At 40.2% G+C, this 72,089-nt stretch overlaps 1 protein-coding gene across 1 annotated transcript; it reads right to left on the bottom strand.

The window, feature by feature from the left end:
• Positions 1-8,008: 8,008 nt before the first annotated feature.
• On the bottom strand, positions 8,009-49,798 carry SRD5A2 (steroid 5 alpha-reductase 2). The gene is made up of 5 exons (XM_028117105.1): positions 49,518-49,798; positions 18,651-18,814; positions 13,813-13,914; positions 10,671-10,821; positions 8,009-8,075 (listed from the first exon to the last, which is right to left on the bottom strand). Exons 1-5 carry the CDS (start codon positions 49,796-49,798, stop codon positions 8,009-8,011), a joined length of 765 nt encoding a protein of 254 aa, XP_027972906.1.
• Between the last annotated feature and the right edge of the window lie 22,291 nt (positions 49,799-72,089).

Consider the following 72,089-nt stretch of genomic DNA (forward strand, 5'->3'; position numbering starts at 1 on the left):
TCCATTTTTAATTGGGTTATTTGTCTATTTATTATTGAGTTGTAAAGGTTCCTTATGTGTTCTGGATATAAGTTCCTTATCAGATATATGATTTGCAAATATTGCTTCTCAGTCTGTCCGTTGCCAATTTATTTTCTTGGTGGTGTCCTTTGAGGTACAAATTTTTAATTTGGATCAAATCCAACTTGCCAATCTTTTCTTTTATTGCTTGTGTTTTTGGTGTCATATCTAAGAAATCATTGCCTAACCCAACATCATAAAGATTTATTCCTATGTTTGCTTCTACATGTTTTCATATTTTAGCGCTTACATTTACCTTCATAATTCACTTTCAGTTAATTTTTGTTTATTGTGTGTGATAGGGGTTCAAGTCCATTCTCCTGCATGTGGATATCCAGTTGTCTCAATATAGATTTGCTGAACGAATGAATGAAAAGTTTGACTTGTCTTCAGAGATACCAAGCATCTAGGTTTTTCCTATGATTTTTTTTTTTAAAGATTTTATTTATTTATTTGACAGAGAGAGAGAGACAGCGAGAGCAGGAACACAAGCAGGGGGAGTGGGAGAGGGAGAAGCAGGCTTCCTGCCGAGCAAGGAGCCCGATGTGGGACTCGATCCCAGGACCCTGAGATCATGACCTGAGCCGAAGGCAGAGGCTTAACGACTGAGCCACCCAGGCGCCCTTTCCTATGATTCTTATAGGCTAAAGGAAAATAATGAATCTATTAAACTGGTGCCAGACAGAACAAATCTACCTAAAATATTTCTAAGGCTTTTAGAATGAAGAAGAGAGTGCATTAGAACTGTTGACAAAGTGTGATGGCACTTCAGCCACATTAGGCTCTGCTAATAATTCTGCCAGTAGCCAAGTGCCCCCACTTGGGAAGGGTTATTCATAGCACCTGTAAATTCAGGAAGAACACCTTGTTTGTGGGGAAGAGAGACTTCAGCCAAATTGAGAAGACCAGATAAAAATTACATAGAGTCCAAATGACTACTATATATAAGACAACAGTCCTTATTTTCATCTTTAAATTTTTCTTTTTATTAAGATTTTATTTCCTTATTTGACAGAGAGAGAGAGAGAGAGCACAAGCAGGGGGAGTGGGAAGGATAAGTAGGCTCCTCGTGGAGCAGGGAGCCCAATGTGGGGCTCAATCTCAGGACCCGGGGATCACAACCTGAGCCAAAGGCAGACACCTAACTGACTGACCCACCCCGGCGCCCCTCATCTTCAAAATTTCCTATCCCAAATTTTCAGTTAAATATATTGGGACTTTTGTCCATCTTTAAAATTCATCTCTGGTTTCATAATGGCCCTAAGGAAGACCTAGTTTGTGGGCTGCTTCTGTGAACCCTTCCCAGACTCTTCTAGATAACTCTGCCTTCAGAATTCCAGCTACCCTGGCTTTCCCAAATCCTCAACTCTGTCTTATCAATTCAGGGAGCCTGCTGGCTGTTTGGGTTTCCCTTCCCTTTGTTGTGGCTTGGAAAAGGATTTTTTATTTTTTTTTAAGATTTTATTTATTTATTTGAGAGAGAGAGAATGAGAAAGAGAGAGCACATGATAGGGGGGAGGGTCAGAGGGAGAAGCAGACTCCCCTCCAAGCAGGGAGCCCGATGCGACTCGATCCAGGGACTCCAGGACCATGACCTGAGCCGAAGGCAGTCGCTTAACCGACTTTTATTTATTTTATTATTTTATTTATTATATTTAATATTATAATAATAAATTAAATTTATTATTTATAAAATTAAAATTATAATAATAAATATATAATATTTATTATATTATTTTAATCAATAAGCTGAGGAAATTGTGGGCTCACCTTTTTGATTTCCCTTTGCTCAGTAACCACTGTCATGCACTGTCTATTGTTCAACATTCAAACATTGTTTCATATATTTTTCTCGTATTTTAGTTATAAATTCAGTCCTGATTTTTATAGCATGACCATTTGCGGATGTCTCATGTCATAGATTTTGATATGTCATGTTTTTCATTTTCATTTTAGAAAATGGGGTTTGAACTCACAACCCTGAGATCAAGAGTGGCAGCCAGGCAGCTCCGATTCAAAACATTCTAATTTATTGTGCAATTTCTCCTTTGACATATAGCTTATTTGAAAGTGTGTGGATAATGTCCACAGAGAAAGGTGGTGAAATTTGATTACAATTATGGATTTATTTCTCCTTCCAGTTATATAAGTTTTTACCTATATATTTTGAAGCTCTGTTATTTGATGCATACAAATTTAGTTTTGTCTTTTTGATAAATTGGCTTCCTTATCATGATGCAAAAAAAAAAAAATGATGCAATGTCTTTCTTGTCACTTATAATATTCCTTGCTCTACAGCCCAAGTGTCCATCAATAGATGAATGGATAGAGATGTTGTGTGTGTGTATATAAATATATATAGAGAGAGAATATATAGAATATAGAATATTACTCAGCCATAAAGAATAAAATCTTGCCATTTGCAATAACATGGATGGATCTAGAGGGTATAATGCTAAGTGAAATACATCAGTCAGAGAAAGACAAATACCATATGATTTCACTCATATGTGGAATTTAAGAAATAAAAAAAAAAGAGGCAAAGCAAAAAAAAAAACAGAAGGGAACAAACTGATAAGTTACTGGAGGGGGGTAATATAGATGGAGATTAAGAGTACATTTATCATGATGAGCACTAAGTCTTGTATACTGAATCACTATATTGTACACCTGAAAGCAATATAACCCTGTATATTAACTATATTAGAATTAAATTTTTAAAAAAATATATTCCTTGCTCTAAAATCTATTGGATCTGATATTAATATAGCCACTCCAGATTTATTTTAATGTTTTCATAGTATGTATTTTTCCATCCGCTTACTTTTAACCTGAATATTTGTATTCCTAGGAGGTTTCTTATATATAGCATACATTTGGATCTTGCTTTTTTATCTAGTCTGAAAATTTCTACCTTTTAATTGGAATGTTTATACCATTTATACTTCATGTAATTACTGATACAGTTGGATTTAAATTTACCATCTCGCTATCTTCTTTTTTCTCTATCTGTTTTAGGTTCATTTTTCCTGCTTTCCCTACATTATCTTGGGATTGAATTGTTTTTTGTGATTCCTTTCCTTTTCCACTATTAGTTTATTACCTATATCTTTTTTGAGTCATTGCTCCAGAGTTTATACGATATACATCTTTAACTTAACACAGTTTATATTCAGATTTATACCTCTCCATATATAGCATAGGAATCTTTCATTAATAATTAAATGCATGAATGAATCAATTAATGAAATTTAATTGATTTTATGGCATTTGCTTTCCAGTCAATGCTGAAAAAAATATACCCTTATAAGGAAGGATCCTTTCCTTTGGGGCCTCGGGAGTAAAGGAAAACAGAGACCATGAAAAGGGCAAAGCCTGCGGGTGCTTACTCCTCTGGAGGCTCTCATCTCCCCACTGGCCTCACAGAACTTGGAGGCAGCCACACACTTCTCAGAACAATTCCTTCACCTCTTTCTCACAAGTGTCACTGATGCACAGACTTAAAACCATCTTTATGAGGTGAGTGGACAGAAGTACGATTAAACTCTTTATTGTGAGGCACAACCCTGTGGCTTGTGTTTAAAGAAACTCAGCATCTTTCCTTGTGAAAAAGGAGCTCCGAGAAGAGCTTATTCTCTCTCCCAGAGGGATTCTTTCCCCCGGGAGGAGAAGGAAGGGATCAGACTTACGCAGACGGAGACCCGGGAAGGGAAGGAAGCGCACTCTTGTCAGGAGAGGCCCGCTCTCCCAAGGCCCTTTCCCAGACCTCATTGTCAACCTTCCCCTGCCTCCGCCCCCGCTCCTCCGGCAAAACTCCCCACCCTCCCCTCTCTGCTCTCCTCCCGCTCCCAGCCAGCCTGCCCTGTGGGAGAGGGTCTTGGATACCCCTCACCTATAGCCTCTGCCTCCACTGAGCAAAGCCAAACCCTGAGGCCACGAAGGTGAGGACAAAAAGAACTAACACAGGTTAGTACATATTTAACCTTCTTCGACAATGTATTTCACTCATCCAAATCCCAAGCTCTGGTTGGTGGGAAGAAATGAGACCCGATACAAAGAACATGCAACCTTTTAAGATCACAGTTTAATGGACTTACAGAGAGAATGAGCAAATCTCTTACTCAGAAATTAAATCCACTCAGTGGCTATTAAATCATCCAAGCACCCACATTACCATCTGGCACCATGCCTCTTTCTTTTATCGTGGGATCGTATAGATGCTATAAAACAATCAACAGCCTTTTCTAGAAGGTTTTGCTTAACATTTATTGTTACCCTCGCTTATTTGCCTTGCCTGGACCTCAGCCCACAGTCTATTGGAGAATCAAAGGCCAGGCAAGAAAGGAAATGACTCTTCAATCCATTCCTTCACGTGCCAAGAGCTTTATCCTTTGATTCTTGGTGAGATTACCATAAGGTTACCACAAAAAGTCAAGGCAGCTATTGAAAAACTTCAAGGCAGTAAAACCATAGGTTTATTTATTTGTTCCTGAAAGGGTTAGACCACCTAAATCACTATTTAATTGCAAAGTCCTCATTAGAGGTCTTTTTTTCCTTTTCGAATGCAGAACAGCCAATGATGTGCCTTAGGGAGATAGGCCTTAGGGGTAAAGGGAACTCGTGACTTGGAAGCTTCTTCAGATTGAACACAGCTGTCATCTTTTCTACAGCACGATCTCTACTACACCTTTGTTTTATGAAATAGGTTCATGATAGGGCATAGCCTGATCCTCTCCACAGAATGAGGGCAACAGATTCCACAAAACGGACATGACAGTTGGTAGATTTCTCAATCTCTGGCTATTTTTCTCCTGCGTGAGTTCTTCAGAAATCTAAATGGTGACCCTTAAAGGGCAAGAATCATGTCTTAACAATATCCTCCCACCCCTTACCATTTCCCATATTTTAAATAATAAATGACTGCAGAGTGAATAAGTGTGTTCAGGCCTTAAATTCACACCCATGTCTAGGCTGCGCTGGGTCTCTCTTTCTAAAAGCCTGCTATGCCCTGAGAAGATAGACTTCTGATCCTTAAAGGGACAAGGGAGGATGGCTGTTTGACCAGCTATGTGACCCTGGGAGGCACTTCAACACTGTGGGTCTTGGCGTCTCCATCCATTACGTGAAGGGATGGGACCAGTGGATGTCTTAAATGTGCTTCGGCTCTTTAAATCTGAAGACAAACAGAACACTACAACATCTTCTACAAGGTCAGTAGGAAAACATTCCCTCCATGAAAATTTTAGCAAGATTGAGACAGACTTATCTTGTTAGCTAAGCCACTGTCATATTTTAGTCCCTGGTTTCAAAAACCACTCCACAGAAACCTAAATTAGCCATATTTTCATAGCGTTCTAGTTTTAGGAGAAAAGGGAAATACGTTTAGGGATGAGCACACCTTCCCTTCAGACTTTTATTGTACTCAGTCTGCATACATATTCTAGCCCAGAGAAAACGTGTTGAAAACAGTGGTCTTAGAGCACTGAGAATACCTCAGCTATCAAGGGAAGAGTTAAGATTATGTGAAGTTTATTCTACACTATGTTTAAATTAAGAAGGTCCACATGAGGGGCACATGGCTGGCTCATTTGATAGAGTGTGGCACTCTTGATCTCGTGGTCATGAGTTCGAGCCCGACATTAGACTAAAACATAAATAAATTTTTAAAAAGCAAGGTTCACGATCATGTGAACTTGAAAGGACAATAGGGTTTTTTCAATTTCCAAATATGTAAATTACCTTATTAAATCAGGGTTGGCCTAAAAATTCTAGAGAGCACCCTCTTGTGGCAAAAAAAAAAAAAAAATGCAATCACTGAATGGCAGTTTTGTCCCAAGATTGGACCTACTGGGCAAAAAGGAGCGGCCGTTCATTGAGCAATGACTACATTTCAAGGACTGGCCCAGATATTGTATATGGTAATAAGATAAAGGTTTTAATAAAGGCAATTTTCAATGTCATGGAGAGAATTGGAAGTCTTTTATTTCACAGAGCCCAAGCTACACCTTAAGATTTATGTCACTAAGATATTAGGGATGGCATCGAGCCTTAGCACATTCTCCAGCACCTTTCCTACACCTGTTTGCAGTTCTGAGCTGTGGTTGAGAAACCATATAAGTCTTTTGTTTTCAACTCAGAGCCCCTAATTTCAAGTTGACAAAATGAAGAGAGAAGAGCAAAAAGGAAGCAATACTTTTTTAAAGAAAAACAGAAAGAAAGAAAGAAAGGAAGAAAGAAAGAAAGAAAGAAAGAAAGAAAGAAAGAAAGAAAGCAGGCAAACAACAACAAAACCCCACAGCTCCACAGCTCAACACCTTATAAAAATCTTCATGAGCCCAGGTATCTTTCAGTTCAAACAAAATTACTTAACATCCATGATTTGAGAGGCATTTAATGAACAAAAAAAACCAGAAAGACATTTATATAACTATAGTTTGTATTTTTCAGTTATATATATCACCCTCAGACCTTTCAAACATCTTGTTTCTTATACAGTGAATTTCTGTACTTAGCACCTCACCTGATAAAATTGGTGTTCATTTCCCAAAAGGGCTTGCTAAACATGATTGATGCTTGCCACAAACCTGAACCTGAGGGGGACAAATATTTTCCTATATTCTGATTCTGAGTGTTCAGCCCCTCCCTTAAAGAACCCAGTGTCTGAGCACCCACGCTAGGGTGACTCCTCCACCGAGGTTGCAAATTCTAATATGCACTAGCTGATCAGTCTCCATTCTTAGTGGGTTCCGTGGGCCCACAGCCTCCAGCGTTTTAAGGGAAACTGAAATGTAGAGACCTAACTTTGAAATTTTGGAAACTTCTAATGTTAAAAAAAAAAGAAAAGAAAAGAAAGAAAGTCAAACTATATGCTGAATCCCTGTCTGAGCCAAACGAGGTTTTCTGCCCAGCCACAGGCCTCTGGCAGTAGCTTTCAGCCTGGCGCCCTTAGGGACTTGGACGACTGATGTTCAGACTGCCCCTAGGAAATGTTGAGGACTTGCCACGAAAAAATCGCAGAAAAGTTGCCCAAGCGCTTCTGAAATGCTTCCCTGTCACTGTAAACGTCCCATCCAGGCAAGCAATGTATGATCTTGCTCAGTCATTTCCCTTCTTTGACACTCTCTCATTATTTGGATATTTCCACAGGTCTCCGAGAATATCGGAGTGGGCGGTGTCTACTGTAAAACGCTTTTTTACTATCTCATTTGCCAACCAGAGTCAGGCCTCTCTCTTGTGGTCAAGAAAACCTGACCTTCAATAAACCCCACACGTTTTCTGGGATATCTCTGACAGGGATCCTGGAAACTTCAGGAAGCCAGAGGCGTGGAGACTGAAATGGGGTCAATGCCTCCTTGCACCTTCAGCAATTATGAAGCGAGGTCTCCTCTATTAAAAGTCCACTTCATCATCTCACATCTTTCATAATTAACTGAGAGAGAGCAAAGTGTGACTGGGTTTTCATTTGGGAGTGGATTTGCTCGGGGTCCATGCAGCTCCAGAATTTCAGTATCTGCTCATTTGTATGGGCGTAAAATATGTACCTTTAATAAATTCTACAAACACTGCCCTCAACTGAAAACTTTCCTGGCTACAGGGCTGTCTTACATTGACACAGAGCAGGTGTTAGGCCACACGTACTTAGATCACCCCGAGAAGACAAGACATAGGGAAGTTTTGCACTTTCTAGGAGGACTAGATAAAGAGCGGACAGATGCCTCTGTGTGGAGAAGAGCCTTGTGGAAGCATCAACAGGAGACCAGGAGAGAGACCCTGGGAGGGTGGAGGACACGTGAAATAGCCACCTCACAGAATCTCCAGGCCGGCTGTCAGAACACAAGAGGCCTCCCGGTATAGATACACACTGGAACTTTAAAAGTTACAGGCTCATCAGCTTGATGGTGTTCAACAGTCATATGGGAGCTTTTAGTTCCTTTTTTATCTGGTTTCTTCAAAAAATAAATGGAATGAGGGCCTTCCGAGATTTGGGATAGTCCTCAAACATCTTGAGGTAGAACCTAAAAGACAAGAAAGGAATAATTATAATAAGCAGTGGTCAACCCCTGAGGTTTGCTGGGTCTGAGATCCTTGTTACAAAGCAACCTAGTTACCCAGGGCCTGACTCTTGCAGATGGCCATTTGTCCATCTTCCTTCTCCCTCCTGCATCCTCTCCCATAAACAAACGTTGAAGCTTCTTGTGTTGGGAAATAAAAAGTCATAGCCAGAGGACTGTGGCGATGGTTGCACAACATTATGGATGTACCTAATGCCACTAAATGGTACACTGAAAATAGCCAAAATGTAAATTTTATGTTATGTGTATTTTATCACAATAAAAAAAAGGGGAAAGCTGGAAGGAACTGCTCAATGGATTCACTTGGGTTGAATCGGAGACCCCAAAGACCACGGGCAAGATAAATCCTAGAGAACTGGCAATGTTCCCAGGAAAATATCCCCTCATGAGGCCTTGGGAATGCCAAGAAAATGTTACCTCATATTCTGGGTTGAATTGTGTCCCCCCAGAATACATGCTTGAAGTCTTAACCTGGAAGACTTACCTGGAAATAGGGTCATGGCCGATATGATCTAGGAAGGTAAGACAGGGGCATCCTGGAATAGGAAAGGCCCTTAAGCCAGTGTGACTGAGGGGACCAGAGACACCAAGACAGAGACGGGCAAGGGAGGTGGCCATGTGGACATGGAGGCAGAGACTGGGGATGGAGCTGTAGACCGTGGAACACACCGGGTTGGGGGTGCAACCAGAAGCCAGGAGGAGGCAAGGAAGGATCCTCGCCTAGAACCTTCAGAGAGAACATGGCCCTACATACACTTTGATTTCAGACTTCTGCCCCCAGAACTGTGAGCGAATAAATTTCTATTGTTTTAAGCCACTTGGTTTGTGGTCATCTGCTTTGGCAGGCCTGGAAGATTAATACGTGTTGTGAAATGGCTTTCTCCTTCAGTGACCAGGTTGAACTAGCTAGTTGAAGCTGGTAGCTCTCAAGTAAAAATCACGGGGAGCAAACGGTAATAATATGTGACAAGAGGTGGCTGGTTTCTCGTGCTATGTTTAGCGAGCTCTGATGAGTTGCTTCTCACAAAGCCCAGTTATCCCTACAGAAAAGATGCCTGGCCTTCCTTATGGAGCAGTCTGACCTCACAGGACAGGGCCACAGTTTGGATTTTGCTGTTGCACCTGCTGGAGACCTCTGGTGGAACTCCTGTCCCTCCCCTGACTGGCCCCACCTGACACCACTTCCCAGGGTCCCTCCGACTGCTGGCTGACGCCTTCTCTGCCCTCTCCCTCTCCGCCTCTGGTGGGCAACAGACTCTGCCTCAAGAGAGGAGAACGCAGACTGTCTTACAGGCTGGGGACGCCCTGAAGCCCGTCCCCACCAAGGCTAGCAGGTGGCCGGCGCCCGTCATGAGGACTGCTACTGTTTCATCCATTTCCGACACGTCTGCATAAAGTCCACTCTGAGGAAAAGAACCCATTCTTGGTTTAACCTTCAAAACTACAAAATTAATCATTAGCCCAACTAAAACACCCACGCAGAAGCTTAAGGGGTCCCCCAGGTCCTGGTTCCAAGGCTGCTCCCCCTTTGGCTATCCCTCCTTCGCTCGGTGTCTCTCCAGCCACAAATGCCATTTTAGAGAAAGGATCTGAAGTTCAAGTGCAAAGCCCGGTAGTAACTTAGTGCGTTACTCTTCCCCTTGCAGTGATGCTTTTAGTTAATGCTTTTGTCCCCACCCTATCGCAGGTACAGGGTCTGGGGGGGGCAGGTGGAAGTTAGTAAGGCTTTAGGCTAGACCTATGAGGAAAGGTTCTAAACCCCTACAATTCCTGGCATTCCCCAGGTGAGGGGACAGTCCTGAGATCACACCACATAAGCATTCACTTACCCTACCTTCCCAAGAAGCCAGCCATGACCTTGGCTAGGCTTTATGGAGGGTGGGGGTCGCGGATAAAGGGGAGTGCCAGAATAAGCCCTGGTGTCACACGGATTCCAGGAGAATAATCCTGGAGTTTCCAGGGCTCTGTGATTACCCGGACTATTAGCACCAAAGCCAGAATTAAAGATAGTAGCCACACTAGACCAGGGTCTAGGCTTTTCCCTGGCGGTACCGTATCATGGCTGGACCTTAGGATTATCTGTGAAGCTGTGGACAGTGCTGCCCATGGAACACACTTTGAGAAATGTGGCAGAAGTGAATTCGGATTGAAGCATGGAAATGGAAGATACTTCTTGGAACTCTGGACCCTTACCTAGAGCCCATGCAGGTGAGCCTGCTCGGGGGCACAGAGCCCAGGCCAACTAACTCCTAACGTCCTTGCCCAGAAGCCTTCTTCTATAAGGTGGCAGGTGGCTTCCCAAGTCACCTCGGGTGTGCCTCTCCCTACATGGGTTTAGTTTTACTCACAGGAAAAAAAAAAAAGTGTTTACAATACTGTTGCCCAGCTGAATCCCAAGTTCGAAGTCAGAATTTACCAGTCCGGATTACTGTATCAACCTTACCTTATAAAAATACATGTCTCAGGTTTCTATACCTGACTCAGAGTGCTGGAAGACAGCTTGGAGCAGAAAGCTACATGATGAATTGAGAAATTTACCTGTGGTGGTGGAAAGCTCGCAGCCCCAGGAAACAAAGTGAGAAAAACGCAAACGCAAGTGCTGGGAGGGACCAAGTGGCCAGGGCATAGCCCGTCCATTCAATGACCTCACCTAGGAAATTGGCTCCGGAAACATACGTAAACAAGCCACCTGCGGGCAGAAGAACGGAAAGATCCGTCATCAGAACCGGGTCACTGCCACATTCAAACCCCTCTGCTTCGTTCCAAAGCACATAAAGGCAGTTACAACAAATGTGGGGCTGGAGACTTCCTTATGGTCATCGCAGCCTGGCGCAGTCCTCTTGGGGAGAAGGATAAGCACAGTGACAGCAGCCTGTTGCCCTCAGAACTCCCCGAATCGTGGCCCCAACCACTTGATGGGCTCCGGGCAAGACAATGATGAGGAGCAGGAGGTCGGGTTTTCGTTTTGTTCCCAAGCCACCTCTCACCTTCTCACTTCTCCCCTGGACGCCCACACAGCATATTTCAGGTGGGTACTCAGACAAAATGAACAACACGCTATGTGACAATAATAAAACCTGAGTTGATGCTAGAAGTAAGGACATTCTCCTGTGGCATTTGCCCCTCCCCACCCCTGCAAAGGAGTGTATATACTCTGTTCAAGTTGAAAGAAGTGAGTGGGAACTGCAGGGGCTTTGCCCTCGTGGGGCCTGGTGAGGTCTGCTTCTGCTGATTTTCAAGGTTTGCTTTTCTATGCAACCATACATGTCTGACATCAAACCTGTAAACAGAAATCAACACATTTCCAATGATAGTAAATGTATCCACTTTCTGCCCCACAGTAAACTAATTTTTTTCTTTCCATAGTTATATAAAGAATATTTTGTTTTTAAATCATTCTGTAACATACCTTAATAGTTGGAAACTAACTTTGACAATCTAGCTTTTAAGAGAATTCTCTGCTCTTCTTTGTTTGGCTAATTATTGAGCGAATATTTAAAATCCCAAAGCTCCTTCAAGTTATCTTCTTTAAAGATGACACTGCATCAGCAATGTCCTCAATAGCCAAACTGTGGAAAGAGCCAAGATGTCCATCGACAGATGAATGGATAAAGAAGATGTGGTATATATACACAAAGGAATATTATGCAGCCATCAAAAGGAATGTGATCTTGCCATTTGCAATGACGTGGATGGAACTGGAGGGTGTTATGCTGAGTGAAATAAGTCAATCAGAGAAAGACATGGATCATATGACCTCACTGATATGAGGAATTCTTAATCTCAGGAAACAAACTGAGGGTTGCTGGAGTGGTGGGGGGGGTGGGAGGGATGGGGTGGCTGGGTGATAGACATTGGGGAGGGTATGTGCTATGGTGAGTGCTGTGAATTGTGCAAGACTGTTGAATCACAGATCTGTACTTCTGAAACAAATAATGCAATATATGTTAAGAAAATAAAAAAGAAGAAGAAGATAGCAGGAGGGGAAGAATGAAGGGGAGTAAGTCGGAGGGGGAGACGAACCATGAGAGACGATGGACTCTGAAAAACAAACTGAGGGTTCTAGAGGGGAGGGGTGTGGGGGGATGGGTTAGCCTGGTGATGGGTATTAAAGAGGGCACATTCTGCGTGGAGCACTGGGTGTTATGCACAAACAATGAATCATGGAACACTACATCAAAAACTCATGATGTAATGTATGGTGATTAACATAACAATAAAAAATTAAAAAAAAAAAAAGATGACACTGCATCAGCAGCTCCAGACCCGTGATTTCCCAGACCCTGGGAGAAACCACTGACCTCTTACAGAGGGTCTATAAATTGTTGATGGTATATGGGCCTATAAATTGCAAATGGCATATCTCAATATTTGGCATTACTTTTGTTTGATGCAGACACCATGAGGATGTCAGCAACATTTAAATTCATTTAAATGTGTTACTGAATCCACTGTAGCTCTGTCATTATTTTATTAATAAATGAATATCAATATCATACTGTAATTTAGGAAAAATTTTGAAGTAAATAACAGGTTCTATTTACATCAAAAGGAGCCATCAAACTACCCAAATACCACCTAAAATAGCAAAGGATTCCTTGGACTAATTCACTCTCACCTGCTTATGTTTGTCAACTTCGCACCCAGTTTCTTGGGAACAGTTAGGATTTCAAATATTCTGTGACTTTATATCTGAGAAAGCATTTGTACTTGTAAGACCTCCCATCCTAATTTTTGATTAAGTAATTATGGCTCTCCATACCTTTAAGAAAATACAAGTGGCAGGAAATATATACAGTACTACCCCTGACTACTCACTAGATAAGTCTAGGTCAACCAGAGAAGACAAGTAATACACAATTCAGCTTTATTGGCTAATTCATGAAGGACCAACACAGTGGGTACACATGATGCTTAGATGCCTAATTTTCTGTGTTAACCTGACTGGGCTATAGTGTGCCTAGATATTTGATTAAACTTTATTTCTGGGTATGTCTGTGGGGCTGTTCCTGGATGAGATTAACATTTAAATCTATACACTGACTAAAGCAGATCGCCCTCCCCAATGCGGGTGGGCCTCATCCAATCCATTGAAGGCCTGAATAGAACAAAAGGGCCAAGTAAGGGAGAATTTACTCTCTCTGCCTGACTGTCTTTAAGCTAGAACATCAGTCTTCTCTTGCACACAGACTAGAACTTACACCACCTACTCTCCGGGGCTCCAACTTGCAGATAACAGATCATGGGATTTCTCAGCTTCCATGATCATGTGAGCCAATTCCTCACAACAAATCTCCTTATGTTTCTAGAGCTGTATCTCTGTCTATATCCTATTGGTTCTGTTTCTCTGGAGAAGCCTAATACAGTACATGGTAATCTTACCTACTGTAATGAGGTGGCAGCCTATTTCCACCTTACCCCAAGACTTGCACTCCCCCACCCGCAAGGTATTATGATGTTGCACCTTAAGGGTGCCTCTCCCTGAACTTCCAGGTTTAGATCAGAAAACACAAACGTGGTGTGGGCTGGGAGGGAATGTGAAGGAGAAGTCAGAGGCAAACTGGGATATAATGTGTCATTTGTGCCGTCACTGCACCCTCTCCATTTGCTACTCATAGCATCATCTCTGGGACAGGCTCCCAAGGAAGAGTGGAAATTTGGAGGGCGGGGGAGATATTACCTTGCGGAATCCTATAGATGACTTCTCCAGGCTTCCTGAGCTGGCGCAATATATAGTCACTATGAATGTTGATTCCCATTCCCAAAATAAATAAGAAGACACCTTAGCAAAGAAGACAGAGGGAAGAAGTTAAAAATGTATCCTGGTGGGGCGCCTGGGTGGCTCAGTGGGTTAAGCATCTGCCTTCAGCTCAGGTCATGATCCCAGGGTCCTGGGATCCAGCCCCACATCGGGCTCCCTGCTCAGCAGGAAGCCTGCTTCTCCCTCTCCCTCTGCTGCTCCCCCTGCTTGTGCTCTCTCACACACACTTTCTCTCTCTCTCAAATAAATAAATAAGGGTGCCCGGGTGGCTCAGGTGGTTAAGCGACTGCCTTCGGCTCAGGTCATGATCCTGGAGTCCCGGGATCGAGTCCCACATCGGGCTCCCTGCTCAGAGGGGAGTTTGCTTCTCCCTCTGACCCACCTCCCTCTCATGCTCTCAGGTCTCTCATTCTCTCTCTCTCTCTCAAATAAATAAAATCTTTAAAAAAAAAAAAAGAAACCCATTAAAAATAAATAAATAAATAAAATATTTTTTAAAAAATGTATCCTGGTTTTGGTGTTTTTCTCACAAGCTAAGTTTTCTTTTTTCTTTTTTTTAAAAGAAGAGAAGTGCATTTAATTTCAAATTCTGAGAACGTTACAAAGATATGGCAAAGGGTAGCTAATTAGCCGTTGTCCCAAATTTGGGTGGAGAGGCCATATTTTCATAGACCAAAAGACTGACAGTATACAGTGTCACATGATGGAGGCAGGTGGGAGAGGAGAGAAAGGGAACAACACCATTGACCAATGAATGAATGAATAGCAAACTTTTGGCTCATTCCCAAATAATTAAATTGTGGTTGGCAAACTCAACCACTAATTCCAAACCCTCCTCCTTTGCCTTCCCCCACTATAGAGGCTGGAAGGCTGAAAAGTGGTCATGTGACCTATTTTTGTCACAGGGATATAAAGGGAAATTTCCTTGGAAATTTTTACTTTCCTGATAAAAGGGAAGATGAGACCAGTGCCTCTACTGCCTCCCTCCTCTTTCATTGCCAGATGTGATGCCTTGAGCTCTAGCAACTGTCTTGCAATCATGAAGTGAGTATGATGAGGACCATAGGTAAACATGTTAAGAACAGTGGAATAGAAAGTATAGAAAGTTCCTGGGATCTTAATGATATCTGTAAGCAACTAAAGGAATGCAGAAGCCACCTACCTTTGGACATTCTTGTTATGTAAGAAATAGACATTCTTAATTATTTAAGTCACTATGAACTGGTTTTCTGTGACTCACTGCTGAGAGCATTCCTGAGTGATATACCCATTCTCATGAAAGGAACATGAGTCAGACTGGGGAGCCTGGGACCTACCAAACTGGTTTCAACCACTGCCAGTTCACACACAGTCTTATTCCCCATTCACTGGCTCAGAAAGAAGCCAGGGTCTGAGGTGAGGAGAGCCAGGATCAGGGATGCGAGGTCTTGCACCCCATGGGCACCATGACACCCCAGAAACACTCACTGTTCCACATAGATGCCCAACCTCCACCTCTCAACAAAGTGTATTTGTGCTGATCAAAACACATGAGGCAAAAAGCAAGAACACTTGAATTAAAAACAGATCTACTCTCACCTCATTTGCTATGACAGGAAACAATGAGTCTTGTCTAGTCAAAAGATCACTGGCCATTGTATGGTGACAAGTGGTGACTACACTCATCTTGGGGAGCACTGAACAATGCAGAGAATTGCTGAATTACTACACTATGTATCTGAAACTAATATAACATAGTATGTCAACTATGCCTCAATAATAATTTTTTTTAAATATTGGCCTGGAAGAAAGGGAAACTAGAGAGAGATACCAATGGCAGGAGGTTGAAAGAAGGAGGGGAGACAGCGGGCACAGCTGGAGACAAAGCAGAAACCTTGGACTCAGTGTCTGTGTGTCCTTGGGCAAGTCACTGACCCTCTCTCAGCCTCTGTTTTCTCATCTGTAAAATGTAGATTTGAATAGTACCTATTTCACAAGGTTGGTACAAGACTCACTCATGTGTTCACTCGTTCATTCATTTTTTCATTCAACTAATATTGAGAGCTTATAATACACCAAGGGTTATCTTAAACACCAAGGATACAGTAATGAGAAAACAGTCAAGGTATCTGTTCTCATAGAGCTTACATCTTAGTGGAAGAAGACAGAAAAGAATTCAAATAATTAAAATATTTTAAATCATATAATGTCACTGCAAAGTAGAAAATCATAGGATCATGAGATAGAGAGTGAACTGGGGAGGGGAGGAGGTGTCTCTACCTTAGATGAGGTGGATAGGGAAAACTTTTCTGAAGATTTGGCATTTTGTCCTGTGATTTGAATAATAAGAATGCACAGATCTGAGGGAGAGCAATCTGGTATAGGGATTAGCAGGTGCAAAGGCCCTGAGGCTAGAATAGGTTTACTCTGTCTAAAAAAACAGAAGGCTGGTGTAGTTGAAACTTTAAGATAGAGAGAAAAGTGGGAAAATGTGGACAGATGATAACTTAAAAAAACACACTAAGCACTGTAGGCTTTGGTGAGGAGTTTGGATTGTTAAGTCCAAGAGAAAGCCATTGGCAGGTTTGGAGCAGGGGAGAAATAGGAAATGATTTCCATTTATTATTGTTACAAAGGAAGTAAATATGTTACATGGAATACTACATGTGAATTAGCAAAAATAAGAAAACCCAGACACCTTTTTCCCACCACCCAGAAATTATAACCATTAAACACTTTAATGCATATCTTTCTAGATTTTCATCTTATGTAATATCTAGGCCATATTTCCATTTCCCGAGATAGCCCAAAATGCTTCTTAGGGCTGGTTTATGAAAACCAAAGTCCAGTATAAGACCATACCTGGCATCTGGTCATTTTCTCTTTAAAGGCCATTTTAATCTTGCCCAGACCCTTTCCCTTTAAAAAAAAAAATTTTTTTTTAATTTATTTTAGAGAGAGGGGTGTACATGTGCATGCAGGTAGAGGGGCAGAGCGAGAGAATCTTCAAGCAGACTCTGCTGAGTGCAGAGCCCAACGCTGGGCTTCATCTCACGACCCATGAGGTCATGACCTGAGCCAAAATCAAAAGTCAGATGCTCAACCGACCGAGTCACCCAGGTAACCTGACCCCTACCTTTTTAAAAAATTTTCAGGGCACTGGCTTCTTAAAAAGACACCAGACAGTTGTACCTCAGAATGCCCCCCTTTCTAGATAAGAAGACTGGCTCACTTCCTGATGGTGGCATTCAACTTATCTCTTCATTCTCCTTATTTCTTGTAAACTAACATAAATCATTTTCCTGTATGGTTATATTACCAGTTCAACATATAGTTAGGTACATTTATTGGTTTGTTCTCAGTTTTAGGGTCTTCCATGTAGATTTTTTTTACGTTTTATTTATTTAAGTAATCTCTATACCACCCCGGGGGCTCAAACTCATGACCGCAAGATCAAGAGTCGCTTGCTCCACCAACTGAGCCAGCCAGGGTCCCCCATTTAGATTTTTTTAAACGGAATTATTAAGTTTCATGATTCAAAGGGCAAAATCATATTGAAAGAAAAGTTCTGCCTGCCACCCATTCTCTTTCCCACAGACCCTACAGGTCACCTTTTTAAAATTAGTTTCTTTTTTTTATCAATCCAATATTCCCTTTTCCAGTTTTATACACACACACACACACATACACACACAAACACACATTTTCCTTCCATCGTTTTTACACGAAAAGTAGCATTCTAGATACACTGTTCACACTCTATTTTTATTTAACCACATATTCTGGAGATACTTCACAGGAACACAGAGATCTTCCTTGTTTTTGTTTTGTTTGTTTGTTTGTTCTTGTGGCTCCAGAGCACTCCATTGTGTGCATGTATCAGCATTCATACGACCAATCCTCCGGTCATTTGTGTTTTCAAACGTTCCCTCTGACTGCTGTGTGCAGAAGGGGCTATTGAAGGCCAGTACCGGCAACAGGAAGCTTAGTGTGAAGGTCACTGTGGCGGTCCCAGCAAGAGGCCATCACGGGCTCAGACCAGGACCAAGTTGGAGGCGCAAGGGAGAAGTGAGCCCTGTGGGTACATGTTATGGAGCTAGATGCAGCCGTACTAAACTGACAGAGAATTTGATGTGTGACATAAAGAGAGGAATTAGGGGTAATCCCAGCATTTTGGTTTAAGCCAAAATAATATACAAACAATCGAACCTTCCTGACTTGAGTTCCTCTTGCAGATAATGAAAAAGAAATTCAACAGTGTTTTCTAGTATTTTAGATAAAATGGTCAGGAAAAGTTTCTTTGAGGAGGTACAAATGGTTAGACACCTAAATAAAGTGAGGGACCAACCTCCATGAGTATATGTGGACAGAACATTCTAGACAGAGGGAATGGTCTGTACAAAAGCTCTGGGGCAGGACCAGCTTGACCATTTCAGGCCCAGCAGGAAGGCCACTGAGGCTACGGCACAGTAACTGGACAGAGGCAAGAAATGGGGTGGGGAAATCGGGCAGGACCAACAACACTTAGGCGTCACCGGCATAGGCAGTGATAAAGAATTCGTGTTTTATCCCAAGAGTAGCAGAAATGTACTGGAGGATTCTGAGGTACAGAGTGACATGATTTTCAAAGAGCTTTCTCGCTGTTTTATAAAGAAAAGCGCGGGGTAGCAGGGAGAGAAGAGGAGAATGGAATTCACTGGGGGGTAATTGCAGTGGGTGGGGGGAAGGTGCTGGAGATTTAGGCAGGGTGTGGGTAAGAAGTGGCCAGGTTTACTTACCCAGGCTAAACCGTACGTCTGTGTACCACTCAGCAGGGTATTCAGCACAGTAAATCAGATAGTAGGCTTGGAGCAGTCCATTTCCCGTGCAGAAGACAAATCCTCTGACAAGAAATGCAACTGGGAAAGGCCTCCCTCTAGTGAGCAATGAGTAAACAAAGGTCCTGAGATAGATGGGAAAGAAATGTCAGGATGCAGCATTTAAAAAAAAAAAAATCAAACAATGAGATGAAACAACAATTACATCAAACCCATTTTTATTTTTTTTTTAAAGATTTTTTATTTTATTTGACAGAGAGAGACACAGCGAGAGAGGGAACACAAGCAGGGGGAGTGGGAGAGGGAGAAGCAAGCTTCCCACCGAGCAGGGAGCCTGATGCGGGGCTCGATCCCAGGACCCTGGGATCATGACCTGAGCTGAAGGCAGACGCTTAACGACTGAGTCACCCAGGCGCCCCCCCCTTTTTTTTTTTTACATCAAACCCATTTTTAAGGGGCACCTGGGTGGCTCAGTCGTTAAGCATCTGCCTTTGGCTCAGGTCATGATCCCAGGGTCCTGGGACAGAGCCCTGCCTCGGGCTCCTTGCTCAGCGGGGAGCCTGCTTCTCCTCTCCCTCTCCCCCTGCTTGTGTTCTCTCTCTCACTGTGTCTCTCTCTGTCAAATAAATAAATGAAATCTTTAAAAAAAAAAAAAACATTTAAAAAATCATTTCCCTTGAACTTATGCAAAAAAGAACATCACTCCTCCATTCTAGAGCAATCCTTTATGCTATTATTTGTCTTGCTTCATTAAAGGCCATAGTAGTCACCATTTATTACCTTATTTTATTCTCAAACCAGCCTTGAAAGGTAAATTTCATCTCCATCCAGTAGTTAATAAATTCAATCCTATGAGCCCACGATTGGAGCTCGGCTTTTTATCAATCTACAAATGAAACCCAGATGACACTGGAGAAAGGGAGAGCCTCGCTTGCCCCTGCAGTGGTGGGATGACATTTTGATAGCAGCCACTCCACCGTTCAGCTTTCTAATTGTCGCTCTGGTATGATTTAATTACCGATACTGTGGCATTTCCTAGGAAGTGGACCGCAGAATCGCTCGAGAAAAGAAAGAGATTTCTCTAACTGTTAGGAAGCATGAATCTAGAGGAAGCTAGGAAAATAGGATTAAAAATATATAAACAGCCTCAAAATAAGATTTGCCCAAGATATAATGCTAAATACGAGAAATCAACTACATTTTCTTTATAATTTTTCTTCTTTTATGGTGCACTATAACAATCACACAGGTGAGTTCATAAACCTACGTGAATAGTTGAATGCATAACTATTAAATAAACACCCATATAGTCACTAAACAAGTCAAGAACTAGAACATTCCCTTCACCCCCAGAAGCCTCCCTCTCTATTCACCATGCCACTATCATCCCAGAGCTAACCACCATCCTGATTTTTGTAAAAGTCACTTCCTTTTGCTTCTTTACAATTTTACCACATTTGGATTTATGCCTAAAAATATAGTTTATTTTGATCATTTTTAATTCCATATGAATGGAGTCATATTCTATGATTCTTAGAGTATCCATTGATGTCTTATTTCTTTAACTCATCATATTTCTCAGATTCAAGCATGTTGTTGCATATAAGCTATAGTTCATATATTTTCATTGTTGTATATTACCATTAGGTATGAATATACCACATATGTTTATCTATTTTACTCTGATGGATATTTGGGTTGCTTCCAAAGTCTTGTAACCTCTCAGAGCTATTTCCCCATTCTTTAATATTTTACATTTTATGTTTAAACCTTTGATACATCTGGAATTTCTTTGTTGTAAGAAGTTAGATAAAACTCCAACTTAATGTTTTTCCTAATGCTAGTAAACTTACTAAATTCTTATCTTTCACTGAAATGCACTCTCATGGGTATTACATACTAATTTATCATAAAAATTGGTTCTTTTTCTGGACTCTTGATTCTGTCCCATTGATCTATTTATTGTCAGTACTACACTGTCTTAATAATTGTACTTTTAATATATGTCTTAATATTAGGTGGGGCAGGGTCACCTTTGGCTCAGGTCATGATCCCAGAGTCCTGGGATGGAGCCCCGCATCGGACTCCCTCCTCAGCAGGGAGTCTGCTTCTCCCTCTCCCTCTGCTCCTGCACTCTCTCTCTCTCTCTCTCTCTCTGCCAAACATATAAATAAATAGAATCTTTAAAAAAAATTGGGTGGGGGCTATTTTTTTTTTTAAAGTAAACTCTACTCCCAACCTGGGGCTCAAACTCACAACCCCAAGATCAAGAGTTGCATGCTCTACTGACTGAGCCAGCCAGGCATGGGGGTGGGGAGGCTATTCTTATATCATTACCGTTTTTGAGGACTTTCAATTTATTCTTTTTTTTTAAGATTTTATTTATTTATTCATGAGAGCCAGAGAGAGAGAGAGAGAGAGGCAGAGGGAGAAGCAGGCTCCCAAGGAGCAGGGAGCCCGATGCGGGACTCGATCCCAGGACCCTGGGATCATGGCCTGAGCCGAAGGCAGATGCTTAACCATCTGAGCCACCCAGGCGCCCCTTTCAATTTATTCTTAATTACTTATTTCTTCATGTGAACTTTAAAACCAATTTACAGAACACCCCCTCCCAAATTTTAGAAATACTCTTAAGTATAAAAATTAAGTAAGGGAGGGAAATAGCAGGAGGACCTCCAAGAGTTCACCCTTCCATAAAAGCGAAAAAAAAAAAACTGGCAAAAAAAAAAATTCAGAATCAACTTTTTCAAAACTCAGTGTCAGCCAAAGGCTTACAGCGACCTGGGAAGCATTTAAGCAAGAGAATGTCTGGATCTCAGGAAGGGCAGCAAACATTGTGGCATTTTCTTTCATCCTAGTTCCATTTCCCACTTTCCAGCTTGGCAGAACCTGAAAAGTAACAGCCCACATTCCCAGGATTGGAGGGAGGAAGATGGGGCTGGAACTCTTTCAAAGCCTCAATCCCAAAAAGAAATAATTGTTTAACCTGCCTGGTGGTTCCCTAGAAGACTGCTCAAAAGGCTAGTCTTTTCCACCTCACTCAAACACACCCAGTGTTCATGTCTTCTGCCCATTTCTTGACTTGAAATCAAGAGACTTCTCTGAAGATGACACACAAATGGCTAACAGACACATGAAAAAATGTTCATCATCATTAGCCATCAGGGAAATTCAGATCAAAACCACACTGAGATACCACCTTACACCAGTTAGAATGGCAAAAATGGACAGGGCAAGACACAACAAATGTTGGAGAGGTTGTGGAGAAAGGGGAACCCTCTTACACTGCTGGTGGGAATGCAAGTTGGTACAGCCACTTTGGAAAACAGTGTGGAGGTGCCTCAAAAAATTAAAAATAGAGCTACCCTATGACCCAGCAATTGCACTCCTGGGTTTTTACCCCAAAGACACAGATGTAGTGAAAAGAAGGGCCATATGCACCCCAAGGTTCATAGCAACAGTGTCCACAATAGCCAAACTGTGGAAAGAGCTGAGATGCCCTTCAACAGATGAATGGATAAAGAAGATGTGGTCCATATATACAATGGACTATGGCTCAGCCATCAGAAAGGATGAATACCCAACTTTTACATCAACATGGATGGGACTGGAGGAGATTATGCTAAGTGAAAGAAGTCAAGCAGAGAAAGGCAATTATCGTATGGTTTCACTTATTTGTGGAACATAAGGAAGAGCATGGAGGACACTAGGAGAAGGAAGGGAAAAATGAAGGGGGGAGAAATCGGAGGGAGAGATGAACCATGAGAGACTATGGACTCTGAGAAGCAAACAGGGTTTTGGGGGGGAGGGGGGAGGGGGGATGGGTTAGCCTGGTGATGGGTATTAAAGAGGGCACGTTCTGCATGGAGCACTGGGTGTTATACAAAAACAATGGATCGTGGATCATCACATCAAAAACTAATGATGTACTGTATGGTGATTAATGTAACATAATAAAATAAAATTTAAAAAAAAACATAAGAGGAAAAAAAAAAGTACCCAGTGCTAAATGTTTCTGGGGAAGGGGGAGGTTGTTGAATGTTTTACCAGGACAGTGGCCTGAGGCAAAGGATAATAGGTGGGGCAAGTAACAAACCCACCAAAAAGCTTTAAAGGAAAGATGGACGAATGAGATGCCCATAAGGGGTTTTGAAAATCTCAGGTATATTTCTGGGAATCTAGACCGCCATGACATGCATAGGACCATGCATATGTTCAAAAACAGACCTGAAAATGTCTTAAACTCTCACCTCTGATTGACCTTGAGGTTTGCCCAAGTAGCTAACAAGGCTAAAAGCAGAGCTGTAAACTATGTGGGTGATTAATGAAGGAGTCTCTAACAGGCACACAGAGGCCCTTGGCAAAGACCAGGAGACATTGGTTCGAGGTGTTTACGTAAGGCTCTGTCCCATGGTTAACTGATCCTTGAGCTAACCAAGCAGTGACGTCAGTGGCCACAACAATCAAGACTTCAGAGAAAGGGCACCGGGGTGGCTCAATTGGTTAAGTACCTGCCTTCGGCTCAGGTCACGATCTCAGGGTCCTGGGATGGAACCCCTGCATTGGGCTCCTTATTCAGCAGGGAGACTGCTTCTCCCCATGCCTCAGCCTCTGCTCCTCCCTCCACTTGTGCTCACTCTCTCTCAAATAAATAAATAAAAATCTAAACAAAAAAAGACTTGAATGAGTGCAAAGGAACCACCTGTACCTGAACAGAAGGGTAATGTCGACAACAGCCTTATAAACATATTGTTACCAAAAACAATACATTTACTGAACTCTTATTATTTGTCCCGTTCTAAGCACTTTGCATATATTGGCTCACTTAATCCTCACAGCTCTATGAGATGGGCAGATGAAGAGTCAGACACAGCGCGTGAGGTTAGGTGACAGGGTCATACAGCTAGTAAGTGGAAGATGCCCTACAATTTAACCACAGAGTGCACCACTGTCTGCATTTTCTCTTAATTAGCTTGAATTTTGAGATATAATTCACATACCATAAAATTCACTATACTAAAGTATACAATTAAATGGTTTTTAGTAGATCCAAAAAATTGTGCAACCTTTGCTGGTTTTCCATTTACCTCTATTTACTGGTTGTTTTACATATAGAAAAAGGCCTTTGATTTTTCTAATATTATATATTAATTTTGTTCCCAATCACATCCTTAATTCCCATTTATCATAGTTTTTCAGTATATTTTCCAGGATTTCCCAGGTATATCAATATTTGCAAATAATGTTATACTCCTCTCTTTAAAAGACCCTGGAAGCTTTCTCTCTCTCTCACCCTCAAAAAAAGGAAGGGGGGGGCACCTGGATGGCTCAGTCAGTTAAGCACGAGACTCTAACTATTGATTTGGCCTAAGTCATGATCTCAGTGTTGTGAGATCAGCCCCAAGTGGGGCTCCAAGCTCAGTGCAGAGTCTGCTTGACAGTCTCTCCCTCTGCCCCTCCCCCGACTCATGCTCTCTCTAAAATAAATAAATAAATCTTTAAAAAAAAAGAACTAAGATTTTCTGCTAAAAGATACAAATATAAAATCAACAAAATGTAATGTTAAATTTGAATTGGAAATATCAACATGAATTCATGACTTTTAATACTGACCCACCCAAAGACCTAGGAGTAATGACACACCAGTAGCAATAAGCACTGGGTCTCCATTTGTAAATACTATTTTCTAAAGGAAGCAGGCCACCATGGAGAAATAGCTCATTCCAGATCAGAGGCAGGAAAAGTACAAGGTGAGACAGTTCATGGTGTTGGAAAGTAAGGAAACAATTGAAGATTAAAGGGGGGATAGGGAGCGGTGCCTGGGTGGCTCACTCTTGGTTTAGGTTCAGGTCATGATCTTAGGGTCCTGGGCTTGAGCCTCGGGCCTGGCTCCACACTCAGCATGGAGTCTACTTGTCCCTCTCCCTCTGCTCCTTCCCCCCACCCCCGCTCTTCCTCTCTCTCATAAATAAAATTTTTTAAAATAAATAAATACATAAAATGGGCTGTGGGGTTGTCGAAATGACATGGGGCCAAGTGGAAAGGAGTTCCTCTACCCAAATCTGTAACAAATGGGGTATAGAAAAGAATGATTGTAGTTGATTGTAAACACCTGTAAACTGAGGTTAATCTTTACTACCTCATTGGATTCTTGTAAAAATTAAACAGGATTCTGCAAGGAAAAGTGCCCAACACAGGACAGTTGCTGAAAAATTTGTTTCTCTTCCCATTCACACCCCATAAAGCCTTGAGGGCCTGAAGGTGGCTTATGTTCTTAAGGGGAAAGAGTCCTTGAAGGCTACAGAAAGGCTACTTTTAAAATAGTTGTTTACATCCCAGTGTGGCCCTGTCAGTGCCAAAAATGCCCCCCAACCTGGTCCTTGCATGTAGCCATGCTTCCAGATCAAATCATGTAACTGCCTCACCCTTAACTTCTGGACTTTTTAAGTCTAAATGCAAAGCCAAAACTCACTGCATCTCATCCAAAGGAGTATGTAATAACCAGAACAGGCTCACAGCTATAATAAACAACTCTAAAGTATCAGAGTTTCCACATAATAAAAGTTCATTTCTTGCTGGTGCCCCCGTGCAATGCTGTTCAGGGCTGGTGCTCTGCTCCACAATCATTCAAGACCCAGACTCTTCCAGGGCATCCTCCTCTTCTGGCGGGCAAACAGAGAGAGTGAGAGCATGGAGGAGTGTGGACAGGTTTTCCCAAGGGCCAGGCAACAGGCTGCAAGTGGAATAGATGACTTCCAACCTCACTTTTCTGCCCGTGCACCCTCCGCAACACTCCCCATGCTAACTGCAAGGGAGGCTGGGAAATGTAGCCTCGCTGGATTTCTCTGCAGGAAAAGGAAAAGAGAGTCAAGTAGCCCAAGAGGTTGACAATTAGTGCTGTGGAGGGTTGCTGGTGAGTCTCACCTTCAGATCCCACATATGCCCTGAGACTCAGTTTCCCTGGTTTGGGACCACTTTGCTTTAATTCCTTCCTACACTGCTAATGACCTTTTCATTCTTTTGTGTTTGTTCTGATACAGAGACTGATAAGTACTCTGTAAACATAAAGTTTTCTATCACTGCTAAGTAAATATTCATTTGGGGCACTCTTATTGGAAAGGGTTAACTGAAATTGCAAATCCAAATTAAACCAAAGAAACAACCTTTAAAATTACACATCTTCCATAGACCAACTCATATTTAACTAAGTCTTCTTCAAATATAAATCCTCTTGCTAAGATTATCAAGCCTATTGAAGACTTTTCACTATATGAAATTTTAGACTTCATTGTCAATCAAAATAAATTCAAACTCTCTATATATAAATATAAGGTTCCCATGTATACATTTACTTGTTATGTGTAGTAATGACTCCCTCAACCCATGTACCCCTTCACCCACCACCCTATTGTTTTGCTTTCCTTTACAGCAAAACTCCTCCAAAGAGTTGTCTATACTTGCCATCTCTTTGTCTTCTCCTCCTCTTCTTTCCTCCCTCCCCTGCCATTGAAACTGATCCTGGCAAGACCACCAGAAATACCCACATTTCCATATCTAAGAGTCAATTTTCAGTTCCCTTCTTTTTTGACAAGTTAAGCACTCCATCCTTCTGGAAACACTTTCTTCACTCAGCTTCTAGCACACCGCTTTCTGTTGGTTCTTCTTCTACTTTACTAATGTCTCCTCATTTTCCTTTGCTGGTTTCTCTTTATGTCCCTGACCTCTAAATATTAGAGTGCTTCAGGGCTCAGGACTCTTTTCTTTATTTAAAACCACTGTAGATGGGACCACATTTTAGTCACATATCTTTAAAATATCATATACAGAATGACAACTCCCAAATTTATGTCCTTGAACTCAGATTCATATAGTCAATGTCCCACTAGACATCTAGTTTAAAGAATATCTCAAACTTAATATATCCAAACCCAAACCCCTGATTCCCCACTTTTCCCAAAATCTACACCTCCCTAAGTCTGTCCCTTCTCAGTAAATGGCAAGTTCATTCTTCCAATTGCCCAGATTGAACCACTGTTGACTCCTCTCTCTCTCTCTCTCCCTCTCTGTCTCTTTTTCTCTCTCTCTTTTTGTAAAGATTTTATTTATTTATTTATTTGAGATAGAGAGCAAGAGAGCAGGAGCAGGGGAGCAGAGGGAGAGGGAGAAGCAGGCCCCCCGCTGAGCAGGGAGCCTGATGTGGGGCTGGATCCCAGGACCCTGGGATTATGACCTGAGCCAAAAGCAGATGCTTAACTGACTGAGCCACCCAGGCGCCCCTGTCTCTTTTTCTCCATCTCTCTCTGTCTCTCTCTCATACCCTGCATTAAATCTATTAACAAATCCTGTCAGCTCTACCTCAAAATATTTCCAGAATCTGACCACTTCTCACCAACTCTATCAAACAGAAAGATAATAAGAAAATCTCCAAAACTTGGGAACTTAACTGCAGACTTCCAAATAATTTATAGTTCAAAGAGGAAGCCTCAAAGGAAATCAAAAACTACACCAAACTCATTGAAAATGAAAATTACAACATATCAAAATATATGGGACACAGCTAAATCAGTGCTGGGAGGGAAGTTTGTAGCACTAAATGCATACAATAGAAAATAGGAAAGGTCTCAAAGCTCCCACCTTAAGAATCTAGGAAAAAAGAAAAGCATAACACCAAATACTGCCAAAGGAAGCAGAAGAAAGGCAATAATAAAGATAAAGATAAAAGCAGAAATCAATGAAATTCAAAACATTAAAACAATAACTAAAACAAGACAAAGAGCTATTCTTCGAAAAGATCAGTGAAATTTATATACCTTAAAAAAGACTAATAAGGAAAAAGAGAGAAGATACAATCAGGAATGAAACAGGGGTTATCATTACAGAACCTGAAAACATTAAAAGAATAATAAAGAAATACTATGAACAACTCTACATGCATAAATTTGACAATTTAGATGAAATCCTTGAAAAACACAGCATCATAGCTCACCCTAATGAAATAGATCACTTGAATAGCCCTGTAACTATTAAGGAAATTTAATTCATAATTTTAAACTTCCTCCTCAAAAAAATCCCAGGTCCAAATGATCTCACTGGAGAATTCTACAAACATTTAAAGAAGTAACACCAAGTCAACATAACTGCTTCATTTTATAAAGCTACAATCACCCTGATACAAAAGCCAAACAAAGATAGTACAAAGAGAAAAAAAAACTGCAGACCACTAACCCCCACAAATATGAACACAAAAATATTTAACAAATTGTTAACAAACAGAATTCAGGAATATATACAAATAATTATGCAGAATGAGTAAGTGGGGTTTATTCCAGCGATGCAAGACTGGTTCAAAATTCAAAAATCAATCAATGAAATCAACTATATTAGCAGAACAAAAAGAGAAATATTGTGATCATATCAGTCATTGTAAAAAAAATGTTTAATGAAATTCAACACCCAATAAGGATAAAAACTCAGAAAATAGGAATAGAGTAAATCTTCCTGAACTTAATAAAGCACATCCACAGGAAACATTATAATGAACGGTCTAAGATCATTAACAAGACAAGGATGTCTATCTATTCTCACCACTCTTACTTAACAAAGTGCTAAAAATTCTAGTCAGCACAATAAGGCAATAAAAAAAAAAAAGCAAACACATCAGAAGGGAAGAAACAAAACTGTCCCTGTTTGCAAATGACATGACTGTCTCTATAGAAAATACCAAAGAATATACAAAAAAACCCCAACCTCCTAATAAGTGAATTCAGCAAGTTTGCAGGATACACTATATTCAATTACATTTCTATATGTTATTAATGAACATATGGACACTGAAATTAAAAATACAAAGTAACATTTACAATAGTTCAAAAATAAAATACTGAGGTGCAAATCTAAACAAATATGCACGGGACTTGTATGGTGAACACTACAAAGCATTAATGACAGAAATCAAAGATCTAAAAAATGGAGACATACTATGTTCATGGATTGGAGGACTCAACATAGTAAAGATGTCAATTTTCTCCAAATTGATTGTGAAATTCCTATAAATTCTGGCAAGATTATTTTATAAATATAGACAACATAATTCTAAAATTTATACTGAAAAGCAAAGGAGTTTTGATAACTAAAACTATTCTGAAAAAGAATAAAGTGGTAGGAATTTTCTTACCAGATTTTAAGACCAATTGTATAACTGCAGTGATCAAACCTGTGTGGTATTGGTGGAGAGATACATAAATCAAGGGAACAGAGAACACAGAAATACACCTACACAAATAGGCCCAACTTATTTTTTTATAAAGGTGCAAAAGCAATTAAATGGACAAAAGATAGCCTTTCAACCTGAAAATTCTCAGAATCTATTGCTAAGCAAAGAGGTCTTAGGCTTGACACCAAAGCACCATCCATAAAAGGAGAAAAATCATAAATTGGACTTTATCAAAATTTTTAAAACTTTTGCTCTTCATAAGACCCTGTTAAAAGGATGAAAAGAAAAGCTACATGTTAGGGGAAAAAATATTTGTAAACCACATATCTTACAGAAGACTAGAATTTAGAACATATGAAGAACTCTCAAAACTCAACATTAAAAACAAAACAAATTCCATTAGAAAGTGGGCAAAAAACATGAAGAGACATTTTACCTACAGGTATATAAAGATAGCAAATATGGACATGAAAAGATGTTCAACATCATTAGCCTTTAGGAAATGCAAATTAAAACCACCATGAGATATTATCGCAAACCTATTAGAGTGGCTAAAATAAAAACTGACAACATGAAATACTGGCAAGGATAAGAAAAAATTGGATCATTCATACACTGCTGGTGGGAATGTATAGCCACTCTGGAAAACAGCTCAGCAGTTTCTTCAAAACCTAAACATGAAACTGCCATATTCCAGAAATTGCATTTCTGGGCATTTATCACAGAAAAATAAAAACTTATGTTTTCCAACATTTTGTATTCAAATGTTTATAGCAACTTTATTCATAACAAAGACTGGAAACTCAGATGTCCTTCAATTTGTGGATTATTAAACAAACAAGTACATCCATACCATTGAATACTACTCAGCAATAAAAAGGAAAGAATTAACAATACATAAAACAACCTCAATAAGTGTCCAGATAGTTATGCTGATTGAAAAAGAAAAAGCAAATTTCAAAAGGTTACATGCTATATTCTGCCATTTATATAACATTGTTGAAATCACAAAAGTATAGAAATGAAGAACACATTAATGGTTGCCAGTGATTTAGGTGGGGGTGGGAACAGGAGGAAGTGAGTGTGGCAACATTAGGAATCCCCCTGGTAATGGAAATATTCTGTCTCTTTACTATAACCAACACTCTAATATCCTGGTTGTGATACTGCAGTATAATAGTGCAAAATGTTACCTTTGGAGGTAACTGGGTAAAGGTTACACATGATATCTATGTATTATTTCTTTTTTTTTTTGATATCTATGTATTATTTCTAACAATTACATGTGCGTCTACAAACATCTTAAAATAAAAAGTTTATTTAACAAATACGTGATGTCCAAATGTATATATGTCATGAGCATTGGTGGCTGACTTGGAGAATCAGTTTTTAACTGTGTACATCTATAGAGAGATTCTCTTTATCTAGCTTTAGAGATAGCCCTTAAATTCTATAGGCCAGTGGCAGATATGGCTGAGTATTAAAACTACCTCACCTACTATAAACTCTTTCAGAGATTTATGAAAGCTCTCTGGAAGATTTTGATGCCACCAACCACCAACTCACCCACAGAGCAGTTCTAAGAGCTAAGCCCAAGAGATGCTCAGCTATGTGAAAGGTAACCCAGAACGTGGCATAATTCTTCAGGAAAAAAGTAATAAATAAATACTCAAGAAATATAAAGAATACTCAGTAAATAAGTAATAGATTATTCTAAGTTTTATCCATCATCTTTCTGTTTGGTTGTTTCTACATGGGTAACTGTGGCAAAGTGAAAACGGATGGTGAATGTACTACTTCCAAAATACCTGACTATCTTAGTTATTTGTTATTGCTGCACAATAAATCACCCTAAAACTTAATAGTTAAAAACATCAACAAATATGGGTTTTCACTTACAGTTTCTATGTGTCAAGGAATTCAAGAGTGACTTGGCTAGGCAGTTCTGATTCAAGGTACCTCCAGAGATTGCAGTTAAGGTATTCACCAGGACTGCAATCATAAAAGGCTTGACCGGGGCTGGAGGATCTGCTTCCAAGATGGCTCATTCATATGGCTGGAGAGTGGGTGCTAGGTGTGGGCAGGTGGCCTCATCTTCTCCACACATGGGCCTTCTCCATATTCACTTCAACAAAGGGCAGCTTGGGTATCCTCGTGCCATTGTGATAGGCTTCCCCCAGAACAAGCAATCCAAGATATAGTGTCAACAGAAGCTCCCTTTTTTTGTGACCTAGTCTCAAAAGTCACATACTATCACTTTGCCACATTGTATTTGTCAGAAGCAAGTCACAAATTCTGGCCCCCATCCAAGGAGAGGGTAATTGTGGACCATATTTCCAAGGAAATCATGTCAAAATAATTTGTGGACATATTTTTAAAACTACCACAATGACCTTGGCAACTTAACTCCTCCACACCTCAGTTTTCCATTGACAAATGGAGGATAATAATGATGCCAACCTCAGAAGGTAGTTGAGAGAATTAAATGGTATAATTGAATATAACTGGTACATATTAGAACTTAATGACTCTTTCTTTCCCCAACCAAAGGAATATATCAGTTTCTCTCTATAAATATGAGGGCCAGCAAAAGACCAACAGTGATACTGGTCTTTGTGCCTTACTTAGTTTTTGTGTCTGCTCACATCATATCCCCCTTATGGGGCCCTCTCCTCCTGATTCCCTCTTTCTCTCAGGTTCTCAAGATCCCAAACACTCATGACATAGACATGCTTGGTCATACCCCAAAAGGTTTCTTTTTCCTGGAAATTTCCCAATCTTAACAGTTTTCCAATTCTCTTAATGAAACCTACCATTCTTTTGTCCCAATCCCTCAGGATGCTCTACTTCCTGTTATCTTCTAAGTGATGGCTAACCCCTATGGCCAACAATCTTTCAGAAGCAGAGTTAGCACCTGTTGTGACTACGTTTGCAACTGATCTTAAAGACTAGGAAAGTGACACAAGTTACCCTTCTCAAAAAAAATCTCTTACAACAAAATAGAAGATTGAAGATTAAACCCTACCCCCCCTGAAAGAAAGTTGAGCCTGTCACTCATTCACGCTTCACAGGAATGCTTTAATCAAATAATAATCAGGTGGCACTCACCCTACCTAAGATCAACTTCACTGTGAAAATGAGAATTGTGATTATGAAGGAGAGATGCCATTTTGCAACTGGACATACTCGGGGAAAGGAGAACCCTAGATAGAGTTTTTCAATGTGGAGATTCCCTGTCATTGGGTATCTCCAGGGAACATGAAGGCCCTGCCTGAGTGACAGGAGAAGTAGTGAGAAAAGAATGCTCAAATGAATGTGAAAGGACATTTTTCTCAAAGTCTTGTTGGTTGCCTTGCATGTGGCAACGAAAAACATCTCCCAAGGTGACTTTGGCCCATACCCTCCACGATGGCAGACAAGGAGCAGTCAATGATGCAGGATTTCGTGTTGTCTCTCCTTTGGATCTATTTGCATTTTTTACCTGGCTCTCTGGAAACATATTGCTTTAAAACAAAACAAAACACTTGAATGGTAAGAATTTCAGACATGTTTTAGAGCCCAAAGAAAAGAGTTGTAGGGGCAGATGGTTCTTTGGTACCAATCAGATTGTGTTCAAGTAGGCCTATTCTGTTTATGCACCCAGGTGATGGAAGGTCCTGATAAGTAGGCATCTATCCTGATATCCAGAGAGAGAGAGATTGCTATTGCTGAGCCAGGGAAAAATCTGAAGCTCACAGATAGGGTAATTTTCCTAGGGCCACATGAGATGGGATTCAAATGAAGGTCCTCTGCTTCAAAATAACTCATGCATTTCCAATTGGAAAGAGAAATTGTGATCATCATATACAACTGGGGAAAAAAAAGTCCCACATGCCTCTTAAAAGAACCCAGGTTTGGTTTTCAGACATTTTAGCCCAAAGATCTATTGCATCTGTTGCATTTGCCACCTAACATTCGTTCTTCCTTCTTAGAGTAACTACCTTGGATCACCTTCCCATTTTAGCCCATGATAGGGTTCATCCTCTCCAGGTCCCTCAGCCAATCAAAATAGGGATAGCCTTATCACACTGGTTGTTTCAGAGATGGGCACATGACCCAACAAATCCTAATAAAGTTTTGCTTACATTTTTTTGAGAACTGTTCTTCTTCATGTGTCCTAGATCAGAGAGGATATAAGCTCTTAGATGCTACAGTTATCTTGCCACCACTAAAGGACAGCCTTTCTGAGAACAGAACCAGTAAAGGCAGAGCCAAGAACTAGAGAGAGAAACTGAGTCCTGATTGTATCTTTGGAACCACTGCATCAATCTGGACCTGAAGCTGGAATTTTTCAATCATGAGCATTAATAAATTCAGGTTTTACTTCAGCCTATTTGAATAGACCTTCTGTCACTTGGAACTGAAAGAGTCCTGATTAAAGCACAATCACACTGTTCTCTCTGAAATAAGCATCAAACTTTTCCAAATATAAAGCCAGAATTGGTGAGGGTTTTGGGTTGCATTTAATCATAAAATAGAGTTTCCCCCAATTATTCCCTTTGGAGCAGAACCTACCAAGAGGTTCTTTCCTTGTTGGAGCCTCTCTACCTGCCAAAGGCATTGAGCCAACTAGTCCTCTGAGCCCTGGCTCACTTCCCTGAGTCCTTTCCAAGAAATAACAAACACTGACAATGAATAGTCACTTGTCTGTATATACAAAGATGATACCTATTATTGTAAATAATGGTTTTGGATATATGAGAGAGTGGGATGTGCAGGCCAAATGCAAAGGTGACTAAACATGGAATGAGTCAGTGATGCATCCCATCCAAGCTTACATTTTTTTATGGACCTTGTGTCATGGGTTGAATAGTGGCCCCCTAGAAAAGATGTGTCCATGCCCTAATCTCCAGAACTTTGAATATTACTTTATAACAAAAGAGTGAAGATTGTGTTATATGGCAAAAGATGTGATTAAATTAAGGATCTTGAGGTGATTATCCTGGATAGTCCTGGTGTACTCTAAATGCAATCACATGTATCCTCATACAAGAAAGGGACAGAAAAAGAGAAGAAAGACACACAGACAAAAGACAATGTGAAGACAGAGAACAGAGATGTGACCATAAGCCAAGGAATGCTGACAGCCACCAGAAGACGGAAGAGACAAGGAATGCGAGCTTCCTGAGGGAGCAAAGCCCTGCTGACACCATGATTTCAGACTTCTGGCCTCCAGAATGGTGAGAGAAAAAAAAAATTGTTATTTTAAGCTACCCACTTTGTGGTAATTTGTTACAGGGAACTAATACACCTTGTTAGAATAATATTAGGCCATTGAAATTAATTTCAGTTCAGACATTTGGTAGGGAAATACCAACAAAGGACAACAGACAACTAATGTTTATATAGTGCTTACTATGTTCTTTGCACACATTAACTCATTTAATCTTTATAGTTACCCTAGGAAATAGATATTATTATAAGTATCCCATTTTACAGATCAGGAAACTGAGGCACAGTGAGCTTAAGCTAGCTCAGGGTCACACAGCTATGAAATATAGAGGTAGGATTTAAGTCCAGGTGGAGCTAATTCCAGAGTTTATGCTCTTGACCACTGCTCTATAGCAGTTACTATGTGGAAATTTGTGTACATCAGAGGTTCTCACTTCTGGTAGCACTTTCAAATCACTCGAAGGGCTTTAGGAACACTAAAGAGGAAGAAGCACACTGAAGACAAATTATTCATAATCTTCAGCACAGAATCCTGAACATCAGCAGTTCTTAAGAGTTCCCCCAGATGATTCTAATGTGCAGCCAGGGTTAAAAAACACTGACATAATAACCTCCAATTGCAGATTTAACTAATTCTTTCAAGTTAGCATTGGCTAGATGTTTGGCTTCTCCAAAAGCTATGTCTACACAGAGAAATTAGAATGCAAAACCTAGTGAAAGGCCCAAGTCAATAATACCACATTGTTTTTTTCCTGCAGCAGAGTAGCTGACCATTTCGTATCAAGGGCTGTACCATGGGAAAAAAATCTGAGGTTTCCCCCAAGGATCCTGTGACTTCTTCTCATCTTGCTCCAACACCCTACAAGTGAGGATAGTCAGGTCCCATTGTCAATGTCCAGCAGATGTGATCTGGTTTGAATTATCTAGTGGTCATGATCCAGCAGATCTATTTAAATTATGTAAAACACTGAGATGATTAGCTCATGAACACCTAAAATACAGCAAACTATTTTTAATTTTCTATTTATGTGTTTTTATATCTTTATATTTATGTCCTGGTAGTATTGGGAGACCCTGGAACTCACTTCTCTTCCTTTCTGCCCCTACATAGAAGTTCAATCTAAACATATGATGAATTACCAAAGTTTTAAGGAACTTTGAGGGTTCCTCTGAGTGATAGAAAGATAATCATCATTGAGGTACAATCTCTTACAAGAGACATATTACTACTGACCACTACTTATACCCTCAAAGGTGAAAATCTGAGTATACCAAGAGAATCAGACAACCTCTTGGCCTGAGTAATTAATAGATTAATTTGAATAACTAATTTTTTTTGTTTAAGTTGATCAATTTGAGGTAGATTTTGGCATTGTGTAGGCATACCTGCTCAACCATTCATGCTAACTGCTCATGACCAAATAAATAAATTGTAAATGGTGGCATGGGGTAGTTTTCAGCTTGAAGCACAAAGTTCAGTAAGCCTATTATTGTAGGCTCAGGGCAAGGCATGTTCACTGTTGGACACAAATACACCATTTCTCTAAGCTGCAATTTTGTCTCCTTTATTTCTCATTGTTTGCAAAAAGAAATTTCTGGTTTTCTAATTCCAGCTGTTTGGCTTCATACTGCAGCCCAGCTTTATAGGGCTTCTCATATTGTCTGGAAACTGTTCTGTACAGCCATGTGGCAATGAGGCCTATATAGTGCCATCATTCTGAGAACCTCTGAGAAGTTTCGACCTTCATATCTACATTCTACAAATATTGTCCTGGGACTAAGTAGCCCTGATCAAAGGGCACAACTTTCAAAGATGGATCTGCCTCAGTGCATCTCCCTCCTACATCTTCCGTTGTTCACACTGATGAAAAAAGAAAAAGCCTTTTCTGGGGTCTCTGTGGCAGAATTTACCATGTGTAAGTTTCAACCTGTCATTCATAAGCACCTGCTGGTATCTCCCACACTCTATCCCCCACCTTATAGTCTTAGGGCCACCTTGCCAGCAACAGCTACATGGAGCCACATAACTCCTGTAAAGGAAGCCACCATTCTCCTATCATGCTTAGCTCTCCACAAGTTTAGAAACTTGTAACATGGGACCTAAAGGTAATTGCACATTAAGCCTGAGGACGGAAAAAGCAATAGGGTTAAATGGAGAAAAAAAAGGAAACTGTTATGGATGAAATGTTTGTGTCCCCCCAAAATTCATATGTTAAAATTGAATCCACAATGTGATGGTATTTGGAGATGGGGCCTTTGGAGGAAATTAGGTCATGGAGGTTGAACCTTCATGAACAGGATTAGTGCCCTTATAAAATGAGGCCAGAGAGCTAACTCACCCTATTTCCACCATGTGAGGATACAACAGGAAGTCAGCCATCTGAAACCATCAACCAGAAAAGGCCCATCACCCAAACTGGACCTTGCTGGCACCATGATCTTAGACTTCCAGCCTCCAGAACTGTGAGAAATAAAGTTCTGTTGTTGATAAACCACCCAGATTCTGGTGGTTTTTTTTTTTTTAAGATTGATTATTTATTTATTTATTTATTTGTCAGAGAGAGAGAGAGAGCACAAGCAGAAGGAACATCAGTCAGAGGGAGAAGCAGGCTCCCTGCTGAGCAAGGAGCCCAATGCAGGACTCAATCCCAGGACCCTGGGATTGTGACATGAGCTGAAGGCAGATGCTTAACTGACTGAGCCACCTAGGTGTCTCAATTATGATGCTTTGTTATAGCAACCTGAGCTAAGACAGAAACACTCATAACAAATTGGTGGAAAGTTTAGAAACACAAACCAATGAGCTTCAGTATAATAACACTGAGTACAAGCAGAGGCTACTAAAACCTACAAGTCAACAAGTACTACAAATGATCAAATTAGCAAAGATGAATGCTAAAACCCATCGGAGGGACTTTTGTTTCCAGTCAAGATGGAGTAACAAGGACTAGATTTACCCTCCAGGCTGAACAACAAAAATACAAAACAACAAGACAAATTATATGAAATAATGATTTACAAAACATTGAACATCAGGCAATGAAAGACAAGGATCCCTGAGAGACACATAAAAATGACATGAGCCCTATAACAACTGATCCAGGTGACTTCTTTGAGAGAATTTTTCCTTTCAGGGAAGGGGATCTCAGACAGAAGTTTAAAGACTTGCTGCACTGAGGAAACACAACTGAGATTCTAGATCAAGAAATCTAGAAGCCTCAGGACAGAGTACTGAAGATGAGAGAGATACAAAGAGACCTGCAGAGAATCCTTCTCAAGTATTCAACAGAGCCTTAATTAACGCATTTATGTAAGGAAAGGATGACTCAAAAGGATTAAAGGGAACAGTGCCCAGTATTCACACATGGTCAGGAATAGAGCCCCCCTTCCTAACAGCCAGACATAGAAAGTCATAATACATGGGACATTGGATAGAATATTCATAAAGGTCTTACCTCAGAGGAAAGGATTAATTAGCCCTGTCACTAGCACTCTTCCAAAACCACTTAGAAAAATCAGATCAAGACCTGAAAGGATCAAATTATTTCCAAGTAATTTAACTGCATCCCAGAGTAAAGCTCAAGAATATTTATAGGAATACAAAAATATTTAACACCCAACCAACCAAAGATTGACCAACCAATCAAAGATTACCAGGCATTTCTTCCCCATAATTGGAAGAAAAATCAATCAAAACTGACATAGAAATGATACAGATGTTAGAATTAGCAGACAATGACATTAAAACAGCTATTATAACTATTCCAGTTATGGAATGAATAAATCATGGGGATAAAAGGTATGGCATGGGGAAGATAGTCATTGGTATTGTAAAAGTGTTGTATGTGACCAATGGTAGCTACACTGTGGTGAGCACAGCAAAATGTATAAACTGGTTGAATCACTCTGTCATACACCTGAAAGTACTTCAATTTTTAAAAAACAGCTATTATAACTGCATTCCAAATGTTCACAAAATTAAGTAGAGACATGGAAGACAGCAGAAAGACCAAAATCACACTTCTAGTGATTAAAACTACAATGTCCGAGTTGAAAATATCCCAGATGGAATTAAGAGGCTAAGACAATGCAGTAGAAAAGACTATGAATTGAAAACACAGCAATAGAAACTACTCAAAATGAAATACACTGAAAAAAAAAGAATCACAAAAAATGAAAGGAGCATCAGCAAGCTCTGGGATGGTTTTATACATGTGTGGGCCTCATAGATTTGTAATTGCAGTTTCTGAACAATAGGAGAGAGAAGCAGGGAGATGAAGAATAATGTATAAAAACAGTCCAAATTTGGATGAAAACCTTAAATCCATGGATCTAAGGAGTTTAAAGAACCCCAGCATTAAAGTCATGAAGAAAACTATGCCAAAGAACATAATAAATTGCTCAAAACCAATGATAAGGAGAAAATACTAAAAGTAGAGATAAAAAGACACATGTACAGAGGAACAAAGATATGAAAGACAGCAGATTTCTTTTTATAAACAATGCAAGCAAGATGACAGTGGAGTTACATCTTTAAAGTACTGCACGAGGATAGCTGTCATTCTAGAATTCTATATCCTAGAAATACATATCTTCAAAAACAAAGGAGACATAAAGACATTTTCAGATATTCAAAATCTAAAAGAACTGTTCTAAAAGAAATAAAGTTCTTCAGGCAAAATAAAAAATAATACCAGATATAAATATGGATCAATCCCCAAAAGTGAAGAACATCAGAAGTGGCAACTACACAGGTAAATATATAAGTTTTTCATTATTTAAATCTCTTTAAAAGATAATTGACCAGGATGCCTGGGTGGCTCAGTCAGTTAAGCATCTGCTTTCAGCTCAGGCCATGATCTCAGGGTCCTGGGATTGAGCTCTGCATCAGGCTCCCCACTCAGCAGGGAGTAAGCTTCTCCCTCTGCCTCTCCCCACTACTCAGGCTCTCTCTCTCTCCCTCTCTCACTCTGTCTCTCTCTCAAATAAATAATTTTTTTATTTTAAAAAAGATAATTGTTTAAAAAAATAATAGCAGTATGGTGAAGCTTTTTATAGCATTCATATAAGTAAAACAAATAATGATGGTCACATAAATTTCAAGAGAAGAAATGGAAGTATTTATTTCATATTCTTATACTGTACATGAAATGGCATAATAATACTTGAAGGTAGACTGTGATAAATTTAAGATGCATGCAATAAACCTATAAGCAAACTAACAAAAGAGTTATAGGTAATAAGCCAAAAAGATATAAAATGAAAAAATAACAATCCAAATGATAGAGGATAAAGAGAAAATGGGAACAAACAACAGAGGGACAAATAGCAATATTCCACAGTGGAATTAAATTATAAATTAGTAACATAAAATATCTGGAAAATCCCTAAACATTTGGAAACTAAATAGCACCCTTCCAAATAACCCATGGATCAGAGAAGGAATAAAAAAGATATTTTGAAATGAATTAAGATGAAAACAATACATAAGAATTTGTGAGGTGCAATAAGCAGTTTTTTGTGTGAAACTCATAGCAATAAGTGCCTACATTAGAAAAAGGAGAAGGTCTCAATCTATAACTTGAATTTCTGCCTTAAGATACTAGAAAAAGGAGAACAAATCAAACCCAAAGTAGAAGGAAGATAAATATAAATATCAAAACAGAAAACAAATAAATAGGAAACAGAAAAATCAATAGAGAAACTTAATGAAACCAAAATCTGGTTCCTTGAGAAGATTAATAAAATTGATAAAGCTCTAACTAGACAGATGGGGAGGTAGTGAGAAGACATAAATTACCATTATTAAGAATGAGAGAGGTGATATCCCCATAGATTCTACAGATATAAAAAGGATATTTGCGTGTTGGCAACTTACCAAGTAACATGATTACATTTTAAGGGACCTTCAACATCCAAACTCAAAGTATCAATATGAAAGGTGACAATTAGAGGAGCTAGTGATGTCATAGTGGCTTAGTAAAAGAGAACTTATACATAAATGGTGACTTTTCCCTCAAAGCAAATCCTTCAAAGCAGTGCCTACTTGTAGGAGTATCTTGATCTCTATGGACACTTAATTGCATGGTCAGTTTGCAAGGTACTTCTTAAAACCTTGTAGTATCAGTGTTATTTCTCCTATTAGGTTTAGCGGGAGTTAAACCACTGAACACTGAAAATATTACAAGAAAAAATGCAAACCCGGGGCGCCTGGGTGACTCAGTCAGCTGAGCATCAGACTCTTGATTTCAGCTCAGGTCATGATCTCTGGGTCATGAGATCAAGCAAGGAGTCTGCTTGAGATACTCTTTCTCCCTCTCCCTCTGCCCCTCCCCCACTCTAAAATAAATCTTAGAAAAGAAAAATGCAAACCTGAAGTATCAGCTAATTCCATCATTTTGTATTCCAACCATTACCAATATTAATTCATACATGTTAATGTGGATTTTTCACAGTGTACTCTTTATGTGCTATTTTTTACTAAATGATTTTACATACCTATTTTCATCATATAGTCCAAAAAACTAGTATTTGTAAGTATACATGATATTCAGTCATATTGATTATAATCAGCACTTAATTATAGAGCATTTAAGTAACTTCCAGTGTTTCACAGTTGTGAATAGTAACACTATACTTTTACATAAATTGCTTTCTTTCTTTTAGATTCTTTCCCTTGAGAATTTCCCCTAAATGAAATTCCTGAGCCAAAAAAAAAAAACAAAATGAAACAAACAAACAAAAAAGTGAACAGTTTTTCAGCTACCGTTAAACATGGCCAGATTAGCCTCACAAAAACTTAGAGCAATTCCCAGTGGGACACAGGGCCACATATACATACAATTTTCCCACTGGCCCACCTACAATGTTTTTAATATTTATTGAGGTACAATTAACAACCAACTGCACAAATTTAAAGTATGTACTCTGATAAATTTTGAAACTATCATGATATCAAATCATGAACACATCCATCACCACCAAAAGTTTGCTCATACCCTTCATAATCCCACCTTCTATCCCTGTTTTCCCCTAGGAAACCACTGATACTTTATGTACTCTAGATTAGTTTCAAGCTCATAGAATTCTATATAAATGGAATCATAAAGCATGCACTCTTTTGGCTTGGTTTCTTTTACCCAGAATAATCATTTTGAATTTCATCCCATGTTGTAGCACACATCAATAGTTCCTTCATTTTTATTGATACATAGTATTCTATTATATGGATACAACACAGTTTGTTTGCTAATTCACCTGTTAATGGACGTTTGGGTTGTGTCCAGGTTTTGGCTACCACAACTAAAGCTACTACCAACATTTGCATACAAATCTTTCTATAAATATGTGCTTTTATTTTTATTGGGAAAATAGCTAGCAATGGAATAGCTAGGTCATATGGTAGATTTATGTTTAACTTTTTAAGAGACTGTCAAAATATTCTCCAAAGTGATTGCCATTGTACATTCCCATCAACAATGTAGGTGAATTAGTATGGTCAGTCTTTTTAATTCCAGCCATTCTAGTGGTTGCATACTGGTATCCCATTTTGCTTTCATTTACATTTCCCTAATGACTAATGATGTTGAGTATCTTTTCATGCTTTTATTTGCCTTTATGTTTTCTTTAGCGAAGTATCTGTTCATATCACCAGATGCAAGAGCAATTCATTAAAGAAAGAACAGTATTTTCAATGAATGATACTGAAACAATTGGATATCCATACACAATAAAAGATGATTCATACTTTGATTCATACTGCTAACACTATATAAAAATTAACTGAGGATGCCTGGGTGCCTCAGTTGGTTAAGTGTCCAACTCTTGATTTCAGCTCAGGTCATGATCTCAGGATTGTGAGACTAAGCCCCATGTCAGGCTCCGGGCTGGGCTTGAAGCCTACCTAAGATTCTTTCGCTCCATCTCCCTCTGCCCCTCCCCCATGTAAAAAAAAGAAAGTAACTCAAGATGGATCATATACATAAATGTAAAACCCAAAATTATAAATCTTTTATAAGGAAACCAAGAGAAAACCCTCATGACCTAAAGATTTCTTCGATATGACCCCAAAAGCACAAAAACAAATAGAAAAGTTGGATAGCATTAAAATTTTAAACTCCTGCTTTTCAAAAGACATGGTCAAGAGAATGAAAAATAAAAGCCACACAGACTGGGGGAAAATACTTGCAAAGCATATATCTGGTAAAGAATTTGTATCCAGAATACATAAAGAACTTTCACAACTCAATAATATGAAAAAAAAGGATCCAATACTCCAATATTTAGATTTGTTCAACAGATATACAACGTTGGGCAAGTAAAGAACACTCAATGAAAGACTGAAGTGAGGCCTTGTACTGTTGTTAAAGAGAGCAGATAGGGCCAGGAGAGAGAAACAGACACCATACACAGAAAAGGATCACGGGGTGTTTCACGGTCAAGTAGGAAATCTGTCAAAAGCATATTGCCTATTTTCTTCACGGTAAGTTCTAGGATCAGCTTTTGACAGCATGGCCCAAGTATAAAAGAAGAGTTTTGAAAAGGGCGTGGAGCCTGATTAAGGTCTGGATAGTAGGATTGGATATTATGGCATATATTCAAAAGATATTGGATATTAAAAGGAGGAGAGGCATTCCAAGTCAGAGTATCTGAAGAACCGGGCAATTTTAGGTCATAGGTTATCAAGCCCCTTTTCCTGACTGACCATCACATTCCCACCCCACAAGTCTGGGAATGGACCATTCTTTGAGGACCAGTTCCAGTGCCTGCCCATCACTCCCACTCACCCCCACCAATCACTGCAATCAGATGGAGTGCAGTCATTTGTGAAAAAGCATTAATAATAGTGGATTGTCTCAAAGACAAAATGAGATAACCAATGTAAATCATGTAACATAACTCCTGGAACACCCCGAGCTCAATAAATATTGGTTTCCCTTTCCTTTTCCCCCTTCCCTAACCAAATGGAAGGCAAATTGCACTGCTGGCCTCAGTTCAGAGGATTTTTTAATTTAGACCTCCTATGCTGAGCTCTTACTAAAGGATCCTGTGTTGAGCACGGCGACTTTTTAAACAACTCGATTCCAGATTTTGATGGCCCCATTGCCATATGTGGCAGGGAGTCAAAAAGTAGAATGGGAGGGGCCCCAGGCTCCAGAACCAAGTTGCCAGGCTCTGGCAAAAATCAATAGACAGACAACTTTTCTGTTCTAGAAACAGAAAGCATTCGGAGGGGAAGACGAACCATGACTATGGACTTTGAGAAATAACCTGAGGGTTCTAGAGGGGAGGGGGGTGGGAGGATGGGTCAGCCTGGTGATGGGTATTAAAGAGGGCGCGTTCTGCATGGAGCACTGGGTGTTATACACAAACAATGAATCATGGAACACTGCATCAAAATCTAATGATATGATGTATGGTGATTAACATAATAAAAAAAAAAACAGAAAGCATTTATGCTCCCCCCCTCCTGCTGGCTGAGGGCCCATCATTTTGAGTATCCCTCCTGGCCTTTCCACTGTCCCCAACTCATTCCTCCTCAAGGAAGGAGAAGCAAATTGCCTGACTGGTAAACTTAAAAGCAGCACCTCTCAAGTGGTGTGTGTAGCTCAGGCCACCTCCCACTCTGCTGCCTTCTCAGAACAGGTTTTCTGAGTGTTGCTGGGCATTCTTGAGGTACAGTGTTAGGAGGCCCACATGTAAGCCACATTGCCCCAACTCAGCTTTAATGAGCTCTAATAAGGGTGGTCACTATTGCTTAACTCCTAGGTTTATCTCTCAGTTGGTTCTGAACTTGGCTGGGGGAGAGGAGTGCCCTCTAGTCCATGAACACCCAAGCACAGACGAGCAACAGAGACAGCACATTCTGGGGCATGACTGTGGCCCCCTGGAGGTCCCCCTCAATTTGCATTTTCCCATCTGCTCTAAGCCTCTCAGACTGACATTGCCACCACCAACTTTCACAAGAGAAAGAATGAGAGACACATGATGATTCTTTCTTGTCTTCCTCCTGGAGGTCAAGGTGTTGTACTTCGGGGTCTCCCACAGGACTTTGCATGGTTCTGAGCGTGTGGAACTCTGATAAAGAATCAGGACACTGGGTTCAAGCCCCACTCTGTCCCTTCCTAGCCATGTGACCTCATACACACCACTTCACCAATTTGGATCATTGTTTCCTCATCTTGTTCTTTTTAAGTGACGTTACGGTAGAATGAGCAAGAACTTCAGCTTTTCTTCAATGTGGCAAAAATGAAATGGTCACGATCTCGAACACTTGTTTATATTTTTGGCAAAGGGAGCTCTACATTTTTCAGATGTGCTTATGATGTCGACCCATTTAGAATGTAAACTCCAAGACTCCTACTATTTCCCACAAGTGTTCAGATAAAGGACTTGGAACCTAGGGATTCTCAGAAAATGTTACTACCAAATTCCTGTTTAAATGGACCAGATATATTCTAGAATTGGCCCACTGCTTTGCTACAGGATTTAACAAAATTTTATTATAGTATTACCAGGAATGTAATCAATTTACTGATTGTAGAGCGATGCCATTCATGGTTTTCTTAAGGAGGGGCTGGCCAGAACTGGGACCCACAGGCCAAATACTGCCCACTCCCTGTTTGTGTAAGTGAAGTTTTACTGGAACACAACCACACTCATTTGTGTCCATATTATCTGTGGCTGCTTTCATGCTACAATAGCAGAGTATAATAGTTGTAACAGAGACTGTATGCCTGCGAACCCTAGAAGAGTTACTATCTGGTTTTTCTACAGAAAAAGTTTGCTAACCCTCATTCTGAAGAATCTTTCAGTTAATCATACTTGATCAAATTATGCCTCATGAATGTCCTTAACACATGATTAGGTGACCACAAGAATGTGGCTTCTCCTGCATGGCCTTTCTTCTCAATCTGCCAGAGAAGAAATTTGTCTAGGTGTTTTCCAGCATCAGTCAATACTCTGACTCTCAGCCAATGAGTAATTTCCTTCATGAGGTTTTTGGGTTTGTTTTTTTTTTTTTGAGTTTTTATGATTTTGTTTTATATTTAAAGACACATTTCTCTTTTTTTAATTGAAGTGTAGTTGACACACAATGTTACATTAGTTTCAGGTGTACAACATAGTGCTTTGACAAATTATATATTATGCTATGTTCACCACAAGTAGAGCTACCATACAACACATTACAATATACCATTGACTATATTCCCTGTGCTCTACCTCTCAGCCCAGCGACTTATTCAGTCCATTACTGAAAGCCTGTATTTCCCATTCCCCTTCACTCATCACTCAATTTTGCCCATTCTCTACCTGCCCCCTCCTGGGGCAACCATCAGTTCGTTTCCATCATGAGGTTTGATTACTTCTGAATCTCTTATCTCTTATGAGATTGGAGAAGCATTGGCAAGGCCCATCAGGGGACTCAAATTCCAGCCTCCTCTTTGCCCCTAATTGGCTAAACCACTCGGCACTTTACTTCTGTAAAATGAGGAGGGTGGACAGATGAGGATGAAGTTTCCTTAAAGCAGATAATTACGGTCCAGCGTGTGAAGTGCATCCTAGAAGGCCACGCTGGCTGCTGTGAAAGCCCAAGGAATGGTATCACACCAGGATTCACAGAGGAGAAGGGACTCAGAGAAGGCTTCCTGGAGGAAGTGATTCTGATCTGAGTTTTGAAGAATAGGGAAGAATTTATGCTGCTGAAGAATGAACTGACCAATAAAGCAAAAATGCATCTATGGAAGCCATCATTTTATTTGACTAGTTAGGAAATGTCATCTGTTTAAACATCTAAACCCCAGGAAAGATCTAAATTCAAGCCGACCCTAATGTGTGCATTGCACGGTGCTTCTGGATACACATCATGAAAAGTCACTCTGCAAGCAACTTTTCACAGTATAATCTCCTTTTCTGTGAAAAGAGCTTTCTTTTCCTTCTCCAGCCTAATACCAAGGTCACATCCAAGTCTTGAAAAAGACATCAACTGCCACAGGCATGGGTGGTGTGACGATCATTGCATAGGACACAAAGCCTTCTTGGGAAAATGAGGATCAATCAGAGAGTGTGAGCAAAGGATCATTCCAGGGCTGTAGGCAAGGTCAACAAGAGATAAGATAACTCTGACTTCAAACAACTTTGGCAGTGTGGTTAGACAACGTGCTTACACAGCAATCATTCCCATTTGGCTAGACCATCCAAACATTCACAACAATAGATTCTGAAGGGAGGAGAATTATCTCAGTTGACGTAGCCATGCAATCTCAGCAGTGATTTCTAAGTAATCACTGGCTCTCCCACAATCCAACCGCTTGTACCAATGTCAGAGGCAGAATTCATTCATGCATTCAACAAACTTAGTGGGTTACCAACTATGCACCAGCACTTTTCTATACACTATGGACACAGCCATGAAGAGAGGAGACAAAAATCCTTGCCCTTGTGGAACTTAAATTCTTTGTACGGAGAAAAGCGCACGCAGAGTTTTAACTACTATCCAATAGGACATATTGCTGTTCTGAACAGTCCTGAAGGGACATTTTCCAAGAGTCTAAGCCACACCTGAGCCAGCCTTCCTCCTGATCCCTTGTCCCTTCATCTTAGTCTCTGTGTCACAAGCAATTTACTGAAGAAGGTGAGGTCAAGGCAGCCTGATGCTTCTTTCTTAATGTACCCTCATTATCAAGCCACAAGACTCCTAAAGCCTCAAAACAAAAATGTTCATAGGCTTTGAACCACTTCTGGGAATCTTGACTGAGAAAACACACCTAACTTCTGAAAAGATTTTAGGTTGCAAAAATGTGCATCACCACTTCAACCTAGCTTCCCCCTGCAAAATAAGGGGGCAAATTAAATGTCCAACTCTAAATTAATGGATAGATAAATTATTCTTTTTACATGAGATGAAATCCCATGCAGCCGTTAAGATTATATTTACAAAGATTCCATGATAATGTAGGAAAACACTTATTATAAAATGTTAGGTAATCAAGCAGAACAAAACTATATATATTCAATATAACAAGCCTGTGTAAAAATCTGCTAAGAAAAATAAAAGCCTTGATGGAAATGTTCCAAAACATTAACCACTGATATACTTAGGTGTTAAAATTATGGTGTTAAAATTTTCTACTTTTGTATTTTCCTTTTTTTCTTTAGTCAACATTTATTATTTTCAGAATTAAAAAATAATAATTTTAAGCCTAAATATAGTTTTTAAAAGGCAAGGACAAGGTGGCAAGAACAAGTACAGAACAGTTTATCATGGTAGCTAAGAGCCTGAGATCTGAATTCAGAACCCTGGGTCTGAACCATGGCTCCCCAAGTTACTGTGTGACCTTGGGCAGATTATTTAACGTTCCCTCCCCCCTACTTTCTCACCTGCAAAATGGGGGTAAAAATAGTGCCTATGAGAATTAGTAGATAATTCATGAAGAGTGTTGAGCACCTCATAAGCCCTCAAAATAACAGATCCAATACTCCAGTGGCCTCAAAAAAAAGAGTTCACACAAGTGGGGAAGGTGGGACATCTTCACGTCTCAGGAACAACTAACTCAGAACTGTGTTCTCAGTGGGCAATTATGCCCTCAGTCAGCATCAATCCCCAAATCCTTGACTTTTAAATTTTCCCCTGAAGATGGACAGTATGTTGATACTCATTTTATGGGTAATTATTTCCTTGGGTTTGTTTTTTTTTAATGTACTGGTCATCATTTATTGTGCACAGTGACTTTAATTTTAAAAACAAGTCTGAAAATTATGTTAATAGGACCATCGGAAAATACTACACATTACTTTAAGATGAAATGACCTCATAAAAATACTGTTTATGGTGCTGACAGTTGTTAATTTGAAGATAAAAGTAACTGTCTGATAGAATCATATTTTTTTGTCAAATGTTGGTTCCAAAAACAGTGAAATGAAAAGCTAGCCTCTTAACTCCTGCACCCAATATTTTTTTTCTGTACAAATTAAACCACTTAAATCTGGGTAAGATAATGTGGTCGTTAATTAAGCCTGCACCTTGTCTGCAACAGACTTTTAGTAAATATTTGCAGAAGGGACACCCATTTCTGAAATTTTAGTTCTTATTGCTTGCCAATACTCATCTTTTTAAAAGAATGAGAATTCAGTTCAGATTGCATAAATATGAAATCTTGACCAATAAAGAAGATCCAGAGGATTAGACAGATTAAAATTTGTTTCTCTACAAATGAAATGAGGCATCCTTATGAAAAAGAATTGTGCCTTTCAGCTTCCAGCATTCTTTTCCCTAATTTCCAATCTAGATTTCCGTCGTCTTTTGACCCTAGGAATTCTCTACTCAAAATAAGGCTGAGCTTCTGTCCGTTCTTGACTTGGTTTGGCAACTTTTCTCTGTCACAGATTCTCCTTGCATGGGGTTTCTGCCCGCTGAACGCGGTGAAAACGCCCTGAACGGTGGTGTTCCATGGGTTTAGATTTGAATCTGGCTGGGCACTAGCTGCATCATCTTCCGTTAGTCACTGACCCTCACTCAGCCTCGGTTTCTTTGTCTATAAAGCGGGCATCATAAACACAGATCTCACAAGGTCACAGTGGGGCTCCGAGAGACGACTGACTGGGCACGACAAGCAACTCACTCAGGTGCTCTTCCCCTCCCCTGGGAGTCTTTTTTTAGGGTCTGTAGTCATTGTCCGAAAGCCTTTGATTTCTTTCCAGGCTTTCCTTAGACCAGAAGGGTAAGCTGTCCTGAATTTGGGACTCTTCATTTAGAAGAGCATTTGAGCTCTACATTAACTTCGACTCCGTCAACGGGACAGGTAGAGGAGCTGGTGGCGAGCGCGGCCCCCTTTGAGGGGAAGGGTGCTGAGAAGTGGGGTTCTCGCTCAGGCCAGTGGGTCCCCATCCTGTTCTCTCTCCCACGGGGGAAGTCCCGCTCGGGCTCTGCCCACCTCCCTCCGACCCACAAAGATTAAGTTATCGGCCCCTCTGAGCCGGGGGTCCTTCGAGAGATGCCCACACGTAGACTCACTCCGGATCCCAGAACCAGCCTGCCCCCATCCTGCAAGGGAAAGGAGAAGGGAGATGGAAAGGGAGAAGGGGGGCGAGCCGCCACAGGTGAGGCGGCCAGCGCGCAGTTGCGGAGGGAACCTTGCAGGCTCGCCTCCCTCCCGTTCGCCTCCTTCCCCGCAGCAGCCAGAGGATTTGGAGCCAGCCGGAGAGGCGTGAGGGGCCGGGAAAGTGCCGGAGGCGTCTGCCCCGCGACGGCTTCTCGCCTTGGCCGGCGTCCCGCCCGCAGCCCGGGCCCGCCGGGGGCTCCCCTCGAGCACGGCTCCGCGCTCCGCTCGGCGTTCCCGGGTGCGCTGCGCTCCTGGACGCCTGGAGCCTGGCCGGGCGCCGCGCCCGCAGCGGGCAAACGCTACCTGTGGAAGTAATGTGCGCAGAAGAGGCCCAGGAGCACCGTCGCCGGCTGGCCGAAGAGCGAGCGCGGCTGCCGGACGAGGATCCCCGCGGGCACCGCGAAGGAGGGCAGCTCCTGCAGGAACCAGGCGGCGCGCGCGGACAGGCGGGTGGCGGCGGGCATCAGGCTCTCCGAGTACTTCCCGTAGCCGGAGGGCTTCGCGAGGTACAGGACCAGTGCCCCCAGAGCGGCCAAAGTGACGCTGCCTGCCAGCACCGGGCTCTGCTGGCAGGGAACGGGCATCGCGCCGTGTTCCCCGCCGGTGGCCGCCGCTCGCGCAGAGGAGAGCGCGGTCTCCACGGCCCCTTTATGGGGCGCGAGACCCCACCCTGCGTCCGCCCCTTCGGCCTTGGCTCCCGCCCTTCCATCCTGCTTTCGGCTCGGCGTGGCCAGCCCTGGTTCGGCTCAGCATCAATGCCCCTTTCGCCCGGCTGGCGCTTGGGGTGGCAGCCGGGGCGGAGGGGAGGACCCAGGGGCCAAAATTGTCCTGCCCCCCCCCCCCCGCTCTGCCTGGGACTAGGCCACATCTGCGCCTCCGCCGACGCGCCCACCCTCTCCACCGCCTGCTGGTGGTCTTCCCTTTGCCCTTTAAAGACCTGTTCCTCACCGTGCATCGCCCTCTGATGCTGCAGCTTCCAGGACTAGGAAATCAGGAGAGAAAAACCACAGGGACGATTTAGCCGGGGTAGTTTTCTCGCCGCCAACACTCCCCTGGGCCGCCGCCACGCAGCCTCCACCCTCAGACCACCCCAGGCCTGGATCTCTCCAGTCCCTCCGCTTCCCGACGCTCCTTCACTCCGCGTCCGCTCCCACCCAGCCCTGCATCCTTCTTACGACCTTGGGCTGGGCATTCAACGCACTTCCCTCGCCCGCCAGCCCTTCTGCTTGGGGGCTCGGTGCGCCTTCTCCCATTCAGCCAGTGCCCCCCCCACCCCACCACGTCCCCAGGGCCCTCATTCCTCCGCCGTTTCTCTCTGCTTTGCTGGCTGCGCCCCTGGGCCTCCAGCCTCTGTGAAAGAGGCGCATCCCCAACGCGCGGACGCACAAGCAAGGGTTGCGGCCAGGAGCGGTGATCCAGTCTGAGGCCTCGCCTCTCCTCCACCACCCGACCCCTGGAGCCGGCCTGGACCCGGGCTAAAGTCTACGGTTTCTGCCGCGGGAGCCCTCTCCCTACTTTTGGAGCGGATGAGTCGGGTTCCACATGGTGGTGGTACTGGGGATGCTACTGAGCTCTGAACAGTCGGACGTGGTTCTTCCTTCTATTTTCCACCCTCCTCTCATCCTTCACCCGCTCGTTCATTATCTATTTCTTCTTCCCTTCTCTGGTTGAGTGTCCAGACCTCCTTAGCTGCCCTCCTCCGAAGTTGTGTGCCCGTTTTAATCTCTTCGTCTTTCTTTGACCTGGCTTCCTCCTCCAGGTTGACCTTCTCTTCCCAAGTGCTGCCTACATCAGTCTTCCATCTTTATGTCCCGCCTCTAATAGGGATTACTTTATCCCTATTAATTTTCTTCTCTGGTCCCTACTTCAGGCTCCACCCCAGCCTTCCTCCGCACCTTTCCTTGGCTCTTTCTTCATCCTCTCTCTTAGTGCCAACTCACTGCCTCAGGAGCCCCACTCAGTATCCCCCCATCCACTCCTGCTCTGTCCTATGGGCTGTTCCAGTGAAAGGCACACTGTCCCATCTGCCTAGTTTGAGGCTGTTTCCTTATACTTGGGACGCTTTCCAAATTTGATGAGAACCCCATCTTATAGATCTAAGAACCTTGGTAAACCCAAGCAAGATGAACACACACGCCCAGCACACTCGGCAATCGACTTGCTGAGAACCAGTGATAAGGAGGAAAATCTTTAAAGCAGCCAGAAAAAAGAAAAAAGAAAAAAAAAAAAAAAGACCGAGAGGGACAAAGGTAATAAGTACAACAGATTTCTCAGACACTATGCAAGCCAGAAGAAAATGGGATGGTACATGTGAAGTGCTGAAAGAAAAAAAATTTCAACCAAGAATTTCACATCTAGGGCCCCTGGGTGGCTCAGTCGGTTAAGAGGCTGCCTTTGGCTCAGATCATGATCCCAGGGTTCTGGGATCGAGCCCCACATTGGGCTCCCTGCTCAGCGGGAAGCCTGCTTCACCCTCTCCCACTCCCCCTGCTTGTGTTCCTTCTCTCGCTGTGTCTCTTTCTGTCAAATAAATAAATAAAAGCTTTTTTTTTAAAGCTATTTTTTTAAAAAAGAATAACTACTATGTATAAGGTTGAATGTTAACTAGATTTATTGTGGTGATCATTTCACAATACATACAAACATTGGATCATTATGTTGTACTCCCAAAACTAATATAATGTTATATGTAAATTATACCTCAATTTTAAAAAAGAATAATTACAAATTCAACAGTAAAATTAAAATAAGAATATAAAAGGATAATCAAATAATCAGAAGGAGGCAACAGGAAGAGAATAACAAAAACAAAACACAGAAGAGCTAAATGGTTGTAACAGCTTGGAAAGGAAGAAGTGAAACTATATCTTCACAAATGACATGATCTTATATGTAAAACTCTAAGGAATCTACTAAAAAGCTTTTAGCACAAATAAGCGAGTGCACCAAGGTTACAAGATACAGGATCAATATACAAATATCAACTGAAACTAGCAATAAGAATCTGAAATGAAATTACAAAAACAATCCATTTACGATAGCACCAAAAAACCCAAAATACTTAGGGAAAACAAAGGAATGAGACAAAAAAAGGAATGAGACTTAAACACTAAAAACTAGGGGTGCCTGGGTGATTCAGTCATTAAGCATCTGCCTTCGGCTCAGGTCATGATCCCGGAGTCCCAGGATCGAGCCTCGTGTTGGGCTCCCTGCTCAGCGGGGAGTCTGCTTCTCCCTCTCCCACTCCCCCTGCTTGTGCTCCCTCTCTCGCTGTATCTCTCTCTCTCAAATAAATAAAATCTTTAAAAAAAAGTTAAAACAAAACACTGAAAACTATAAAACATTGTTGAAAGAAATTAAAGAACACAAATAAATGGAAAGATATCCTATGTTCATGGATTGGAAGCCTTAATATTGTTAAGATGTCCCTGGGGCGCCGGGGTGGCTCAGTCAGTTAAGTATCTGCCTTCGGCTCAGGTCATGATCCCAGGGTCCTGGGATGGAGCCCCGCATCGGGCTCCCTGCTCAGTGGAGAGCCTGCTTCTCCCTCTCCCTCTGCTCACACTCTCTCTCACTCTCTTTCTCTCTCTCAAATAAATAAATGAAATCTTAAAAAAAAAAAGATGTCATATTCCCTGCTATAGACTGAATTGTGTTCCCCTAAAATTTGTATATTGAAGCCCTAACTCCTAATGTGACTGTATCTGTACCTGAATATATGGTCTTTAGGAGGTAATTAAGGTCAAATGAGGTCATAAGGATGGGGCTCTAATCAGATGAAAGACTGTGGCTTTATGATACGAAAAAGATCTCTCTCTCTTTCTCTTTCTCTCTCTCTCTCTCAGTCTCTCTTTCTCTCCCATGTGAAGAAACAGTGAGAAGGCAGCTATCTGTGGCCCAAGGAGAGAACTCTCACCACACACCAACCTTGCTAGTACTCTGATCGTGGACTTCTATTCTCCAGAATTGTCACAATAAATTTAAGTTTATTGTCACCCAGTCTATGGTATTTTCTTATGGCAGGCTGAGCAGACTAAGACACTCCAAACTGGTCTATGTATTCAATTCAATTCCTATCAAAATCCCAGCTGACTTTTCAGAAATGGAAAAGCTGATCCTCACATTCATATGCAAATGCAAGGGGCCAAGAATAGACAAAGCAATCTTTTAAAAGAAGAAAAAATTGAAGGACTTCTACATCCTGATTTCCAAACTTACTACAAAGAAACAATAACCAAGACAGTGTGGTACCAGCATAAAAATAGATATATAGATCGATGGAATAGAATTTAGAGTCCAGATATAAATTCACACATCTATGGTAAATTGATTTTCTATAAGAGTGACAAGATCATTCAATGGGGAAAGAATAGCCTTTTCAAAAAACGTTGCTGATATAAATAAATAGCCCCATGCAAAAGAATGAAATTGGACCCCTAATTCACACCATATACAAAAACTAATTCAAAATAGATCAAGCACATAAATGTGGGTTAAAACTATAAAACTCTTAGAAGAAACCAGAGGTATGAACACGACCTTAAATTAGGCATGGTTTCTTAGATATAACACAAAGCACTAGTAACAAAAGGGAAAAAAGATCAATTTGGCTTAAGACTTAAAACTTTTCTGCAAGTAATGCGATCAAGAAAGTGAAAAGTCACTTATGCTGTGCATTAGATCTCCAGAACTTACTAAACTACTAGTTGCAACCTCGTACATTTTAACACCATCTCCCCAATTCTACCAACTTCCAGCCCCTGGTAACCACAATTCTACTCTTTGTTCCTGAGTTTGGCCTTTTTACACTGCACATATAACTAATGTCCTATGACATTTGTCTTTCTCTGTCTGGCTTATCTCACTTAGCATAATATCTTTAAGGTCCAACCATGTCGTCACACACGTCAGGATTTCCTTCTTTCTCATAGCAGAATAATATTCCATTATTATCACATCCTTGCTATCCATTCATCCATTGATGAACACTTAGGTTGTTTTCATATCTTGGCTATTGTAAATGATGCTGTAATAAACATGGGAGTGCAGATAATCTTCTTGATATCCTGTTTCCATTTCCTTTGACTATATACCCAGAAGTAGGATTGCTGGATCATATGGTAGTTCTATTTTTAATTTTTTGAGGAAGCTCCATCCTGTTTCCCACTAGTGGTTGAATTAATTTATATTCCCACCAATAGTACATGGGATTTCCTTTTTTCTCCACAAACTCACCGACACTTGTTATCGCTTGTCTTCTTGATGATAGCCATTCTAATGAGATGATATCGTATTGTGGTTTTGATATGAATTCCCCTGATTAGCGATATTGAGCATCTTTTTGTGTACTATTAGCCATTTGTATGTCTTCTTTGGGAAAATGTCTATTTAGTTCCTTTGCCCATTTTTTAACCAGACTTTTGTTATTAAGTTGTATGGGTTCTTTATATATTTTGGACATTAACCCTTATCTGACATAGGGTTTGCAAATATTTCCTTCCATTCCACAGGCTGCCTTCATTTTGTTGATTGCTTCTTTTGCTGTGTAGTAGCTAATTTTAAGTTTGGTGTAGTCCCACTCGTTTATTTTTCTTTTGTTGCTTGTGCTCTGTTCTCATATAAAAAAAGAAAATCATTGCCAAGACTGATGTCAAGAAGCTTCTTCCCTATGCAGTATGTTTTCTTCTAGGGATTTGATGGTATCAGGTCTTATGTTTAAGTCTTTAATCAATTGCAAGTTAATTTTTGTGAGTGATATGATATGGTTCCAATTTTATTTCTCTACATGTGATTATTCAGTTTTCCCAGCACCATTGATTGAAGAGACTGTCCTTTCCCCATTGAGTGTTCTGGCTCCCTTGTCAAATATTAGATGACTCTGTATGCAGGGGTTATTTCTGTTCTCTCTATTCTATTACATTGATCAACTTGTCTATTTTAATGCCAGTACCATACTGCTTTAATTGCTATAGATTTGTAGTACAGTTTGATTTTCAACAGAAGTTATCAATGGAGAAAAAATGGTGCTAGAACAATTGGATCTCTCTTTGTAAAAGATGAACGTCCACTCTTCCTCCACATCATGTACAAAATTAACTGAAAATACATTATAGATCTAATTGTATGAATTAAAACTATTAAAATTCTAAAAGGAAACACAGAATAACATCTTTGTGATATTGGGGTAGGTCAAGATTTCTTAAACAAGACACTCCAAAGAACAAAGTATAAAAATATTGATAAATATCAACTTCATTAAGATGAAAAACTTTTGCTTTTTCTAAAGACACAGTTAAGAAAACTAAATGGCAAGCCATACATTTGCAGAAAGTTTTTGCCACACATATATTCAACAAAGGAATTATATCCAGAATATACACATGACTCTTATAATTCAATAATTAGATGACAAGCAACCCAATTAAAATGGGCAAAATATTTTAAAGCCATTTCACAAAGAAGATCTACAATAGCCAAAAGGCACATGAAAATATGTTCAACATAATTAGTCATCAGAAAAATGCAAATTAAGGCACAATGATGGGGCACCTGGGTGGCTCAGTCATTAAGCGTCTGCCTTCGGCTCAGGTCATGGTCCCAGGGTCCTGTGATCAAGCCTGGCATTGGGCTCCCTGCTCTGTGGGAAGCCTGCTTCTCCCTCTCCCACTCCCCCTGCTCGTGTTCCCTCTCTCACTGTCTCTCTCTCTGTCAAATAAATAAATAAAATCTTTTTTAAAAAAGCACAATGAGATATTACTACATACTCACAAGAGTGATTAAAATCAATTAACAACAAAATCTCATATATTGCTGATAGGGATGCAAAATGGTACAGTCACTTTGAAAAACAGCTGGCAGTAACTTATAAACATATATTTACCATGTGACTGAGTAATTCCACTCATTTAAGTATTTACTCAAAAAGAAAGGAAACATATGTCCACATAAAACCTGTATCTGAGTGTTCAAAGCAACATTATTCATAATAGCCAAAACCTGGATGCAACCCAAATGTTCACTCACCAGGTGAATGGGTAAAAAAATATATATATAATATAAATATCATGGACCACTACTCAGCAATATAAAGAAACAAAATACACATGCAATAACATGGATGAATCTCAAAAACATCATGCTATAAAGTCAATACAAAATATTAGGTAATACATATCAATAGCATACACACTCCCAGTTGTAACAACCAAAAATATGACCAGAGAGTGCCAAATGTCCCCTGGAGAGGCAAAAGTTTCCCAGCTGAAGATCACTGGTTTAGACTATTTGAGTTTCTTGTACTTAACATATATATAAATACCTAATACTGTTCTATAAGCTTGCTCCATTTAATTAAGAAGATTTCATTTACAAGACATCTTTTAATTTCCTTTGGTGAGAGACAATTTATACCAATTTGTTTTCAGATAGAAGAAAGAAAGAGAGAGAGAGAGAAAGAAAGAAAAAGAAAAAAGAAGAAAGAAAGAGAAAGAAAGAAAAGAAAAGAAAAGAAGGAGGAAGGAAGGAAAAAATATTTGATCAACTCTTGTGCAGACCACAAGAGCAAGTTGGAATAAAATAGCAGCATATAAAAGAGAAATAGAGAAGCAGTATCTATTAAGTATACTGATTAAAGAAACAAAAGAGATTATTAAGCAACATTAGGTCTCTCAAAGGAGAATCATTATAAAACCTGAGTTTTTCAAAATTTTCTTCTGAATTTTATCAGGAAATCAGTATTGGGTTTTTTGGTTTTGTTTTTGGATTTGGGGGTTTGGGTTTTTTTGGTGTCCAAATCCTTACAATAATGACCACCTTCTTTCTTTAGCCTTAATCAGAAATTTCTAAAGAGGCATTCGTCTGGATTTATTCATTTGTTAGTAGATTCATCGATAAGTTTTAGAACTAATGATGTAATGTATGGTGACTAACATAATAAAATAAAATTTTTAAAAAATGCATGGTAATCGCATGCCAATATTAATAATAAAAGGCAAATTTAAAAAAATAAAAAACATAGAGTTTTAGGTCAATTTCTGTTGCTTGCATCCAACAACCCCTAAATAACAGTGTATCATCTTGAAAATAATTGTTCGTGAGTTTGCCTCAGAACCATGTCTTGTTCACCTTTCAAACCCCAAAAATTATAATAATTTCTGGCCCATTAGACATGCTCTATAGATGTTTCCTAGTCAGAGAAGTGTATCTAGCATGGATTTGACTTTGTTCTCTCTGGGTCCTCCCTGCTACTTCCTTTCTTATGCATCTTTAGACACATCACCGATGCTGCTCACTAACTCAGCTCCATTTTTTGAACACTCTAGACTAGGAGGGAGAGTTTTTTTCTCTTCCTAAATTTCTATTTCACCCCATAAAATAGAAACTTTTAGGAAATATAGAGAAGAGAGCTCCAGTCCTCTCCCTTCACTTATTCTCCCTAAAGAGAAGGTACATAAAGGGGGTGGGCACGGCTGATATATCTGATGGGGAGATGTGGAGAAACATAACTGCATATGCAGCCCAGGCTCCTCTCTCTCTTGTTTTCTGAGTAGCCCTCCTTGGGACACGAGCAGTCTTCTTTCTTCCAAGTGTTGCTTATAGAAATGGGCTCTGGCCCCGGGGGTTGGGAGAGAAGCCTTGAGTTGTCTTAGGTCCTCCACCTTAGTTTGGGTAAACCAATTCAATTCAATTCAAGAGAAAAATACTAGGACGTATAATTGGAGCTACAGGTCAAAGCTGTGTTCTCCAAAGCAACTTTACCAATAAAACTGATATTTTGATGATGTTGTTATTGTTGTTGTTTTTTGTTTTGTATGCGAGAGCAATTTTTAAAGGTTGACTACAAACAGACAAACATTCCACTAATAGATGAATGTTATAAATATCTAAATTCTTAGATTTAAAGATGCTTATTTCTATAACACCAAAACTCATCTTATCTGCTTGGAAAACTCCTAATCATTCTTCAAAACCCAGCTCAAACTTGCCTCTCCTGTGAAGCTTTTCCAGGAAGAATTAATTACTCCTGTTCTATGATTTCATGGTACTTTCAGCATGTATTACTGTATCACTTGCCACAGTTTTCACATCTCTTTTACTTGAAAAAAAGTTTTTTTTCTTTCTCCAAATTTTTATTTAAATTCTAGTTAGTTAACACAGTGTAATATTAGTTTCAGACGTAGAATTTAGTGATTCATCACTTACATGTAACACTCAGTGTTCTTCACAAGTGCCCTCCTTAATACCCATCAACCATTTAGCCCATACCCCTCCCACCTCCCCTCCAGCAACCCTGTGTGTGTCTCTATAGTTAAGAGTCTATTTCCTGGTTTGCCTCTCTTTCCCCCACCAGACTTTGTTCGTCTGTTTTGTTCCTTAAATTCCATATTATGAGTGAAATCATATGGGATTTGTCTTTCTCTGACTTATCTCTTAGCATAATAGTCTCTAGCTCCATCCATGTCATTGCAAATGGCAAGATTTCATTCTTTTTGATGGCTGAGTCACATTCTATTGTGTATATATACACAATATGTATATATATACACATGCACATCTTTTTTATACATTCATCAGTTGATGGACATTTGGGCTCTTTCCATAACTTGGCTATTGTTGATAATGCTGCTACAAACATCAGGGTGCATGTACCCTTTAAATCAGTATTTTTGTATCCTTTGGATAAATACCTAGTAATGCAGGTGATGGGTCGCAGGATAGCTATTTTTAACTTTTTGAGGAACGTCCATACCGTTCTCCAGAGTGGCTGCATCAGTTTGCATTTCCACCAACAGTGTAGGAGGGTTCCCCTTTCTCTGCATCCTCACCAACACCTGTTTTTTCCTGTGTTGTTAATTTTAGCCATTCTAACAGGTGTGAGGTGATATCTCATGATAGTTTTGATTTGTATTTCCCCGACAATGAATGATATTGAGCATCTTTTCATGTGTCTGTTAGCTAACTGGATGTTTCTTTAGAAAAATGTCTAGTAATGTCTTCTGCCCAACTTTTAACTGGATTGTTTTTTTGTGTGATGAATTTGATAAGTTCTTTATAGATTTTGGATACTAACCCTTTATCAGATATGTGATTTGCATATATCTTCTCTCATTCCAAAGGTTGCCTTTTAGTTTTGGTGATTGTTTCCTTCACTGTGCAGAAGATTTTTATTTTGATGAAGTCCCAATAATTTATTTTTCCTTTTGTTTCCCTTGCCTCAGGAGACATATCTAGTAAGAAGTTGCTACAGCTGACGTCAAGGAGGTTGCTGCCTGTGTTCTTCTCTAGGATTTTGATGGTTTCCTATCTCACATTTAGGTCTTTCATCCATTTTGAATTTATTTTTGTGTATAGTGTAAGAAAGTGGTCCAGTTTCATTATTTTGCAAAGCAATCTACACATTTAAAGCAATCCCTGTGAAAATACCACCATTTTTTTAAAAAGAGCTAAAACAAACAATCCTAAAATTTGTATGGAACTACAAAAGACCCTGAATAGCAAAAGCAATCCTGAAAAAGAAAAGCAAAGCTGGAGGCATCACAATTCTGGACTTAAGTTATATTACAAAGCTGTCATGACCAAGACAGTATGGTATCGACACAAAGATGAATGGAACAGAATAGAAAACCCAGAAATGAACCCACAACCATAGGGTCAATTAGTCTTTGACAAAGCAGGAAAGAATATTGAATGGAAAAGACAGTCTCAGGGCACCTGGGTGGCTCAGTCAGTTGAGCGTCCAACTCTTGGTTGTGGCTCAGGTCGTGATCTTATGGTCATGGGATGGAGCCCCGTGTCAGGCTCCCGGCTCAGAGAGACTGCTTGGAGATTCTCTCCCTCTGCCCACCCCCACTTTCTCTCTCTCTAATAAATAAATAAAATTTTTTTAAAAGTCTCTTCAACAAATGGTGTTGGGAAAACTGTACAGCAATATGGAAAAGAGATTTCACAAGTTTCTGTTTACATGGCTGTTCCCCTGAAGGATGTGAGCCCCTTGAGGGCAGTATTGCATAACTGCTAAGATCATCGGCTTGAAGTCAAATGTTGATTCTTTTTTCTACTATAAAGAGCTGTATAACCCTGAGCATCAGACTTAAACTCTCTGACAGAGATTTTTACATCAGTAAAATGGGTATAATAATACTACAATGAGCGGTAGTTTTTATGATAAAAATTGACAGAAACCTAACTCAAAACATTGTCACTAGACTATCCTATCCATCATCTATAAACTCTAATTTCTTCTGCTTCATTTTCAGGAAGGGTATTCTAGAAGCTCCAGATTCATCCAGGCCTCAGCTCTCGCAATCTAAGTAGATTCCTCTATGAAGAAATCATTCCCCTCAGAGAATTCTACCCCTGCTTAGTTCATATTCCTGGAAAAGATAAAGGCTACTCTTTTTTTTTCTTTAACTTTAACAAACTTTTTTTTAAATTTACAATGTATTATTGGTTTCAGAGGTACAGGTCTATGATTCATCACTCTTATATAATACCCAGTGCTCATTATATCACACGCCCTCCTTAATGTCCATCACCCAGTTACCCCATCCTTCCACCCCCCCTCCCCTTCAGCAACCCTCAGTTTGTTTCCTGTGATTAAGAGCCTCATGGGGCACCTGGGTGGCTCAGTTGGTTAAGCAGTTAAGCATCTGCCTTCAGCTCAGGTCATGATCCCAGAGTCCTGGGATTGAGCCCCACATTGGGCTGCCGGCTCAGCGGGAAGTCTGCTTCTCCCTCTGCCCCACCCCCTTGCTCATGCTCTCTCCTCTCTCTCTCTCTCAAATAAATAAATTAAAAAAAATTTTTTTTTAAGTCTCTTATACTTTGTCTCCCTCTTTGGTTTCGTCTTGTTTTATTTTTTCCTCTCTTCCCCTATGATCCTCTGTTTTGTTTTTTAAATTCCACATATCAGTGAGATCACATGATAATTGTCTTTCTCTGATTGACTTATTTCATTTAGCATAATACCCTCTAGTTCCATCCATGTCATTGCAAATGGCAAGATTTCAATTTTTTTGGTGGCTGAGTAATATTCCATTATATATATCTCACATCCTCTTTATCCATTCATCTGTCAATGGACATCTGGGTTCTTTCCATAGTTTGGCTATTGTGAACATTGCTGCTATGAACATTGGGGTGCAGGTGCCCTTTCGGATCACTACATTCGTATCTTTGGGGTAAATACCCAGTAGTGCAATTGCTAGGTGTAGGGTAGCTCTATTTTTACTTTTTAAGGAACCTCCATACTGTTTTCCAGAGTGGCTGCACGAGCGTGCATTCCCACCAACGGTATAAGAGGGTTCCCCTTTCTCCGCATCCTCTCCAACATCTGTTCTTTCCTGACTTGTTAATTTTAGCCATTCTGACCAGTGTGAGGTGGTATCTCATTGAGGTTTTGATTTGTATTTCCCTGATGCTGAGCGATGTTGAGCACTTTTTCATGTGCCTGTTGGCCATTTGGATGTCTTCTTTGGAAAAATGTCTGTTCATGTCTTCTGCCCATTCCTTGATTGGATTATTTGTTCTTTGGGTGTTGAGTTTGATAAGTTCTTTATAGATTTTGGATACTAGCCCTTTAACTGATACATAATTTGCAAATATCTTCTCCCATTCTGTCGGCTGTCTTTTGGTTTTGTGAACTGTTTCCTTTGCTGTGCAAAAGCTTTTTATCTTAATGAAGTCCCAATAGTTCATTTTTGCCCTTGCTTCCCTTGCCTTTGGCGATGTTTCTAGGAAGAAGTTGCTGCAGCTGAGGCCAAAGAGATTGCTGCCTGTGTTCTCTTCAAGGATTTTGATGGATTCCTGTCTCACGTTTAGATCTTTCAACCATTTTGAGTCTATTTTTGTGTATGGTGTAAGGGAATGGTCCAATTTCATTCTTCTGCATGTGGCTGTCCAGTTTTCCCAATACCATTTGTTAAAGAGACTGTCTTTTTTCCATCAGACATTCTTTCCTGCTTTATCAAAGATTAGTTGACCATAGAGGTGAGGATCCATTTCTGGGCTCTCTATTCTGTTCCATTGATCTATGTGTCTGTTTTTCTACCAGTACTGTACTGTCTTGATGATTACAGCTTTGTAATAGAGCTTGAAGTCAGGCATTGTGATGCCCCCAGCTTTGGTTTTCTTTTTCCAACATTCCCCTGGCTATTGGGGGTCTTTTCTGGCTCCATACAAATTTTAGGATTATTTGTTCCACCTCTGTGAAAACAGTTGATGGTATTTTGATAGGGATTGCATTGAATGTGTAGATTGCTCAAGGTAGCATAGACATTTTAACAATATTTGTTTTTCCAATCCATGAGCATGGAATGTTTTTCCATTTCTTTGTGTCTTCCTCAATTTCTTTCACGAGTGCTCTATAGTTTTCTGAGTACAGATCCTTTGCCTCTTTGGTTAGCTTTATTCTTATCATTTGGGGTTCAATTGTAAATGGGATCAACTCCTTAATTTCTCTTTTTTCTGTCTCATTGCTAGTGTATAGAAATGCAACTGATTTCTGTGCATTGATTTTGTATCCTGCCACATTGCTGAATTCCTGTATGAGTTCTAGAAATTTTGGGGTGGAGTCTTTTGGAATTTCCACATAGAGTATCATGTCATCTGTGAAGAGTGAGAGTTTGACTTCTTCTTTGCTGATTTGGATGCCTTTTATTTCTTTTTGTTGTCTGATTGCTGAGGCTAGGACTTCTAGTACTATGTTGAACAGCAGTGGTCATAGTGGACAACCCTGCTGTGCTTCTGACCTTAGGGGAAAAGCTTTCAGTTTTTCCCCATTGAGAATAATACTTGCTGTGGGCTTTTCGTAGATGGCTTTTATGATATTGAGGTATGTTCCCTCTATCCCTACACTGTGAAGAGTTTTAATCAAGAAAGGATACTATATTTTGTCAAATGCTCTTTCTGCATCTATTGAGAGGATTATATGGTTCTTGCCCTTTATTTTATTTATGTAGTGTATCATATTGATTGATTTGCAGATGTTGAACTACCCTTGCAACCCAAGAATAAATTCCACATGGTCATGGTGCATAATCCTTTTAATGTACTGTTGGATCCTATTGGCTAGTATTTTGGTGAGAATTTTTGCATCCATGCTCATCAGGGATATTGGTCTGTAATTCTCCTTTTTGGTGGGGTCTTTGTCTGGTTTTAGGATCAAGGTAATGCTGGCCTCATAGAAAGAGTTTGGAAGTTTTCCTTCCATTTCTATTTTTTGAACCAGCTTCAGAAGAATAGGTATTAATTCTTCCTTAAATGTTCGGTAGAATTCCCCTGGGTACAGGCTATTCTTAATGGGGTACATTTTGTGCCCATCTTATGGCCAGGAGGCCTTTATTGATAATTCCATGAAACCTAGAATTCACATGGTTGTGTGTATACGTGTGTGTACACGTGTGCACACACATGTGTGCACACACACACAGGGGTGGGAGTTAGTCACAATTTCGTGCAAAAACTAAAGTATTCAAACCACTTTGAACAGAAAGGCCTGTCTTTCAGGGAATTACAAAGTTGTTGGAAGGGGCTCCAACAGCTAAAGTCAAGACACTGCTGCTGGGCTTCAAATTCACCTCACCATTGACTTCAAAGTGCTATTGCATGCTATTACAATTGACATGCAGAGGTCAGCCTCTTAGTGTGGCCCATGAAGTGGGTGAACATACACTGGAAAGTGGGTTCTGGCAGCTGGAGAGACTCACTTCTGCAGAACACTCCAAAAGCCACCACCAGGACAAATAAGCTGACCTTCCCCTCCCTTTCACATTCTAAGCCTCGTGGGAGTACATCTCCTAGCAGGAACTAAATCACATCTAGAACCCTAATTGCAAGGTAGTGTTAGACTACTTCTTATAATATGAGGAGATCACAGGAGGGAGGGACATGGAAACTGACTACCAATAAATAACACTTAACACTGGCAACCAAAAGCAACAGATAAGAGGTTTTCAATATCTATTTTAATGCACATTTCAGTTTAACACTTGAGCAACTGAAACATAAGAACTATAACTGCTAATTTTTTTCCAGGTGTAATTGTAAATTCTTACTGTATTTTCAGTTTGGGGGAAGTTTATTCCCATGATTACTGTTATATAGTAGCTAAAAATTATAAATGAAAATATCAGAACTTCTATTTGTCACCTAACAAGTTTAATTCATTCCTGAAAAATGTGCTAAGTAAACAGATGTTAAATAGGCAAAAATTCCATTAATTTTAACAAGAAAAATAAGTCCAGCAGAGAAAGTCAATTATCATATGGTTTCACTTATTTGTGGAACATAAGGAATAGTATGGAGGACATTAGGAGAAGGAAGGGAAAAATGAAGGGGGGGAAATCGGAGGGAGAGAGGAACCATGAGAGACTATGGCCTCTGAGAGACAAACAGGGTTTTAGAGGGGAGGGGGATGGGGGGATGGGTTAGCCCGGTGATGGGTATTAAGGAGGGCACGTTCTGCACGGAGCACTGGGTGTTATACAAAAACAATGGATCGTGGATCACCACATCAAAAACTAATGATGTACTGTATGGTGACTAACATAATAAAATTTTTTAAAAAAATTTTAACAAGAAAAATCAAGATGAATTCCAAACCAAGATTGGACAAAAAATGCTGACCAAAAAGTCAACTGAACACCGAAGTAATTTCCTATACATAATACATAGCAATTTTTAAATGAATGAGTGAAGTTTGGACATAAAATGAAATTTAAAGGTCTATTATACTGATAAGAGGCGGTAATTGATGTAGGAGGAAGGCTACAACAGAGTACTTCTTTGGAAGGCACATTTTTCTCTCTGCACCATTTTGTTCATAATATTTCAATCTTTCGGTGGCTTGTGGTTATCTTAGATTCAAAATGCACTTAATGTAAAGAAAAAATAGAATGAAATAAACATAAGAACATTTTGAAATGCAAGGAGTCATGTACACATACATGAGACTTGAAAAACCATGCTACTTCTTCACGCTTCTTGCCTAGCATGTACACAGAAAGCAAAATGTCTGGGGCTCATCCAAACATGATGTACAATTCAAGTCTGTTCTGAATGCTAGTTCCTGATTAGAATTTTTGTCAGGGGCGCCTGGGTGGCTCAGTCATTAAGCATCTGCCTTTGGCTCAGGTCATGATCCCAGGGTCCTGGGATTGAGCCAGGCATCGGGCTCCCTGCTCAGCAGGAAGCCTGCTTCTCCCTCTCCCACTCCCCCTGCTCGTGTTCCCTCTCTCGCTGTCTCTCTCTCTCTCTGTCAAATAAATAAATAAAATCTTTAAAAAAAAAAAAAGAAACAAGAAAGAAAGAAACTTTTGTCAAGTACACTGATGAATCTTTGCCTAAAATCATAATGTTGAAATATTACTTCTTAGCATTTACGTAGTGTGCTTCATGGTGAAAACATATACAAAAAATTATCCAAAAGCAGTCTATGTTTTCAGCAGTATGTCCCAAGGTCCTTAGTTGAACAGTTGTGTAAGCTAAGTCTATCCTTGAAAAATCCAAAGCGCATAATTTCAGTAAATTCACTTGCAGTTTAAAAATGACCTTAGGCTTATAGAATCACTTTAAGAATTAAATGAATTAATATATGTAAAGTACTTGGAACTGGGTTTGACACATAGCAAGGGATTTATTAGTATTAGATAATATTAGTCTCAAATTATACTGTAGTCACATTTTAAACTCATACAGTTCTTTGTGTGATGTTCCTCGCCCAATTGCAAATCAAATTAAAAACCTTACTGGTTGGGGCTGCCTGGGTGGCCCAGTTGGCTAAGCATCTGCCTTCAGTTCAAGTCATGATCCCAGGGTCCTGGGATCCATCCCTGTGTTGGTGCCCTGATCAGTGGGGAGTCTGCTTGTCCCTCTCCCTCTGCCCCTCCCCCCACTTGTGTTCTCTCTCTCTCTCTCTCACTCACAATCTCTCTCTCAAATAAACAAAACCTTTATAAAAATAAATAAAAATAAAAAATAAAAGCCTTATTGGTGAAACTTATTTACACTAGACTGGTCTGGGGGCAGGACAACAGAAAACACTGCCCCAACACCAATATAGCAAGCACTGAATTATAAGCAATAGCAGTCTACCAATGCGGGAAGGGCAACAGTGTATAAAGAGATATGCTCTGTGGTGTAGGCATATAGGAAAGCCTAGAAGCCGAGACTGGACCAGAAACATCAGCATAAACTTACTCAAATCCTAGCCTTCACCCAACACACAGAATAACACATGGGGATTTGAAAAAAGTGATGCACTGAAGGTAAGCATAACAGCAACAATAGCCAAACCTCATTTTCTGAACAGACTGACTCAACTCACAAACATGAACAGCCAAGCAGAATAAACTATGTTCTCATTTCCAGGCATAAATATTATTTACCTCAGATTCTAACGTTCTACATACAATGTCAATCATTCAACCAAGAAATCAGACACACACAAAAAGCAAGAAATAACCTAGGAGAAGAGATAGTGCAATCAACAGAGACAGACACAGAGATAACACACATATTGAATGTATCAGGCAGACAAGTTAACATAACTACAATTAATATGCTAGTCTATCATGGAAAAGGTGAACAGTAAGAATGAACAGGAAATTTTCACAAGAGTGATGGAAACTACAAGAAGTTAAATGGAAAGCTACCAATAAAACATATGAAAATAGAAATGAAGAATTGTTTTGATAGGCTTATTAGTAGATTGGATTCCAAGAAAAAAATTATTGAGCTTGGAGATAGGCTTACATAAATATAGTTTTAACAATCTATTTTAAGCTGATAATTTTTCTTCCATCACATACAAAAACTCTAAACTGTTACTTCTCCTTCCATACTTTATGCTACTGATGTCACACTTTATGTCTTTTTATATTGTGCATCCATTCACACGTTATTGTAGTTATACTTTTTATACTATAAAATATGTAGACGAGATAAATAATACTAGAAAAATAAATATCTAGAGATAAAAGTGATTTATATACCACCATTACATTCTGAATTTGACTATATATTTACCTTTACCAGTGAGTTTTACACTTTTATATGTTTTCATGTTGTCACTTAGTGTTCTTTTGCTCCAACTTGAAGAACTCCTTTTAGCATTCCTTGTGAGGCAGGTCTAGTGGCAATGAACTCCCTTAGCTTTTGTTTGTTTGAGAATGGCTTTATTCTCCATCATTTGTGAAGGACAGTTTTACCAGGCACAGTATTTTTTGCTGGCACGTTTTTTACTTTCAGGACTTTGGATATATCATCCCATTCCCTCATGGCCTGCAAGGTTTCTGCAGAGAAATCCACAGATAGCCTTCTAGGGGTTCCCTTGTATGTGGTGAGTCATTTTTCTCCTGCTTTTTCAAAATTCCCTGTCTTTGACTTTTTTTTAAAGATTTTATTTTAGAAAAAGAGAATGTGTGTGAGTGGGGGAAGGGGCAGAGGGAGAGACAGAATCTCAGGCAGACTCCACACTAAGCTCAGAGCCCAATGCAGGGCTCAATTCCACAACCATGAGATCAGGACCTGAGCTGAAATCAAGAGTCAGGCATTCAACCAACTGAGTTAGTTGGACAGGGATCCTTCTGTCTTTGACTTTTAACATTTTTTATTATAATGTGTCTGAGTAATCATCTTTGGGTTGATCTTGCTCAGGGTCCTTTGAGCTTCCTGTACCTGGATAGCTCTTCTAAGATTTATGATTTCTCTTCTCCTACTGGGATTCTCATGATGCAAATGTTCATTTGCTTGATGATGTCCCATAATTAATGTAGGCTTTCTTCACTCTTTTTCATTCCCTTTTCTTTTTATTCCTCTAAGTGGCTACTTTCAAATGATCTGTCTTTGAGCTTGCTGAGACTTTCTTCTGCATAATCAAGTCTGTCACTGAAGCAATCTATTAAATGCTTCAGTTCTATCATTGTATTCTTCAGCTCCAGGATTTCCATTTGGTTCTTTTTTATATGGTTCTTTTTTAGAACCACACACACATACTCATATGTGTATTACCTGATGCACATTAAATCTCTAATTTTGTTCATGCATTGTTTTCCTGATTTCATTTAGTTGTTTATCTGTTCTCTTGCATTTCACTGAGTTTAAGATTTTTAACTATTTGTCAGGCAAATCATAGATCTCCATTTCTTTGGATTCAGTTACTGGAGTTTTATTAATTTCTTTTGGTGGTATCATATTTGTCTGATTCTTCATGATTCATGTAGATTTGCACTGATGTCTGCATTTGAAGGAGCTAACACCAGTCTTTACAGACTGATTTTGACGGGTATTAGCTGTCTCCTTTCTATTCCCTAGGGCAATGGGATTACCTCCAGAATCACAGTTATGCTAGGGTGGAGCCAATTTTGAGGCTGTCACTGGGTCTGCAATGAGGTCGATGGGTGATGGGATCGTTACCAGGAGTTTGGGGAGGTATGGATCCTGTCTATCCCTGGGTGGATGAGACTGCCTCCAGTACTTTGTTCAGTAGGGTAGTACTGGGACAGGTCCACAGATGGATCCTCAGAAGTGGGTCTATTATCAGCAGACAAATGTTGTTACAACCAGGTCCCTAGAAGAGCTACTGCCTGGTCAAAGGATTCCCCTGGGTGGGAAAGACTGGCCCTGAACCATGGCTGAGAAGGGTTGGAATCAAGCTTCAGGGATGTTTCAGATTCCATAGCCAAGACTGAGGTCTGCAGATTCCATAGCCAAGACTGAGGTCCACCTGGCTTAGGTGGCATGGATTGGTGTGTCTCCCACCAGGTCCCTGGGAAGACTGGACTGCTCCCTGATCATGGCTGAAGTGGTTGAAGTGGTTGGAGCCATGTATAGAGATGTTTCAGGATCTCATGAGGTACAGCCATAAGTGTCTCCCACCAAGTCCCTGCCAGCAGGACTTCTCATGGACTGTGGCTGGGAGGGGCTAGAGCCAAGTATAGGGCCCTTCTAGAATCTACAGTCTGACCAAGTTTGGCAGGCTTACCTCCAAGGTTTCTCAGACTATGGCTAAGTGAGACTAAAGCTGGTTCAAAGGCCATTTCAGGGTTCACAGCTGGGACCAAGGCCTGTATGTATTACCTGATGCACAGGTGGGCATGACTCCACCTAGGTCCCTAGGTACATGGTGCTGGTGATGGAACCAAAGCCTTAACCAAAACTCAGCCTTGTAGCTGAGTTTTCAAGGGTATGGACCTATTCTGAATCTGTAGCCAGGACCATGGTTGCCAAGTCAGCCACCTGGGTGTGGGTCTGGCTTCCCAAAATAGCTCTCCTTAGCCTTAGACTGCCCTGGGGTTTTGCAATCTCCTACCTGGAACCCAAAACTCCCAAAAAGCACTCTTGCCCATGGATGGATACTAAATTCTTGTTGTTGAGAGAGAATATGAGTAAGGGACATCTTACTTGGCCATCCTGAAAATGTCACTCCAGAATTATTTCATTCTTTCTAACAAATGCATAAGGGTTTATTCTATGGATGTGCCTAATTTTTTATGTACGTGTAGACCATTTCTACCATTTCGCTATTACAAATAACCTTGTGTATTCATGTGTACATATTACCTCGCACAAGTATGAGTGTGTTTGTAGGATGAATTCCTAGAAGTAGAATTGGGCCAAAGGGTGCATGCCTGTTTTATTTTGCTAACAGTACCAAATTGCCCTCTTTACAGGTTTTTAACAATTTACATCCCATCCTCAGCAACATATGAGGATTATTCACTGTGAAACTGCTAATGTGAGGAGGGTTAAATTGCCCAATATGTAAATTCAGCATGTGCCAAATGCACCAGCATAGTAAAGGCATTTAAAAATGAGAAAAAATGTTTTAGAAATCTGTTATTTGAATTTTCAAAAGAACAATTTAAATAGTCATCATGGAAAAAATAAAAACTTTACTTCTTTTGTGGTTTAGTACTGTTTTCTATTTGAATTACATGTATGAGGAGACATAATATGTTTCAACGGTTAAACCAGTAAAGGTCTCGTCCAACCATGTGTATGTGGGTGATTCCCTTAGTAAACAAGTGACCCTAGTAAGTCATCCAGAAACCACATTTCAACATAGCAATAACATCCACAGTTTGAAGCTTGAGCTAGCCAGAGTTGATTTCTGTTACTTGTTATGGACCCAATTTCATGGCAGCCACATAAAAGGCAGGCAGACTCCATTATACTTTCAACCTGTATGTGAGCTCTCTTTAACATATATTAGTCATTGGACCAACAGTTAGGCCAGAGTCACATCTTCTTAAAAAGAAAAAGACTGCTCCAGTTCACTTTCCTCAAAAGAGGGCAGTTTAACTTCACGGATGCTTCATGGCCTTTTCTGGTTTGAACATCTATGAACTTGAACCTAAATATCATTAGCAAATACTGCACTCCTTTCCTTCAGGCATATAAACTTTTCTGAGCTTTAATTCTATTTGAGACTCCCAATTCACAATATGAAAATATGCTTCACCCTCTGGGTAGCATTATTGAACATTTATTTGCTATTTTTTTATATAATTTTACATGTGTCAGTTGCCATGGCACCTACATTCTTAGGAAAGACTAGCAGAAAGCAAAATACCCTTGGAGGTCCTCTTAGATATGCTTTTCTTTCTTGGGTTTCCCACTTTGATCAGTGACTGGAATTCACAGCCCTCTAAATAAACAGGTGCCTCAATTCCACAGATGGACTGTGTACTTATTTCTAGAACCCAACCATGTCTCCAGCATGTTTTCTAGTACACATTTCTAATTTGGAGTGGATTGTTGGTCAATGCTTCTATCTCTCCCATAGTTTAAGCAGCTCTTGGCTATTCTATTTCCTTTGGCCTTAATCTTAATACTTTAAGACTTTTTTATTCAGCCCACACTTCTTGGAAGAGAAAGAATGACAATCAGTTGACTCAACACCTTATTGATTACCTATATTACAGAGATATATCACCCACTGACTCCTGACATATTAGACAGGATGATTCCTGTTGTAAGCAATTGACACCCAATCCTCACTCCCTTGTATATTCACCTGTAGGCTTCTGTTTTCCCAATGAGAACATTCAAAAATTAAAAAATAAATTTTAGCCCACATGAATATATTTGCTTTTAGAGATTAAGATAAAATAGTCAAATATCTATGTATAATACTTGACTTATTTTTATTATATATTTTAAATTATATATAAAATAATAGAAATTACCATGTTAAGTATTTTTAAAGACATTCTATGTATTTCTTTAAATCACTTTATCTAAATTCCTCTGATGCTTCTTCTTACTAGGTCACTCAACACCACTTTCCCAGTATATATCATCATTTCTAGGTTTTTTCAAATTTAGAATTTTTTTGGATCTGTATATGATACAATCTCTGGAAGTTTTATCCCAATCCATAAGCATTATCACATAATGTAGAACAGGAGAGTTTTTTCCCCATTCACCGTAGAAGTGCATATTTCTAAAGCCCAAAATAACATTTCACTATATTGTTATAATGACCAAAACTGTGTTAAATTTCTCTGTCCTTTTAAAATCATTTCTAATCAAACACACTATATCAGAATTCAAAACTAGCACTGGATTGAGGTTATTTCAGCTCATGTGAGCCCTGAACAGTAGATCATTATCCAAAATGAAGCAAATAAGAGGATGCCCTAAATATGACAAACTCTTTTCTGAGGTGTAATTATAGGGAGAAAAATCCTTGCTTTATAGTAGGGCATATATAGCTGCTCAAACAAACAAAAAAGCATTGAGGGGGTACAAAATTGGGAAAGGGTAGGAGAAACTTAGGAGAATTATGGGATGTATCACTAAAGTGAAGAAAGAACAGTAAAGACTAGAGCAAGAGTTCAAGATGGTGACATAGGAGATCCTGAACTTATCTTC

This window comes from Eumetopias jubatus, unplaced genomic scaffold (assembly GCF_037043125.1).
Source record: "Eumetopias jubatus isolate StellerSeaLion01/CBP00866 unplaced genomic scaffold, mEumJub1_p1.0 scaffold_9, whole genome shotgun sequence".
NCBI classification, from domain to species: domain Eukaryota; kingdom Metazoa; phylum Chordata; class Mammalia; order Carnivora; family Otariidae; genus Eumetopias; species Eumetopias jubatus.

Coding starts and splice junctions, on each gene's coding strand:
- SRD5A2 (XM_028117105.1), bottom strand. CDS start 49,798: ATGCCCGTTCCCTGCCAGCAGAGCCCGGTGCTGGCAGGCAGCGTCACT. Junction 13,915..18,650: donor AGACGTACGGTTTAGCCTGG/GTAAGTAAACCT, acceptor TTCTTTGCTAAG/GTGTCTTCTTATTTATTTTG. Junction 10,822..13,812: donor CATCTATAGGATTCCGCAAG/GTAATATCTCCC, acceptor TTCTGCCCGCAG/GTGGCTTGTTTACGTATGTT.